General features: G+C 38.1%; 2 protein-coding genes across 2 annotated transcripts; both read right to left on the bottom strand.

The window, feature by feature from the left end:
• Positions 1-28,040: 28,040 nt before the first annotated feature.
• On the bottom strand, positions 28,041-30,283 carry LOC113294872. The gene is made up of 3 exons (XM_026543246.1): positions 29,102-30,283; positions 28,749-28,999; positions 28,041-28,644 (listed from the first exon to the last, which is right to left on the bottom strand). The coding sequence occupies exons 1-3, from the start codon at positions 30,281-30,283 to the stop codon at positions 28,041-28,043; spliced, it is 2,037 nt and encodes a 678-aa protein (XP_026399031.1).
• A 3,838-nt stretch (positions 30,284-34,121) lies between these two features.
• LOC113294871 (amino acid transporter AVT1A-like) lies at positions 34,122-43,556 on the bottom strand. The gene is made up of 15 exons (XM_026543245.1): positions 43,230-43,556; positions 43,051-43,143; positions 39,016-39,224; positions 38,105-38,379; positions 37,637-37,845; positions 36,848-36,853; positions 36,621-36,644; positions 36,316-36,496; positions 35,988-36,207; positions 35,767-35,902; positions 35,652-35,671; positions 35,395-35,540; positions 34,949-34,992; positions 34,759-34,821; positions 34,122-34,378 (listed from the first exon to the last, which is right to left on the bottom strand). Exons 1-15 carry the CDS (start codon positions 43,554-43,556, stop codon positions 34,286-34,288), a joined length of 2,046 nt encoding a protein of 681 aa, XP_026399030.1. The 3' UTR covers positions 34,122-34,285.
• Positions 43,557-72,089: the final 28,533 nt, after the last annotated feature.

Raw genomic sequence — 72,089 nt, 5'->3', positions numbered from 1 at the left:
ATTATCAAGTGAATATCAAGTTTCCGTATTGTCTCGACTTTGTCCATAGACGATCACACTTGGTATCGGACTTACAGGTTGAAATAGAAAGATTGTGGTGTATTTGGGTACCTTCGTATTTTCACAAGAAAAAGTTTCACACAAACCTTCTCGAGATATAGCTACTCGTGCTCCTCTCGATCTTATTCATATGGACCTTTTTGGTCCTATCGAACAAGCTATGTTGGTGTTAAGAAATATGCTTTAGTAATGGTAGATGACTACACTCGGTTTACTTGGGTTGCTTTTCTGAAACACAAAAATGACACTCTTGAAGCGTTTAAGATTATTGTGAATATGATTCAAAATGAACGGGGTCGCAAACTTAAGAAAGTAAGAAGCGACCGTGGTATATAATTCAAAGACACAAAAGTCTATGAATACTGCAATAAATTTGGAATATGTCATCAATTATATGCTCCTATTACACCTCCGGCAAATGGTGTTTCTGGAAGAAAGAATATGAATATTCAAGAAATGGCTAGAGTAGTGTTTCACAACAAAAATTTACCACTAACATTCTGGGGGGAAGCTGTCCTCACAACATATTATCTCATAAATAAAGTGTACTTATCCCATTAAGGACGGTCTAGTTCATATGTCAAGGGATGGTAAGGTTTTGCGAGTTGTATCAAATTAAACCACATGCTCCACCGCTTGTGCAGGCCCCCATCAATTCCTTTGATCGAAAACTCTCAATACCCTATATGAATTGTGGTATGGAAGAAAACCAAATCTAAACTATTTGAGGGTTTTCAGAAACAAATGTTATATACTTAAGGATAGAGAACTAGAGGAAAATTTGATTCCAAAAGTGATGAAGGAATTTTTCTTGGTTATGCGTCTGATAGTCGTGCTTTCAGAGCATATAATCTTCGAACCAAATTAATGATTGAATCGTTTAATGTGGTTATTGATGACATTAGTTATTTTCGTCAAGATAATCATATTGCAGCTGAACTACCTCCTTCATAAACTGTTAACAAAGAAAAGCTAAATGAGGAGGAACCTGCAATTATTCCTACTACTTGTGATATAAATGATAAAGATGCCACTGAGAGTGTTGTTGAGACACTTAACGGTGTTGAAAGTGAAACTCACAAACCTTCAAAATGGGTACATCTTAAATATTCAGCAGATGATATCATCGGAGATGCCAATGCCAGAGTTATGACTCGAAGGGAACTCTAGAATGTTTGTCATTATACATGCTTTCTTTCATCTATAAAGCCCAAAAATGTAGAAGAAGCTCTTAATAATCCAGCTTGGGTAAACTCAATGCATGAGGAACTCAATCTGTTTGAAAGGTAAGGTATTTGGGAACGTGTTCCGAAACCAAAACGCATCAAAATAGTCAGAACAAAATAGATCTTCAAGAACAAATCAGATGAATATGGAACTATTGTTCGAAACAAAGACAGACTCGTTGCTCAAGGATATTCGTAAATAAAAGGTATTGATTTTGATGAAACCTTTGCTCGTGTAGCTCGTTTAGAATCAATTGGACTTTTACTTGCTTCTGCTTGCAATCTTAAGATTAAACTTTTTCAAATGGATATTAAATCTGCGTTTCTTAATGGGGATTTGAAAGAAGAAGTCTTTATTGCTTAGCCTAAAGGATTAGAAGATCCCTCATTTCCTGACCATGTACTTGAACTCAAAAAGGCACTGTACGGTCTAAAACATGCTCCAAGAGCTTGATATGATAAATTAACATCCTTTTTAATTCAAAAAGGATTCTCTAGAGGTGGTGATGATAAGACACTTTTCACTAAATTGAATGAAAAGAATGTACTTGTTGCAAAAATTTATGCGGATGATATCATCTATGGATCCACCTCCAAAAAACGCACTGACGAATTCCTAAATCTTAAGAGTGATAAATTCAAGATGAGTAATGTGGGAGAGCTATCATATTTCTTGGGTTTACAAATTCAGCAACAAAGAGACAATATTTTTCTATCCCAAGAAAAATGTGCCAGAAACTTGATCGAAAAATTTGATCTAAAGGAAGCAACTCATATGGCAACTCCAATGCCAACCACTGGAAAACTTTAGTCTGATCCTAGTGAAAAGTCTGTTGATCAGAAGCTTTATCGATCTATGATAGGAAGTCTGTTGTATCTAACTGCGACAAGACCATATATTGCTTTCGTTGTAGGATGTTGTGCTAGATTCCAAGCAATTCCAAAAGAATCACATCTAAAAGATGTAAAAAGAATCCTCAGATATGTCAAGGGAACCATGGACTATGGCTTATCATATTCACTGGATACAAACAACAGTCTTATTGCCTACTCAGACGCTGATTGTGCAAGATGTGTGGAAGATCGAAAATGTACATCTGGTGGTTGCTCCTGTGTTGGTCAAAATCTTGTAGCTTGGAATAGTAAGAAACAGAACTCTCAGTCTCTCTCAACCTGTGAAGCAGAAAACATTGCTACTGGTACTTGCTGTATATAACTTCTATGGATGAAACAAATGCTCGTTGATTATGGCATAAGTATCCCAACTATGAGTATTCTTTGTGACAACTCAAGTGTCGTTCGTCTAACAGAAAATCCGGTTGAACATTCTCGTACTAAACATATTGATATTAGATATAATTTTATTCGAGAATTATATGAGAATGAGGTTATCAAACTAGAGTATGTTCCTTCTGAACGACAACTAGCTGATATTCTTACAAAACCACTAGACATAGCAACCTTCGAAAATACTAGAAAGTCTATTTGGTGTTATGAAGGTACATTAGTATGACCGGACAGGCAAGTCGGTCAGGCAAGTGGCGCACAATGATTGCGCGTCACAGTATTGTAGGACAAGTCTGTGTCCGATAATGATTGGGCGATACTGCATAAACTGTCAAATACTAAGAATGTCAAAACCCTGCAGGTCCAGTGAAGTGCAAAGGTGACGCTATAAAGTAAGGACGTTGGCCAAGTAATGAAGCTTATTGGCCGACAAAATGAAGCTTCATTGGGGGAAAGGCAAGGCAAGGATAAAGTGACAAGATGCAACATGCGATGTTGGCATTAAGGCATATCCATGGAATTGAGTTGGCCCAAACTCAAGGATGATGAAAGAAGGTAGAATAAGACAATAGTTGGTCTATGCATTAGTTCAAGGCAGGGCCAAATCTTGAGTAATGCAAACAAGCTAGTAATGCAAGACTGGCATTGCTATTGTCAAGCAAATTGGCTAAGTGAAGCATATGACGCATGAATAACTAGAGTGAGCTTAAGGAGTTGGCCTTGATGATTGAATTATAATGATTGACCATGCATTGTCTTAGAGCAAGAAGTCTATATGGCCAAGGTGGCTAAGCATTGGATCAAGGCCGAGTTCAGTAAAGCGCAACAGTTGTGCAATACGTCTCAAGTGACGGTTAGGAGTTGTCTACGAGTTTCACAAGCGTGACAAAGGTGTAAGACAAGAAAAAATATTATAAAGGAAGTTTATAAGCGTGTGAGAGTATTTGTAACTGCTGCCAAAGGTGCAAGACAAGAAAAAACAATTATAAAGGAAGTTTATAAGCGTGGGAGAGTATTTATAACTGCTTCGGAACATGTGTTGAGTATTGGCCCGAGTTTAGAGAGAAACTGACCAAGGTGACACTTTATAGGCGGTTATGGAACTGCTCCATGGGACAGATGGCTGTCCCCTGCGTGTGCAACAGATGTGCAAGGTTTTTGTCCTGTAAAGCTGTTGTATAAATAATCATGAGGAATGGAAAAATCAGCAGGCTTACTTAGGAGAGTGTGAGACTCAAATTGAGAGAGTTTTTGTAAGGTTAAGCTTGGTTCAAGAGGAACAAGTCTGTGTAAGTCCCTAAGTGGAAAGTTTTGTATATCTTCCCTTTGATGCAATAAAATGAGTTGATTGTGTCATGTCCTAAGTGTTCTTGGTTGGATGATTATTGTTAGTAATGTATGGAATTGTTTGAGTGCATTATGGGGTGCATTTGAGAAGTTAAGAGAAGTGAAAGAAGGCTAAAGACTTCCGCTGTAGAACTGAAGAGTTGGTTGTTTGCATTGGCGTAAAATTATAAGGCTGAAGTGCAGGTGGGTGAAGCTTGATTCACAGAACCACTGTGCTGCCGGGTTACACTTTCGCGGAAATTTATCTGGGGCATTCGAAGGTGTGACAGTTCGGGTATCATAGCTATGTTTGGTACACAGTTCAAGTGTATTTGTTGGATAATACACTGGTACTTCTTTCTCTCTTAAGTTATTTTCTTGTGAGCAAGTAGTTGGTGCATTCTATTCAGAAAGTTTGCATTAGAAATGATTTCTAATGGCACTATGATCGACGAGGAATTACCGGGTATGTTTGATCAACTAGAGGAGTATGGTGATCTTGGAAATATGACCAATGACATTGGTTGTGATGGCCTAGATATCCCTTTTGGTTCTGAAGATAATGGCAGGCTAGAATTACTTGAAGGAAGAACATCAGATTGGTTAAGAATTTGACGAAAGGGTAGGTGCAGTCGAGGACAAGGTGTTTGATGCAACCTTGTTGAATTGCGAAACCAATGCTTAAGTGACTGAACTGAAGGGGAAATTCAGTGACATGAAGACCATACTAAGTGGCCATGCGAAGCAAATGTCTGAGGAGATGGCAAGTCTTTGCAAGTTAATCAGTGTTGGCATGTTTGCAGGGGAAAACGTGAATGAAGAAAGCTCTAATCGAGTCTCTGAGCCAAGAATTTATGTTGGCTCCATAAATGCTAGAGAAATTGAGAATTTCTTGTATGATGTTGAGGCATACTTTGAGGCGAATGGAACTGGGGAAGGACAAAGGGAAACCCTCGCAGGCAATTACCTAAGTGATAATGCAAAGGTTTGGTGGAGAATTATGCTGCAAGAAGATGAATCTGCTGGTTATATCATTCCTATGTCTTGGAATGACATGAAAGAGGGACTGAGATGTCAGTTCTGGTCGAGCAACGATGCTTGGTACGCAAGAGAGAGTTTGCGTGGCTAAAAATGACGGGTACATCACATTCCTATGCTGAAAAATTCCTTGCATTGGTGCAAGAAGTGCGTGGCATGAGTGAAGAAGATCATATGTTCCAATTTATGATTAGCGCGAGTTCGTTAGTTGTTGCTGAACTCAAGAAGCGCAAAATTCAGAGTATCCAGATGGATATTCAAGCGGTAAGAGAGCTTACCAGATGGATAACAACTGAAGATGCGCAAAGCTATGAAGGAAAAGCCAAAGGAAAGGAAAAATCTATAGGCAGTAAGCGCAAGCATGAGCCAAAGGAAGATGAATTATTCCCTTCATCCCGAAAGTATACTGTAGCGCCCCCAAAGCTAGCAGCTGACTAATCCAAGATATTAACTAAAAACAGAGGCACTAAAAATCTAAATCATATACTTAAGCATTCAATTAAGAAATTTGCTCCAAAACTTAACCCAAAAACTAGCCCCGCTCTGAAATATATATATACAAAACCTTCTCTCAAGTGATACATATACAATAGTCATTTAGTTTACAAATAGAATATACAACATGATAAACATATCAAAAGTTAACCAACTAACGAACTCAACACCTTGAAGCTTCCGCTGCGCAACTCTGATCTGTCTCTACAACTGAAAGTGTGAATGCGTGAGCACATCATCCCTAAAAGGGGTGCCCAGTGGAAATAACAATTTAACTTTCAAGTAATCACTTGAATGATCTATAAAACAATACATGTTTTTCCTAAACATTAAAATACAACCAATTCACAGAAATAAACAATCATGTATATGGAACCAACTCCTTCGTCAACCAATGTATAATATTTTTGCTAACCACACTCAATAATAATATTGCGGTGTATCGCCCTAGCCATTGCATAAAAGCTGAAAGTAAGTAGGTATAAATGAAGGAGCAGTATCCTATATACCACAGATGGAAAATCTTATTTTCCAAGCATTCAAATGGAAATTCTTATTTCCCAAACAATTCATAGAGACAAACAAAGCATTACAACTCCTTTCCAAACCATGGAAAGATTAAAGGAATCAACAATACTTTCGGAATTTTAAATAAAACAATGCATGGAATACACAATCAGACAATGCATGAACTTGTTAAACATAAACTTTTGTAAAAGAAAACAACAATAATCACAAAAGAGTTAAATGTAAATTTCCACCTCTTTTGATGACAAGCCACGCTTACCCAGAGATTCACGATCCACTGGTTCATACTTTGAATCGATCGTTGTTAATAAAGACTAACTGTTAATCACACAAGAACTCTAAGAATCTAGCCAAAATGGCTCATACAAGAATCATACAAGTGTATCTAATGGTTCTAAGCCCATTTATGACTTCTACACCTTTTAATTATCTATCTTTAGCATAACTAAGAATTTACTAATCCAACTAGGTTGATTCTATGATCCATTAAATAAGTCTTATGGATATCTACAACTCTGTAGAAGAATCCAAAGGTCAATTCAGACCATAAGGGTCCAACCCAAATTCTATAGGAAAACTGACTCTAAACTCAAGTCCATTAAAAAAACTCATTAGTCCAAAGCCCGATCCTCCTGAGTCAAATAACAGTCACTAACGGTCAACGTCTGGTCAACGGAATCACCTAACGGGCAATGTAAGTCAGGTCAAAGTCAACGGTCTACTGGTCTGGTCACTGAGTCAACCCGATTCAACTCAGGTTAACAATGTCATCTCGACTCAGTCAGATTGACTGAATCAGATAAAAGGTTAAGCTAAACTGACTGGGATGACTAAAAGGTCTAAATCTATTGCAGCTTCACTTCAGCTAGAAAACTTACATTCTTAACTTCCATTTTAACATAACAACATCAATTCATTCATTCTTAAATAAACTTAAAAATCAACTTACAAATACAACAACAACCTACCTGCAATTGCAGTTCCAAGCTTTTACAGCAAACCCCAACTACGACTCCAACTCTAAGCAACATCAACAACAACATTCATCCACCTCTAATATTACAACATCCTACCCAATATTAACTTCACTAAATCAACATCTTCATCAACTCACTTTAAATACAAAATCAGTTTACCTGAAATTATAGCTCTAAGCAAGCCTCCACTGAAACCACCAAACTACAATCATCCAATCTACTACTGCCAGTATCCTTTCTATATGCTCAGATGCAACATAAAATATAAACCCATCTACCAACTCCATAAACTTCAGCTGTAACTTAACACAATCATTATCATTCCTTTATCCACATACCTTCATTTTACTAACCCACTCAACTAAATAACAATCTCACCATAATTACAGTTCAACCCTGCTCCCCGCAACTTCACCTGCATCTCCATCTCAGTACCAACAACAACTCTAACTTCACATCCTTCCAATTTCAGTTCGTCAGACTCAATCCAAGTTTCACTTACTCCAACAATGTTACTAGCTCAGTTCAACTTAAAACCATTCCACTTCATGGATGTAATACCAACTCAACATTCACCAATTCCTAATCCAAAACTACCTGAAGTTCAAAACCCACTTCCACCAAATCTTATTGTTTATGGGTAAAAACTGTTTCTGCTGGTTTTGGTAAATTTGGGTGTGTGGATGAGAAACAAATCTAAACCTCAAACAAATGTGCTGCACGGGAGTACTTTAGATTTGAGAGATCAACTTGTACAATCCTGGCCTAAACCAAGAAATGGTCGTTCCAGTCTTGCTTCGGTCACAAAGTGAAGGAGAAGGGTTGATCTTAGAGAGGGAAGCGAAGAAGGTGTTCAGACCAGAATGGTTAATTCTGAAAGTGTGGATAATTTATGAATTGTATCAGTATGTGGAACTGGCTTGCGGAATGTAAGCCATCAGTTCTTTGGTGTTTTCTGGATACTATGTTGTTGTTAATCGAAAACTTGTTGTCTGGTCGAAAATAGGTAAAACCTATTTATACAAGTCATATTGAACGCACCCTGATCTCGTAGAAAGTGGGAATGATCGAGTGATAGATAAGTGGGGTCATGTGTAAATGCCAGAAGCCACGTTCCCACTATGAAGGAAACTGGTTAGTTTACACCCACTACTTCTTGCCGCCACTAACTGCCCTGCTTTCTCACACTTTCTTATAATAGGCGTGTTGCACGACGCACGCTGTAAACCACCAGACCAATACCCTGATGAGCATCCCCCAGTTTGTGACATATTTGATGTCTCGAGTATTTTCGTGGAAAATGTGTAGCAGATTGCTGAACGAGTCTTGTATGTAAGACTTAGCTATTCTGATTAATTATATGCCAACTAAGTAGCAGATAGTCATGTGTGGCAAGTCAAAGTAAATAGACTTGCCTTAGGAAAATAGCATGTGATGCTATTAGGCTTTTCTTGGCTGGCCGCCTAAAACTTGCCACATGCCTGTCAATTATGTGGCGAATTTGGACGGCTCAGATTGTGTCCTGTGAGAAAGGGTGGCCGTTGATTATGGCCACATTCCATTTGGCATCTGATAATAGCAAAGTGGCGTTATTGGCATATGCCGATGGTATGATGACATGTTTAACGCATGCCAATGGCATAGCGGCATGCAGTGGCATAGTGGCGCCTGACAAAGCCGCGACAGCTATTTCGGCATATTGGTGTTAGACCCAAATATGGCTCCGGTAATATTGGACCTGTTACTATATCAAACTTAAGGCCTTAGGAGAATTACTTGACTTAGTTGGCGTGGAAACTTTAGCCAAATTAGGGTTCGGCATATCGAAACCCAAATTAGCGCGCGTGGCATGGCCGCGGCACGGTGGCGTCTTTATACACTCATTACCATGGCCACATTAAAGGAATTATGGCAGGCCAGAATATGGGAATAACCACAGGTGCAAGAATGGCCACGAGTGATTATATTATGGCGTTGTTTTTAGGGTTTGTTGGGCCACACATGGCTCGTGGTATGTTGTGGGGCCAAATTGGTGGAATTTGTGCCACAACTGGAAATTAGGGTTTCGACTATGCCACTAAAGCAAAGCCGTGTTTCTGATTAGGAAACCCCAATTGAAGTCTGTTATGGCGTCGACCACGAACAGAAGGTGGGTTAGCACGTAGGCGCGCTATTTATGGTACATTGACACGTTCGGCATGATGCTGCGACAAAGTGGCACGTTTGGTATGTTTGGCATGCCAATTAGCGTATTGGCGCGGCGTGGCATGTTTGGAATGCCATTAGCACTCTGGAGCGGAATGACACATTTGGCATGCCATTAGCATGTTGGCGCGGTTTTTGGAAAGCCAATTGTCTTTGTGACCATCTGGCGCCATTTTCCCTTTTTTTAAACACTGTGGTAGGTTAAGAGCGACCTGATTGGTCAATAGAAAGAGGGGTCGGCCAAGCATGGGCGTGGCCACACTTCCACCGTGCGTGGCGGATTTAAAGCGACCTGATTGGTCGATGGGAAATAGGGCCGGCAAGTATGGGCCCGGCCACAACTCATGTGCGTGTGGCGGGTTGCGACCTGATTGGTCGACAGGAAATAGGGGCCGGTCGGGCAACATGGGGGTGTGGCCACTTTCAAGCGGCGTCGGCTGGCCTATGGCATGGCTACACCTCCCTTTGTTTCTGCTCCTATTCCGAGGCTCCTTGTTTTCTGATTTTGGGCAGGATTTCACACCCACTAATCCATGGAGGATTAATTGCCTAGTTTACCTAAGTTTGGTTTCGACCAACGGGGTCTAATATGCTGCGCAGGGCGCAAAACCCTAATTTTTGCAAATCAGGTTAATATTTGAATCTTGTGAATTATCACAAAATTGATTGAATTCTGTGTGTTGACACATAGTTCTTTAAGTTTATTTCCAAAGAGCGGTATGCTTTCCGATTGAATACTTTTGTGCAGGGACCTTTAAACTTGATACTTGGAAATTTGTGCTACTCTGCTGCGAGTGAACACAAATTGTCATGCCACATCAATATTAAGGGTCCAGCCGGGGAACATAGCACAAAAAGCATTCAAATAAACTTATATTAACTGAATAATGCAGTCAAGGTGCCAAAATTTACAGAATATCTGAGATTGTTGCTACATGCACCATTCTGGATAAATTTCATGCGAATATATTGAGTTGCTCAATAATTGCGCCAGTGGAGAGGTTGAACACTCATCACTTTTACATGGCCATGTATCTTTGCAGAGTGACGGCCTATTAAATGTGAGGTTTTACAATTTTAACCCTGGACTAAAAACCACCATCAACACTTACTATGCACAAACCATCAGTTATCTTAACTTACTTGAAATTCAACATACTATAAACTTCTGCTTTATCATATATTCATCACATCCATAACTTATAAAATCATTAATTGAAATCAATAACTCAACTAACTTATTGTGAGAGCAATTACCTCAAGATAGTTCTATTACAACAATTGAATTACTTTCTTCTTTTCCTTGAGATGATTCAACACCTCATCTTCCACCAGCATCCATTAACTTCCCAATCACCTTTACTGTTTCTCAGAAACCCTAAAGTAATCCCCCAAATTCCCTTTTCCTGATTCGAGTTCTGAACATCGATTCAAATCTCCTGATCGAGCAAACCCATCTACTAATTCTTCCTTAACCAACATCCTCAAGAACAAAACCCTAATTCTAATTTAGGGAAGAACAGAACCCTAACTCTTTGATTCCTCGATTAATCTTATTCTCTGCAACCAATTCCTTCAATTATAATAATAATCTTCTTCTTCTAAACATCTACTTAAAACCTATCTCAATTGCTACCTCAAATCAAAGCTTCATCAAGTCACAGAAACCCTAGAATTTCTATTCGATCTTCATCACAACAACACCAACGTCTTCTTCACAATTCACAAAAACTACATCTCCTTGTTCATCTAAACAGCTTCACCAATTAATTCCCTCAAACAAAACTCAAGTTCATCTCTCGAAAATCAACAGAAGGAAAAACGGAGGGGAACCAAAGGAAGGAAGAAGAACGAGAAGAAAGAAAGAAAATGAAAGAAGAGAATGATCTTATATGCTTCAATCGTTTAGATAAGACCAAAGAAAAAATGATAAAGGAACTCACCCAAATGATATGGGCAGCCAGGTCTATCTAAATTATCAAAAGACTATTTTGACCTTCATACGTATTTGATGATTACTTCTTCGTCCAGTATCCGATTGACACGTTCGAGTATTCCATTCCATGTAAATTTTCGAGATATATCGAGCGGTACTAATTTCGTATCTAAATCGTTGTTAGATTAATTTCTATTAATTAAAGTTCGTGTTAAACTAATCCAGTTATTATCGGCTAAAACGTCTCTCAACTGGTCTAATAACGTTGACGAGCTTGAGGGTCTCTACAAAGGGGATGTTTCATTTGCAAAGGTTTGCATTTCTCTAGAAGATGTCCACTAAAGGCGCAACTTAATACATCAGTTGGGGAAGACTATGGGAGTCATTCTATCAAGACTCGTGAAAGCCGAAGTGAAGGTTCAAGGAAGAGACCACACAACGAAATTGTTGCTCACTTCGACAAAGGCAGAAACTAATCTAGAAAAAGAAGGAGTATTGTTTTCTCCATTGGTAACACTTAGTGCAGAAAACATGGTGTTTTTGATCTTGTTCTTATGTAGCTTTAGTTGTTGGTTATTGCAAACTCTGTGTGTTTGGTTGTACAAACTTTTATTTGAGTCTTCAAGTTTGTATATACTTTGCTTTGGTATAAGCAAGTTGCTTTGTTAATGAAGCTTTAGTTTTCCAAAATGATCGGTGGATCAATCATGTAATGGTACATGTTCTTGTTATGTAAGAGCACTAATGAATGGAGGTGTTTTCGTTTATAAAGTCTTGCCTCTTTATTTACGATGTAAAGCTAGTTCATGGGGAGATGATGCGGTAGCATACTTAGCCTAACGTATGCAATAGCGAGACAAGTTGAAAGATAATAAGGAAAGCATAGGACAAGGGTCCTAGTTGATGTGAAAATGATATTGTTGTTTGGGAATACAATATGGCACGACGGTGGACGGGCAGCGACAACGCAAGCAATACAACAAGATAAAAATCATTCCATCAGCGAGCATGAGTTGGGTAGAACTCATGGCCTAGATAAAGACACACACTTTCCAGGCAACAAGCAATGCAATTCAAAGGAATAGTTAGAGACATATTGGCTTTGAAAGCATGGCATATGGACAGCTAAGAGGTTAGTTATGTTATGTCCAAAAGATAGATATTCACAGTTGCGGAGATGGACTGTGCAACTCAATAGTTTTTCTTCAGCGAGTTAGGAAAATCAAACTCGTATGTTTCTGATTCGGGTATGCAAGATGACACATTAAGAACACAGAGTTTATACTTAACCACATTCAGAGAAATGAGTTCTTGAATGACTTGCATAATCAGAATTTGCGAGGCATGAAGTGTTAAGTTAGGGTGTCTTATGCAAAGAGAACCTCTATGCACTTTTTGACATGCTTAACAGAGGGCATGGAGGACAACAATCCAAGGCAGGTGCCAGCAAAATTGATTGAAAACGAAGGCCAGGTCGTTTATAAGTCCTTGTCATGTTGAGTTAGATGCAAAAGGAAAACACGGAAGGCGAAAGGCTATGGCAATGATCGTAGTGATTAATTTAAGAAGAATAATTCTGTACGTACACTTAGGCTTAAATGATTCAAGAAGGAATTCAGGCCTAATTTGGAGAAATTGTCTTAAGAGAATTTCAAGTTTGCATTTGAGTAGCAGTTGAAGCGTAGTGCACAACGCAAAGGCCTGGCTCAAGTAGATGAGATCAATAGCAAGTTAGTAAAGCTAAGTGGTGTTGATGCTAAAGCATGGAAGTTGGCTAAAGGTATTTTGCAATAGCCAACAATGATTGCTGAATTTCAGAAAAGGTTTTGAAAGTGCATGCGGCGAAGCTGAGAAAAGCATATTGTTTATTCTGGGTCACGTTAAATGAGGGAGTTGACAAATTAGGTAGGGAGGTCTATGAATGGTCAGTCAAGTGGCACACAATGATTGCGCATTACAGTATTGCAGGCCAAGTCTGAATCCGACAATGATTGCACGATACTGCATAGACTGTCAAGTGCTAAGAATAGAAAAACCCTGCAGGGCCAATGAAGTGCAAAGGTGGCGCTACACTGTAAGGACATTGGCCAAGTAATGAAGCTTATTGGCGGACACAATGAAGCTTCACTGAGCGAAAGGCAAGGCAAGGCCAAAGTGACAAGATGCAACATGCGATGTTGGCTTTAAGGCATATCCATGGAATTGAGTTAGCCCAAACTCAAGGATGATGCAATAAGGTAGAATAGGCCAAGAGTTTGTCTATGCATTAGTTCAAGGCAGGGCCAAAGCTTTAGTAATGCAAACAATCTAGTAATGCAAGAGTGGCATTGATATTGTCAAGCAAATTGGCTAAGTGAAACATATGACGCATGAATAACTAGAGAAAGCTTAAGGAGTTGGCCTTGATGATTGAAGCACAAGGATTGACCGTGCATTGGCTTAGAGGAAGAAGTCTACAGGGCCAAGGTGGTTAAGCATTGGATCAAGGCCGAGTTCAGTAAAGCGCAAAAGTTGTGCAATATGTCTCAAGTGACGGTTATGAGTTGGTTACGAGATTCACAAGCGTGCAAAAGGTGTAAGACAAGAAAGAACGGTTATAAAGGAAGTTTTTAAGCGTGGGAGAGTGTTTGTAACTGCTTTGGAACAGGTGTTGAGTGTTGTCCCGTTTTTAAAGAGAAACTAGCCAAGGTGGCACTTTATAGACGATTATGGAACTGCTCCATGAGACATATGGATGTCCCCTGCGTGTGCAACAGTTGTGCACGGTTTTTGGCCAGTAAATCTGTTGTATAAATATTCCTAAGGCATGAAAAAATCAGCAGGATTACATAGGAGATTGTGAGACTCAAATTGAGAGAGTTTTTGTAAGGTTAAGGCTTGGTTGAAGAGGAACAAGTATGTGTAAGTCCCTAAGTGGGCAAGTTTTGTATATCTTCCCTTTGATGCAATAAAATGAGTTGATTGTGTCATGGTCTAAGTGTTCTTGGTTGGCTGATTTTTGCTGGTAATGTATGGCATTGTTTGAGTGCATTATGGGGTGCATTTGAGAAGTTAAGAGAAGTGAAAGAAGGTTAAAGACTCCGCTGCAGAACCTTTATCTGGTAAAGGTTATTTTGTATTTGGTGTTCTTCTTTTGTTCTTTCGAGAGGATTACAACAAACAGGGGGGAGAGTTCTTATTGAACTGGTGCTTAAATGATATATCTTTCGAGGGAAAAGCGGATTGCGGAAACCAAGGTAACGATTTTTTTACTGTTAGTTAATCATTTTTCCTGTTTAATAAAAGCTTGATTTTATTGCAAATATTTTGCTTTTGCTTAACAAAATTTCGGTATAATTGATATTTTTCATGATGATGTATGGATTGATCATTGTGATTCAATTATTTCCGGTTAAGAAAAACTATGTCAATTATATTGACTTATTGATTTGGTATCTTCTTTATTGTTTGATATCAATTAATTTTACTTAACGAAATTCGGTGCAATTGTTGTATTTCCATTGGATTATCTTTGTTTCAATTGATTCCGGTTAATAAAAACTATGACAATTCAATGATTTGATTTGTGTCTACTATTTTTGCTTAACGAAATACATGGTCATTTGTTTAGTCCATTTGATTTCGGATAAGAAAAACTAAGTTAATTCCGATCTTAGTTTAGGCTTATCAAATACATGATTCGGTTATTCAAGTCTAATCGAAGTCCTTGACAAGAAAAACAAGTTAATTAACCTAGTCTTTGTCTTATCTAAAGGAAGGTCTAAGTTATGTTATGAATAATTAGAACCTGATAAGAAAAATTGAGTTAATTATGATCTCTATTTGTGTCTTATCGAAATAAGCGACTGTACATAAACAATCGGTTTGGTTAAATAACTAAGTTATCTTAGTTGATTTATCAGACTAAGGGAAAATTGCTTCGGGCAATTATTTCCTTGATAACATACTAAAAATAAGGTTATTTTTGTAGTTACGGTTTTAGTATTGGTTATCTAAAATGGTATGTGAAAATTTCGTGCTTAACTCTCATAGGTTATACAAGTCTTATGGATTTGTAAGATCCTTTCGGTTTGCTCTTTTATTTATTCGTTTCTTTGTGATTTTTGTGACAAAACAAGGGAGAAATATATGGAGTAAACAACTGATTTATGATCGCTAGGAAAGGATATATGTGTTTAAACGTTATATCTAACGAAAGAGTAAAGCATAGACTAAGAGGGAGAAACATATCATCTTGTTGTGTAACATTTCATACTACAAAAGGGGAATAACAAAGATGTTCAGATTGAATATTTACCTAGCTTTCCTTTAGGGGGTGTAAAGCTTTTGTTATTCAAATGTCAACAACGACATTTATCTTTTTAAATATGTGCAGGATATTGTGTGGTTGAAACTTGGAATCAAGCATATGAAGAATGAGTTATTTTGTAATTCGTTTATCTCCATATGTAATAGAGTTTTGTCACTAAAATTGACAAATGGGGAGATTATTAGATCATAGATCGGTTGAACCCACCAAGCGTTGGTATGTCAAGTTTGGTTGTCATATTTTAGTATCAAAACTCATATAGAGTCGCTTGATTAATTACTAGAGTCAACTTCGTTTAGGTTAGACTAGAAAGTCTAGGAAAGTTGAGACTTACAAGTATTACTCTGAAGACCTGAAGAATGTGAAGAAGTAACGACTACAACGAAGACTCACCCTTCCACTTGAGGTTAGTAATATTGTCTTAACTTGTTTTCATTCCTGACTTGTTTTCAAGTCACTTTATATTGAAAACATAATATGCGAAGATATATTTATAACACTCTAGTGACTAGACTTGGTCACAACATTATGATCAAAGTATCAAGGAATTATATTGAATTACGAAGTATAACACTTATATTTTGAAGTTCTTAAATACGACACCAACCTAATCTATGTATATATTTATTTGATTATGTGTGCATATATGTCTGATTTCATCCTAGGAAACCATGTATTATTACATTGGTTTAAGGAAGTATATGTATAAACTTATTTCATAATCGAAAGGGAAATCGTAAATGTGTTGGTCCGGTTTTCATTGAAGATTATTTGGATGACCAATACAAGATTACTAGGTAGAACCATTCTTAACTTATGTTGAGAAACAATGTAGAACTGGTCATAGCCTATACTGTGTGACAAGGTATAACCGATCCTAAATATTATTGAAAGATAAGGTATAACCGATCACAAACTATATTGAGTGACATGGTATAACCGATCCTAACTAGTTTTGGGAAGCATGGTATAACCGGTCATAACCTATATTGGGATTCATGGTATAACCGATCCTAACTTAGTTTGGGAGTCATGGTAGAACCGGTCCCAAGAGAAAACCGAGTTTCCAATATTCACATATTTCTTTATGTTGTGTGTGAACTTGGAATTGGGGTTTGCTAAGATAGGCAACTTCTAGATGTCGACATTATTTGAACATGTGCATAACTCTTATCATTAATTGTTCAAAGATATTACTTGATGCTCAAGGTGATCCAAAACCGAAATATTGAAAAACATTTAATTATGATTTTTGATTTTATATGTTTGACATTTATTGGAAGTAGGAAAACTGAAATTAGGTACTTTATTGCATATCTTGATAATATTTTCAGTTTTGGAATTTCCTTGTTGTCCAAACAACTCTGGTCTATAAATACTTGAGTTTGCATTTCTTGAAAACTATACGAAGAGCCAGGAAAACTCCATTCGTGTTGTTTCTGGTGGAGCCGTTTATCGGAGAGGAAAGTACCCTAATTAGGCGAAATCTCTTACGACCGCTCGTTTAAAGACTTCTGTGGGATCAAGAAGCTCTACGAGTACCGTTGGTGGGAAATTATATAATTGCATTGTTATTTTAATTTTCGATTATTGATTTGATTGACTAACAGTTGTTGAAACTTTGATTGGACCTAGTTTTCTTTATTCTTGAGAGCCTTCTCTTCTGACATAAGGATCACTCAAACTAGATCACAGTATCGACGGGATCTTTAGAACTGTTGTTAGATCTAAAGACATCTTGTGATAATCCATTGTAAATAGACTCTGTTCTGTGCGCGATTGATCACAAGAGGACTCAAGTTTGTGTTGTGCAGGTTTTAAGAAGGCAGAAGATCTGAAGACTTAAAGAAGATTTTATCTAATTAGTTTTCGTATCTTGTGAATTTGTTCACAAATCTTGATCGGATGTGATCCAACTAGATTTTGTTTATCTTTGATAGACTTGTGATTATATAGTTGATAAAATCGGTATCACTTTATAGTTTCTCTTTGAGTTCTATATTGTTTGATTGCAAATCCGGAAATTGATTATTTTAGTAATTAAGATTTAGATTGATCTAACCAGACAATGAGTTTATTAGATTAAACATAAGAGCCTTTGTCGACGACTCAACATATCTTTCCTTAAAGATTAAATAGAGTGGTTACCAAGCAGATTTGTTACTTTACCGTTTGGATACGATCAAAAAGAGTTGATTACATAAAGACTTTACTTGGTAAAGGAATTTAAGATAGTGATTTCTGTCTTTTGATTCACGTGCATGACCAAAAGGTCGAAGACACAGGGATACTGAGGAAACTAAGTAATTAGGGGTAGTTTACTTGATCTCAACTATACGAAGTTGGCTTATGTTCTTTTTATAGCGGCTTAATTCTGAGAGTATTCAAAACTGGACTAGGTCCCATGGTTTTCTGCATTTGCGGTTTCCTCGTTAATAAAATATTGTGTGTGTCATTTACTTTTACATTTCGCAATTATAATTGTTTGTATTATAATTAAAAGTAAATACACTTGTGCGTAAATCCTAATCACTTGATATTGATCCTATAGTAAATCGGCTTCGTTTCGTAACTATTATCAAGTGAATATCTTTAAATTGTATTGTCTCGACTTTGTCCATAGATGATCACTTAAGATATCAGACTTATAGGTTGAAATAAAAAGATTTTGGTGTATTTGGGTACCCTCTTCTTTTCAGTATTTTATTGGTTCATCAACCAATACTCAATTGGTCCATGGACCAACATTTGGTTCGTCAGTCAACCATTTTATTATAATCTCTCCTTATCATTCGACTAACTCATGACACATGGATCGAGATGAGATTTCTATGATCATTCAACAATGATTATTTTTACAACTTCCTATCAAGTGCTCAATGCACCAATATAATGGTTTATGATCGATCTAGAATTCTCATTAATTTATGCTCATCAACTATCATTACTGCTTCAACTAGCATAATGATATGTCAAAATCATCAATGACCTAATTCAACATCTATGGTCCACAAAGCATGTTGATTTTCCAGCAAGCACTTCATGCTTCATCCATCAGAACTTCGTTCAATTCATCAGTTAAGACTCATAGTCTAACTAGGTCAAAGACTGACCATATAAAATACGTCTATGAAGCATAATTTTACATGAGACATCAATTCATGTCACATGGGGTGGATAATATTATGATTTTGGTCTGGTGGCCCACATCACATGCGATATGAAATATATCCACAATGAGAAATGTGAATAAATCGTGTTGACAATTGATGAGTAAATAGAATCGTGGATGGTCAATCAACCAAATCTTCCACGGAAAGTAGTGGTTTTTACACGTTCTATCATTTCCCCATTCTTCCACGTCCATCAACTGTCACCACTTATAGGATAATGATGTGTTGCAGTAAATAGGTTCCTCAACCTATGGTTTGATAAGACAACAAAACAACAGAGACAATTGAATCGAGTAAGACTCATCATTGTCAATCATCAAAAACTTACAGAGAATTTTCTCGTCTACACAGAGGATTCATCTTCAAAGCAGTTCAACACATCATATTATCAATTGATCAATATCCACTAATCTCCAAACATTCTCAGCTTCCCTCCCTATAAACCGACCCTTCTCATTCCTTGTGGCCGAATTAAACCCGGAACGACCATTGTCTTGGTTTAAGCCAGGGTCCTACATATTAGTCTCTTGAACTCAAATTACTCTCATATAATATATTTGTTTAAAGGTTCAGACGATTTGTTTCATCAAGCACTTGCCTCTTCCACCACTTTTTACCAGAAAACCAGGGAATCATTTTTGCCCGCAAACAAATTAGCGACCGCAGATATTGATATATCGGTCGCAGGCTGACTCCTTCAAATATGGCCGGTCTTAGGTCAGATTCAAACAATTCCTAATTCTAATTGCAGTCTTTGAAACGACAATATCCCTCATGCTTATTTCATTAACCCTCCTCTTTCCAATGACAAAATCAATGACGAGATTCCAACCTTGATCGAGTTACCACGAAGACAAGAAGCCCAGGAATGAAATATAGCACGGTTTGAAGAGGCAATAAATAATATATTTAACTTCTTTCTGAAGTTAACGATGGAGCTAAGTAGCATAAAACATCCAGCACTTAAGACCGATTCCTTGACTGGCGTTCCTTCTCAGATCGACAGCTTCACTGCTTGTAAAAAATCGGTGGGCCAAGAGGCCACGTGTCTGGTCAAAAACTTATATAAAGTCTTGCGCTTATTCAAGGGACAGAGTGCGGACATGTTTTCTTCACTAAGTCAAATGTCATATAATTTGATCTCATCATCTCCGAAGGTCACCGAAGTATCCATGGCGGCTGATCCTTCAATAAACAACATCACCTTCACTGAAAAAGACATGATGACAGAAGAGGGACATAACCACGCTTTATACGTGACTACACATATCAAGGATTCAGAATTCAAGAGGGATCTCATCGACACAGGTGCTACAACCAACATCATCTCTTTCAGAACTCTGTCAGAGCTTCATGAAGCAAAGTTGTCCATTATCCTGGTACGATGAAGTATTTTGAAGAGAACCTGGCCAACACATATGGGTATGTCTACCTAGATCTGAAAGGCGACTATAGCTTCACGACAACAAGGTTGCTGCTTCCACCTATCATTAATGTATTAAGACCATGTCCAATAACAAGATCATCTGTATCATCTTCGTCTACTTATGCTTTGGTTTATAATGCCGAGTTCTGAACCATGAGAAGGCATCCCTGATAGCATAATTTACAGCACACCACTTCCTCGTCGTCAATCGAGAAATATGATAATATGTAATCCTCAACACTTGTAGTGGAGACCAAAGCGCCTAAGCCACTTCTACCTGCCAAGCCGCTCAAGCATCATTCTGCTGAAATTCCAACTCGTTCTCACATCGAGAGAGGGACTAATTTTGGACCAGCTATGACACAGAAGGTAAATTCATATACCTTCGACAATGAGATTAGCAATTGGCATAGGAGACTGGTGGAAGATCTCCCTGCCCAGAAGAGTGTTGCCAAAATAGTGAGTCATGTGAAGACGAAGTCCAGGATGTTCCAAGAAAACTATAAGATGACACTGATTCCACAGCCGATGCACTCGAGACTAGCAACATCGGAGCAGAAGAAAATATAAAACATGTTTGATAAACACGTAAGTGTGACGCATATACATCCATAACTACATTAGCTAGGACTCGTTATTAGACCAATAATATTATTTTAGTGCTTTTATAGAAAGTAATCAACCCGAAAAATTAATGGCTAATAAAGTAGAGATTAAATAGCCCATGCGGATAAAATTACCACTAAACGCACTCACGACAGAAGATGAAACAGTGAACTAAATAGCGAGACTAAATAGCCCCTGCGGCTAAAATTACCACTAAACGCACTCACGACAGAAGATGAAACGGTGAAGTTCACTAGTGACTAAAGGATATAGTACAAATAATTAGCCAGCTAGAGAAGCGAAAGTCAAACACCTAGTCAAAATTAGTCAACCCAAATCCGTTCTCATTTATTTTGATCTGATCTGTTTTTAATATGCTCATTCATTAGCTTTTAAATGTTGTCTGAATCTTTCTGTATGATAACTCGTTTTGGTTTTTGAATTTATTGTAAAATTCTCACTGTTTTTGATGCCCTAGTTTTTATTTTTCTTTTTCTCCCTTTCTTCGTGTCGATATCTGGTTCTAATTGATCTGTTTTCCCCTTTAATGGCAGATTAATCTTCTCCTTTATCTGTTGCCACGCACGGTGTTGCAGTATTGTCCCATCAATTATCTGGGTTTCTTCATGGTTGGCAGTATCAAAGTTGGCATCTTCAAAAGTTGGCCTTATATAACAGTGGTGTGTATCTTATTCATCTTTATCTTGTCGGCCATCGTTATCTGATTGGGAATCATTGTTTTGGCTTTAACAAGCTGCTGCCTTTATCGATCTCCGCTTCTGATGTTATCTATATTTTTTTAGAAGCTTTGATTCCTACAACTTTTTATCTGTTCTTCCAATTTCTTAAACCTATAACCCATACTTATCCCTTTTACCTCTTGCCACCTCCTTCATGTTTTGTTTATAAAACCCACCTCATAACCTTCTTCTTTCTTCATACCCTCTTCTGTTTTGTTATCATCTTCTTTCTCTTTATTTTCATGGCTCGTCCTATTTTGAATAATATTGCTCACCAAATGGAAAGTGTTTCTATCAGTGAGGAGCCTATTAGGAGAAGAGTGATTATGCATTCTAACACTGCTATCTTAGCTGGAATTAGGGATTGGCAGTTTAGTCTTGCTGGTAAGCTTTATGCTCCGGGGGTTATGTCTTGGCAGGATGTTGAACGTGCAACTAAATTTATATGGCCTCATCTTCGAAGAAACAATCAATGGTTTGTCCAGGTGCGTGGTTTAGAACCAAATATTTTTGTTATCAAGTTTAGAATTTCAGAAGATAAAGATGCAATTTTATTTGGTGGAGCTTGGAACCTTGATGGTCATTTGATTGTTTTAAAGGATTGGAATCCCACTATGGATTATCATCTACTGGATTTTACGGTTTCTCCTTTTTGGTTAGAGTATAAATATCTTTTACCTGAGTTCACCTATGCTGATATTCTTCGAATGTTTGGTAATATTGTTGGGGAAGTTAGAGTTATAGAACCAGATGGTGTGAATCCTCCTACATATTCTAAGTATAGAGCTCTTGTTCTCATTAATGTTAACACTCCCCTTATTACTGGTATAACTACTGCTAATGCTGCTGGTGTAACTAGGTGGATTGGTTTTTTTTTATGAGAAACATCCATATCGTCTTTGTCCTGAATGTAAAGTTCCTAATCATGAAGAGATCGACTGTTCTAATATGACTCATACCCGTCATGAGATGGAAGATATTGTTCGTGGTTTTGGTTTTGTAGAGCCCATTTTGCCTCCTCAAAGGAATCCTGAGAAAGAAGCACAACTCTTTCTACAACATGGATCTCAGAGGCGTGATAGACTACCACAACCTATTGAACAACAGCCTAGACCCTTTGATGGTATGCGCCTTTCAATCTTCTCGGCCACTGATTCAGGTTCTGGTGCTTCCTCTTCATATCACAATCAAGTTCAGCCCTCTTCTTCTTTGAGACCATCTTCTACTATGAATAGTGACGGTGCTAGTACTAGTGGTGTTAAGAAGAGATATCGTCGTACACCTATTTTGGTTATAACTTTTGAGCCGCATATTCCTGATGCTGATTTGGATGACAATGTTGTTACTTCTCAAGTGGATGATACTGTCTCTGTTGAAGATGATACCACTGCTTCAGCCATGGATAATGTTTGGGACATTGCTGCAGCCTGTGCTTATAATGCACAGAATCATACTGATGCATGGCAACAAATGATTGTCAAAACTTATCCTTTTTTATTCATTTTTGCTTTGTTTTCTCTTTTGTTGTTTTCTTGCAGTCTTTTTTTGAATTTCTCTGTTATTACCGTCATGAAAATTCTTTCTTGGAACTATCAAGGTATAGGTAACCCCGTGATTATCTTCATTTCTGTTTGACCAACAATGACCCAGATATTTTTTTCCTGTGTGAAACCAAAGCTCAGTCTAATAATATGAGATTTTATCTTTGTCAAACTAAATATCCTCATTACTGGTTTCATCCCTCTTTGGGTCTCTCTGGAGGTATCTCTCTTGTCTGGAAAAATGGAATTGATATTGATATCATGCATACAACCTGTAAAACTATCCATGCTATTGTCCATACTCATGATAATAATATGGATTTCTTGATAACCTTCATGTATGGTGCTCATGATGCTACAGAAAATGCTAACAAGTGGCAATATCTTATTAATATGCATTTGTTTGTTGATCTTCCTTGGGTTCTTCTGGGTGATTTAAACTTCACCATGCATGACTCTGAAACGCATAGCTCTAGTGTCACTCATCCTCATCATGCTAGACATGTTAGAAATTTTGTTCAACAACTAGGTCTCATTGACTTAGGTTACTCAGGAGCTGACACAACTTGGTCAAATCATCGTAGTGGAGATGATCATGTCTCTGCTCGTCTAGATAGAGCTTTAGTGAATAATCATTGGATCAACCACTACACAAATGCCCATCTTCAACATTTAGTACCTGTTGCTTCGGATCACAGCCCCATTTTGCTACATACAGTTCCTTATGCCACAAAGCATTCTCCTTTTAAACTCTACAAGTGTTGGTTTAAAATGGATTCTTGTACTGATACTATTCCACGCAGCTGGCAACAACAATTTTCGGGGTCTCCTTCGTTTCAGTTTTCTAGTAAATTAAAACTAACCAGAACTCAGCTGCAGATGTGGAAACGAATTTCTTTTGGCAACATCGAAAATAACCTTCAAAATATTCAGAATCAGCTACAATTTTGTTATGACCGCAATTTGCCTTCTTCTCATCCTCAGGTTAAGCATCTAAGCTCTTCCTTGCAGCAATGGCTTTTGATTCAAAAAGAGTTCTTCATGCATAAAGCAGGTGATAAATTTCTTGAAGCGGATAGAAACACTTATTATTTTCACTCGATAGTCAATTACAATAAGAGAAGGTCAACTATCAATTCTATCCAGGGTCCCTTGGGCATTTGGTTTGATAGCAGAAGTGATATTGAAGCTATCTTTACTAACCATTTTAAGAATATTTCTACTTCTTCTAAGCCTCAGATTAATAACGAGATTCTGCAGCTTTTTCAACCTTGTGTTTCAGAAATACAAAACAATTGCCTTATCCAGGTGCCTCATGCTCAAGAAATAAAGGATGTGGTATTTCAAATCAAGCCTTGGGCTTCTCCGGGTAATGATGGGTTCCAAGATGGATTTTATCAACATTGTTGGGATGTTGTTGGCACTGAGGTAATCTCCATGGTTCAATACTTTTTCACTCATAAACATATGCTCAAAGCCATCAATCATACCTATCAGGTTTTAATCCCTAAAATTTCAAACCCAAAAACACCTGCTGATTACAGACCCATAAGTCTGTGCAGTGTTAGCTATAAAATTATTTCTAAAATTTTAGCTAACCGTCTTAAACCCCTTCTTCCTGATATTATCTCCCCTACTCAAACTTCCTTTGTTGCAGGAAGACATATCCATGACAATATCATTATTGCTCATGAGATTTTGTTTAGTATGAATGTAAAAATATTAAGAAGGCTTTGGTTGGTTTGAAATTAGACATGTCGAAAGCTTTCGACAGGGTTGAATGGTCATTTTTTTCTTTTCATCTTTCGGCAATTGGGTTTTCATAATGATTGGATTAGTTTAATAGAGCAGTGTATATCTACTTCAAATATTTCCATTCTTATCAATGGCAGTCCTTCTTCAACTTTTTCTCCGACTCGGGGTATTCGTCAAGGAGACCCGTTGTCTCCTTTTTTATTTCCTTTTGTCAAGGAAGCTTTTTCTAGACTCTTGCAGCTTAATGTGGACTCTGGTTGCCTTTCAGGGATTATAATTAATCATCACTGCCCTTCAATTAATCATCTGTTCTTCGCAGATGATTGTTTGTTATTTTTTGAAGCTGATTCTACTCAAATGCAGCAGCTTCAACACTTGCTTCATATATTTGGACAAGCTTCAGGTCAGGTGATAAATATGCATAAATCAACCTTATTTTCTGGCAAGCACACTTCTAATGCTCATAAGTCTAATATCACTGGTATTCTTGGTATGAAAGTTATGGGACTTGGCGAAAAATGCTTGGGTATACCTCTTATGCTGCATAGATCTAGACATAAGAACTGTCAGGGTGTTATTGATAACATGAATAATAGATTGCAGGGTTGGCAGCGCAAAATTGTGAATCAAGCAGGAACAACTACTCAGGTTAATTCTGTTCTAAGCTCTATGGGTATGTATGATATGCAAGTTTTCAAACTACCTGAAGCAACTCTTCAACAAATGGAAAGAATTCAGAGAAGCTATTGGTGGAACAGTTACATCAAGCCACGTTCTCAAAAGTACATTTCTTGGAGAAAGGTATGTTTACCTAAAATGCTAGGTGGATTAGGACTTAAAAATTTATGCAACTATAACTTAGCTTTTCTTGCGAAACTAACTTGGCAATTGTTACATAACCAAGATGCTTTATGGGCGAAGTTGTTGAAAGGTAAACATTTTCCTCATCATGACCTGCGTTTCTTCCCTCCACCGGTTAACTTAAATTCAAGTTGGATTTGGCAAAGTATCTCTATTGGGCTCGAGATTGTGTTGAAAAATGCTAAATGGCAAGTTGGTAATGGAGCTCATATCAACATCTGGACATCTAACTGGGGCCAATATGGTTTTCATCATTCATTTGAAGTCTCTAAAGGACAATCGAGGTGTCAGAATTGATAAAGAGAAATGTGAGGCCAAAGACAGTAAGCATACCAGGATTGTCTGCTACAAATCGAATGGCAGCCCAACCACCAACAGGAACTCCAATGGTCTCCACCAACATTACATCACCACCACCCTAGTTAACTTCACTAAACCAACATTCTTGTCCACTCTATACACTGTAACCACTTACACAAATTAGCCACATTCACAACAAAACCACTACATACTCTCTTTTATTTCACTTACCAGCACATTCCTTCTCTGAATTATGCTTTACAGGACTGGGGTGATTTGAATACTTCTAACTATCAGTTGGTTTCTGATCTTATAGATACTGATACTGAACATTGGAATGTGTCGCTTCTTCGCCTTCTCTTTACATCTGATCAGGTGAACTCCATTTTAACCATTCCCATTCAGTTAGATCAAGAGGATAAATTAATCTAGCCCTTTACAACCACTGGTATTTTTACTACTGCCTCAACTTATAAGATGTTGTGTGATAAAGATATCCTAACAGATAACTCCATGGGTTTATCTCAACATTTTTGGTTATCTTTTTGGAAGTTGAAAGTACCTTACAAGTTTCAGATTTTCCTGTGGAGAGCTATTCACAATGTTGTTCCAGTCAAAGCAAGAATTTTCACCCATATGCATAATGTTGATTTACACTGTGTACTTTGCAACCACAATCAAATGGAAGATCTGGACCATCTATTACTTCATTGCCCTCTCTCCAGGGCAATATGGCAATATTTTTTACCTCACCAGTTTCACTTTATTTTGCAGCACTCTTCTCTCTTATCTTGGATTCAGACTTGGCAACTCAAAGACTCTATCATCAACATCCAGAAGTCCCCTGAGATTGTTCACTTAGCTATGTGCATCATGCATTTCATATGGAAGCTTCGATGTAGTGTTGTTTTTAACAATACCACTCCCAACCATAACTCTGTTGTCCATCAGGTCACTTCATACATTCTCCAGCATCATCTAGGAAGCACTCCTGCTAACTACAATCATCCTAATGTTCATAATAAGTTTTTACATCATAAATGGGAACCTCCTCCTTTGCAGTACCTAAAAATTAATATCGATGCTTCTTATAATTCTAGTTCTTTGTTAGCTGGTATTGGAATTATAATTCGGAACTCTACAGGGGCATATTTCATGGGAAGGGGAGCCTTGAGAAGAGATAGTAATGCTCAACAAGTCGAAGCATGGGCAATGTTGGAGGCTATACAACTGGCAGATTCAAATGGTTGGTCTCATGTGATTTTTGAATCTGATAATCTGGGAATTTGTTCTTTTCTTCAATAACAATCTTCTCTTTGTCACTGGCAGAGTATGCCTCTTCTGCGAAAATGTGTAAACATATGTAATATTAATCCTGTTTGGTCTTGTAGTTTTGTGTATAGGTTTGGTAATAAAGCCGCAGATGCAATAGCGAAGGCAGCTTGTAAACATAATCTATGTGGGGATTGGTGGTTTCATCCACCTCCTTTGTTAATTCCCTACATAAATTGTGATGTATCAATTACTTATGTTTAATATAAGTTCTTTCCTTGATTAAAAAAAAAAAGGATATAGTGCCTAGCTGGGAAGCACCGACACACGACACGGACACGACACGACACGGACACGAGGACCGGCAATTTCTCAAAATACTAGGACACGGACACGTATATATATAAATATTTCCATTAAATTATATATGTTTGTCCCCATTCCTAACATAAAAGATTAAGCATTTACCTGTCTAAATGTTCCAGCCTTCCAGGAGAACACAGATATCCATTATCAACAAAAGGTTATGTAGACATTTACTAGTCTATATATATACATATCAACAAAAAATTAGAAGGCTTCGCAAAAGGGAGTAAAGTCCTTTCCGCGACATTTACTAGTCTATATATATATACATATCAACAAAAAATTAGAAGGCTTCGCAAAGGGGAGTAAAGTCCTTCCCGCAACAGCGCAACTTCATGAACCAAATACTAGCCCAAAAAACAAGGATCCTCCAAGTATGATGTGAATGCCGCTACATCCAGCTGTAGAAATTTAAAACAAAGAATTGACATAAATGAAACTTGCCAGAGTTTATAAGAGTGCATGGCTACTTGTAGAAGGTCAGTTTAAACACAAATTTTAGGGGAATTCACATCATAAAACAAAGAATTGGCATGATGGTAACTAAAATTTTAGAATAAAACATATCAAGGAGATGGACAGTTACCTGGTCACCAAAAAATAACGTCAACAGTCAAACCAGGGGGTATAGCTCCTCCACATTAGATTCATTATCATCCAATATCATGCGTTCCATCTCTGGCTCATTAAGAGAAAGATCAGCAACTTCAAGTACACCAACAATACCCTCCATAGTATCAAAAGAATCACCTCCAATGTCCCACATTCTTGTATTCCCTAGTAAGTATTCTGGGCTTCGTCTTGATAAGAGACGAAGATTAGTATGAACAAATACCAAATCTTCACCTCTTTGTGGAGTAATTTTATTTCTCTTCACAGAATTTATGAAACTATACGTACTCCAGTTTCTCTCACTACAAGAAGATGAACAAGGTTGGCCAAGCAACATGAGTGCTTTTTGCTGAAGTAAAGGAGCATACACCCCATAAGTAACCCACCACACATAAGGATTCATACTCCATCTATCATTTATGGTATTTGCATTTGCAAATTCTTCACGGCAAGATAAAAACTTAGCATACTCAATGTTAACTTCTCTTAACTCATCCGCATCATAATACCTCTCGAAACACTTCAATCTTTGACCTGCAATCAAAAGATATCTATGTGGTGGAACACACCCTGGACGTTCATCAAGCCACTGACGACTATAATACCTATGTTGTTTCAATTATGATTTTAGTATAATTTTTTTAACACTTAACTCAACTGACCAGAAAATATAAATAAGCGATTGCATATTCTATACTGTCATACATACCTTGGGTTCAATGAATGTGCCAAAGAGTGAAGTGGTGTGCTACTTTTACTCCAACGATCTGTTAAAATCCCGTCCACCACCATATGAAATGGTGAAATATCATATTCTTGTAAGCCCTCGTGGGGATGTATAATGCTCTTTACCTCATCTATCATTCGATCCCACCTTTCATAAACCAAGTGAAGACAAGGCTCGTCTGTGTCGCATAATCTAAGCATTTCTATGATAGGTTTTGTAAAATCAATAACATACTGCAAAGTGTTTCACCAATCATCATCCAACAACTTCTCTTTTATAAACAATGCTTGATTAGGATCATCATCTTTATATGATGACCATTGATTGCAAATTACCAAGTTACGGAGTCCTTGCTTCACATCTTTAAATCTTTGAAGCATTATAATACTAGAGGCAAAACCTGTCTCTGCAAGTGTGAATAATTTTAACTCCACATGTTCATTAAACATGGCTAATCTCATGAAATGTTTAGTGATGAAGTTTCTGATCAGTACCACCTCAGCAATAATTTCACTAATCCAAGCACACCCTTCATATACTAAAACATTAGTTCGAATATCTCTCGGATGACATATATTCTTTATAGCAAGGTTTAGTGTGTGGACTACACATGGAGTCCAAAAAATGTGTTTAAACTGACCTTCTACAAGTAGCCCTGCACTCTTACAAACTGGTGCATTGTCCGTGATTACTTGCACGATATTCTGATGCCCAACTTCCGTAATTGTCTCAATGATCAACTTAGAAATGTACTCTTTGTCCTTCACTGACCCTTGAGTGTTGACTGCTTTAATAAACATTGCACCAGCCTCTGAAACAGCCATAAAGTTCATGAGGGGTCTTCGTTGTTCGTCGGTCCATCCATCGGTCACAATACTCACACCTTTTTCTTTCCAAGTGCTCTTAATTGGTTCTACCTCTTTCTCAACATGTTCTCTTTCCTTCCGTAAAAGAGTTGTTCTTAGTTTATTATAACCCGGCGGAATATAACCTTGAATGCTTTTACTATCTGATGTAGCCAAATTAAATGCAACTTTATAATATGGACACCTAGCAAGATGGAATGGCAAGCCAGCTGCATAAAACAACCGTGCAATTATGTTATCCATTTCTTCACGTCTGGCAGCATTATACAATTTCTCTATTGGGCTCTCAACCCCTATTTTCTTCTTCCTAGGATCTTCAACAAGTGATGAAGAATTTGACGCAAAAGAAGAACCACTACCTGATCCACATGTTGGCAGAGGCACACTTTTAAACTTAGATGCTTTTGCTCTGGCCTCAGCTTCATCACTCAATTGTTTCATTTCCTGAAGTTTATGTTCTCTGACCTTTGGACATATTCTAATTCCAGAGCCTGAAATCTTTAACAAATGTGCTTTCACTCTTGAATATGAACCCGAATATGGAACTTGACAGTGGTTACATACAAAATTCCAATTACCACCACCTTTAACTTTATCCTTCTTAGTCACATATCTCCATAGCGGAGTAGTGCTTAAAACCTCTTCGCTCATATCTGGCTATCTGCATCAAAATTAAAGAGATGATAGCCATCAAAATACAAGCATAAAATCATTACAAGCAGAAAATTAAAAGATAAATTATAAGTATTATATATAAAGCTCAAATTCAATGAACAACCAAAAATACCCCCAAAGGCCCCAAAAAAACCCCTAAAACCTACACAGTAGACAATACACATGATCCCCACCACTAAAATCAAAACAAAACCCAAATTCACCAAATACAGCAACAACCCAAGTTCACAATAGATTGAAAATAGAACAAAAAATCAATAACTCAACAAAATCATGCAAATCAGAAGGAAGAAGGGAGAGTAAAAGAAAGAGAACATACCTTCAAATTCAATGTAAACAACTAAGAGATAAAGCCAGAACAACTAGCAAATGATTGTAAAAAACTAAATAAGTTGATTTTCGGATGATCAACTTAGATCTGAGAAGAGAAGAGTAAAGGTGAGGGAGACTCTTCCCACGGGTATTCACAGAAGAGTAGAAGATAGACGAGAGAGAGAGACGAGTTTTGATAAAATATTTTTTTTTTTGGAATTTAAGAAATAGTGTAACATATGCGTCCGACGTGCGTCCGAATGTGTCCGATGTGTGTCCAATGTACGTCAAGTGAGGACACGGATTTTGATGCGTCCGACATGCATTGTGTGGGCGTCGTGGCCGCGTCATGTGTCCATAATGCGTCCGACACGGACACGGAAACGAATCTGATGTGTCCGTGCTTCCCAGGTGCCTAGTTACGTCCAGAAGTCAACATAACACAGAGAATTCTCTTTGTTTAGTCAAGCACCTGAAGAGTTAAACAAATAGTGGACACGTGCTTATGTTTTCACCACCACATTTTCAGGTGGAATGTCTAAGCATCAGCATATTCCATTTCTTTAAGAAAATCTCAATTCCATTTCCTATCTAAAAAGCCGGTGGCTATTTTGTTGAGCACTCACAGAGATATGTTGATGATGAACCGAGATGGAGAGAGTGAAGTCGTTCTTAACTATAACAATTCCTTATCTATCTGCCGATAGAGCTCGAGCTCTCACAACAACACCAATGGATTTTTAGGGGTTTTTTTGCATGGGCTGAAATTGATTGATTTTACAATTACAACAACACCAATGGATTTTTAAGGGTTTATTTGCATGGATTGATTGATTGATTTTACAATTACAACAACAGATGGAATCAGGTTGTTTGTGCTACGAGTTTGCAGGCTACGAAGAAGTCGAGATGGATGATTGGTTGAGCGGATTATACTGGTGGCTATGATGGGTTTATACCCAGTTTCGGCGTCTATTAATGGTGTCAATTACTGATATTTGAGGTGATCTGAAATTGGGGCTCTTGACTAAGAAACACACAGCAACATGGAGAATAAAGTTGGTCCGAGTCTCTAATGATTTTGGGGTTTGGTTGTGGTCAAGCTGTCTCGGCTTGTTGGTTGCATGGGATTAAGTTTGATTGGTAGCTTTCATGATCATCTTTGGCCGAGATGGTTGCATTCGCAACAGTTTGGTGCTTTGGCTGGATGTACAGAGTGACAACATTTAGTTGTTGTCGATGGTGAACAGTTGCAGGCAGCAGTGATGATTTCGACTGCATATTTCAAATGAAGTTATGATACTGATTGTGCATGGATGATTCAGTCAACTCAGGTTTGTGATGGTTTTGGCTGGTAACTGGTGATGCAGATGGAAGTTCTCAATTAAGAAATAAATACAGCAAAGAGGCGTCTCTGGATGTGAATCGAAATTGGATTTCATCGACGTTGTTGAGATGGTTAGGATTGACATGCGGGTCTGCAACTGAGTAAGTGGCGAAGCTGTACGTGAAACTCTTGGTACTTTATTTCAGAAATAAGCGGCAGCGGCAAAGCTAGTTGCAGTCGGAAGAGAATGGTGTTAGAAAGCCAGAAAATACGAACGGTTGGCTGGAAATTTGCAGATGTTAACAGAGACAAGTCTGGTGGTCATTAATTCAAATTTTTGGGGTCGTTTGAGATGGATGGCCGGAAGAACATGCGTCGGGTCTGAATTGAAATTAGAACGGTGAGAAAAGGGAGCAGGAAGTGGTGTTGTGGCCAAGTTTGGATATCAGTAGTGACTGGATTGTGCCTTTTGGTTAGCACAGTCCAGTTAGAAGACTTGGTAGCGAAACACCTCACAATAATCTTAATCGTATGGTAGCGAAACAAGATATTGTGGAATCATAAACGATGAGACGAAGATGTTTGTGACTGCTTTTTATCTTGCCTATCGGATATTAAATCTCTAGCAAATCTTAAATAAGATAGTACTCAATACGATAGAAAACAACAAGATCAGAACACACAACTACAGAGAAAATAGTTGGGTCTGGCTTCACAATCCCAATGAAGTCTTTAAGTCGTTAACCTACGGGGTTTTGGAAAAAACCTAAGGTTAAAGGAGAATCGACTCTAGTCGCAACTAGTATCACACCGGAGGTGTGGGGATTAAGTTTCCCAATTGCTAGAGTTCTCCCTTATATAGTCTTCAAATCAGGATTTGCAATCACCGTTAGATGAAAACCTGATTAGACTCAAGCTAATATCTTTCAACCGTTAGATCGAACTTAGTTTGTTACACACAAATGAAAAGTGACTTCATTTAGATATGAGTAACCGTACCTAAACGTGTACACCTTGTTTTCTCAACAATAGTTAACCGAAGTTATCCATATGAACACTTTCATATCAACCTTGTTCATCTTAACCATAACTTGTTCAAATGACTCAAATGAAACTAATTCTAGAGTGATCTGAAAGATATGGCCTCTACAATCAAGTCTATGGAATCTGGAAAGTTTGTACGGAATTAAAAGTTTCAAATGTGCACGCTTCGCTGACTGACTTGGACAACTCCAAAGGAAGTGATTCTTTTTTCATATGATGACTCAGTCTCTTCTCTTCAAAAAGTTAGGGTCAAGCATCGAATTTCGACATTATATGAAGTTTCTACGGCTTCCAGAGTAGACAATTGTTTAGTATTTAGTATTTTATTTGATCTTATTCCCAATTGTTCATGGATCAAGAAGTATATGCTCTGAGTAGCAATATTTGCTTTGACTATTAATACCCTAATTGCTTCAACTAGCAATGTGTTGTCTCGACCAACAAGGTTCGGAACCGTCCCTGCCACTTATGGCTATATTGATTCAACTATCAGTATTTTATTGGTTCATCGACCAACATTTGGTTCGTCAGTCAACCATTGTATCGTAATCTCTCATTGTCATTCGACTGACTCATGGATCGAGATGAACCTCCTATGATCATTCAACAATGATTATTTTTACGACTTCGTATCAAGTGCTCAACGCACCAACATAATGATTTATGATCGATCTAGCAATCTCATTAACTTATGCTCATCAATCCAAGTCATTAAATTATCATTATTGCTTCAGCTAGCATAACGATATGTCACAGTCATCAATGGCCTAATTCAACATTTATGATCCACAAAGCATGTTGTTGTTCCAGCAAGCACTTCATGCTTCATCCATCAAAACTTCGTTCAGTTCATCAGTTACTGACCATATAAAATATGTATGCCGGTCTAAACTACACCGTTCAACCACTTGGTAGAAACTAGACCTGGCCTAGCCAAGTGGCAAATTTGCCACTTTACCATGCCAATGATGTGTGCACAAGTGGCAAACATGGGGCTTTTCCATCCCCATAGGAACCAGCCTAAAAGTTCTCTTTTGGTCTTTTTTTTTTTTCTTTTCAATTAAGTCCCCACTAAATTGATGGAATTTTAATCTTGATTAAGTGGAACTGACAACAACCAAGGCAAGTACAAAAAACGAATACAAATATTACTACATCATTAGTGATGGAAGATAAAAAAGGTAAAAATACGCTTCCCCAGCCATATTGAAGCCATATTACCCCTACCGAAGAATAAGATCAAAGAGAATATAATGTATCGTGGCAATGACAACAATTAAGCGACTGCCGTGAAGTCAGTATTGGTTCACAATCTTTGCCAATGAGGTGTATGTCCCCAGTGCTGCACTGAAGATGCCCAACACGAGAACAAGCACGCTTAAAATTATCTGCATATATATGTATGAAAGAGTTATCAGAATGGCTGGAGCAAAAATAACTAATTAAGTGACTTGTATAAATGTCCGCGTTTACCCTGGATGAAAGTTTGTGGTATTCATGAATTGATCGAGTGAATTGTAGGATCCATGAGAAGTGAAAACACAAAATTGGGTGCCACAACAAATAAGTTCAAATCTGGCCAGTCAGACTAAGGCTTTGACCCATTTTAGGGGTAGGTGAAGCTGGCGTAGCTAATCTGAATGAGTTTTGAAATGGTTTTCGTACTAGCCATTGCTCATCCAAAATGAATATAATTTTTAACATTTAATTTGATATATCCAAAGCATTTTGCAAGAAAACGAAGGGAAACTTTCTGAAATTAATTTACCTGGCTCTGGGTAGCTTCCTTCCTCATCAATTTTAAGAAGCATAGAGCTGGCATCACAATAGCCTACACAAACATCATACTCGTCAAACATCAGACAAAAAGTGAGGAACAACTAAAAACCTCTAGAACGGAAGAGAAAAGTAAGGAAGTACTTATTGGTTGTTCAAAACAAAGTAAAGTTTGTGCCTACCACAAGTATACTGAGGAGAGAACCGATTAAAGCCATCACAAGACCTGGAAATTGGAATAAGCAGTTCGTTTACTACTATGACAACAATGAAGCGATATGCCAAAAACATAGGCATTAATGCATTTTTACATTTCTGTAAAAATGTTAACTTTTTAAACTAAATCATTAAGAAGACCCATTGGAAGAGGACTTCTATATCTTCGAACCCTAATTTGGAGCAGGAGGCATTCAACATAGAGGGCTAACTGGCTAACCTAATCTTAGCTAGCTCGACACAGACAAACCGTGGTGATCGAGTTAGGCATTCAACATAGAGAGGCTAACTGGCTAACCTAATCTTAGCTAGCTCGACACAAACCGTGGTGATCGAGTTACCTTAACATAACTAGTAACCCAATTTTTGAAACTCGAAATATTAATAATCTTTTGATATCTGATATACGTACCGAAAAATGGTAGAAGAAATGCAACACATACGGTTGAAGTGACAAGAATTACTCTTAGCAAAATAAAGCACCAGAAAGTATTAGTCACTCTCGGAGGCAGTAATTCTTCCAAACTTCTGGCTAATGGATTCATTAACAAGGCATATGTGCTTGAAGTTAAGGATGAAAACTAGAATTGAAATGATGAGAACTAAAGCGAAATAAAATAACACTTTACAGTTTAAATAGAATTTTGGTTCTTATGAACAGAAGGATATTTGGTAAAAGGATTGACCACCTGCAAGCAATAGCAAAATACAAGTAATGAATTATATGCACAAGTAAAGCAATAGGAGGAATCATTAACCAGTGAAATTAAAATTTGAAACTCACTGTTGTCCATATTGCAACCTTTGATGCAATAGCATGCTTCCGCATATTAAGAGTAATTTGAGACTGAGTACTCTGACCAAACATGAGAAATCCCATTACTGCAACACCCCCATATAATACAACACACAAAACAAAGCTGCATGCAAGGAGCACAGAAAGTGTGTGAGAGAGACAAAGAGGGCACAAGTAAAGCATGTGATTGAATGGTATAAGTGTCATACCATACTACCAGTGCCTTGTTAAATTGTTTCTTATTAGACATCGAATGGTAAATATTTGGAAACACCGAATGCCCGGAATAGCAAAATCCATAAACACCAATTGCAAATGGTAAACCACTCCAGTTCACCACTGGACTAGTCTGATGGAAACCAATTCCATCCTCCATACCAACAACAAATACCGAAAGGAATATGAGAACTGTTGCAAGAACAGCCCCAGCTGACAAGTAATAAGATAAGTTGATTAAAATATAATTTAAAATTTTCAAGACCAAATAGAGTAATTTAGAGATAACGGTTTCGAGATACTAAAGAAAAGTTGCCACACCTGATAGGTAAGAAATCACACGAAGATCCCTCAACAGAACAGTTGGTAGAACAACTAGAGCAGTCAAAATGCCGAATATATGCACAGAATCAACATGAACCCCCGTCCATTCCAAAGACACTCCAGGAAACAACCTTGTGAGATTATCCCCTTCCAAAATAATAAATTCCACGCAATATGACTGCATGTTTTGTACAACACATAGATTGGAATATTTACCCGTAAGTACTACTAACAGCTTAACTGAAAGACTGATAACCAAGACAATCAAGGTGGTCGTAAATTAGAAAATGTATCGCACTTACATATAGCTCTGTGTATAGAACAATCTGCAAAAAGTTAAAACAATGCAGCTACATTAGAATTCTGTACGGAAAACAAGTGGCAGAGAAAAATCTGAGACAGAAATCACGCAGAGTATAATCTCACTCAATCATTGTATTCTTTGCAGTTTTTGTGAAATCTGCATAAACCCACCATATGAAATGTAAAGGTATTACATGGGCTAGTCCTTTTTCTGATATTTTTTTACGGATAACTGAGCAAAAAAGAAACAGGAGCTACAAAAAAAAAAGTGTAGGACTCCAGAAAAAATTAAGAAAACCTACTGGCACTAAATGAGAAATGAAAATTGTTAAAGATAAGAGATATCTACAATTTCCTGTGGAAAGAAACCACCAACCAGCTGGGAAAACATCCTTGTACCCTAAACTTTTTGTATAACTCAAAACGGTATGCATCCAAGTCATACTATGTCCATAATTCTTAATGTTTGAAAACATCTGAGTCATTAGAAACAGGGCACCAACTCATAACTAATCATAAGTACGTGTTTAATCAAGTTCTCATGGTTACACTAATGAACTTCAGGATGTTGCAGAATTAAACTTATTTGTATCCCAAGTGACCTTTTTCCATGAAAACAGACTCAACTGGATACTTAATTAGCCTACTGTTTTTTTGATGTGGCTATGTTAGTTGCATCTTTTGAAACAGAAACCAATGCTTAGTTTTCTATTGTTCATATGTTCTCATAACTTGTAAAATGTTTCCTACTCTGCCCTGATAATTTTCCTAGCTTTAAGGAAGTGAAATGTTTATCTAATTGAAAATTCTGACCCTTTACATACAAATCTTCAAAACCATGGAGAATGTGTAAATTTCTTTCATGGATTCAAGTTATTACCAACTCATAGTAATTACCAGTTAATCAGTGAATCAACTAACATGTGATTCTAAGCCAAAATATATATATATATATATATATATATATATATATACACAGCTAGTAGAATGTTTCACAGTACTGACTCATGGATACGAAAAGACGTCCAAATTTCCCAAAAGCAGCTTCTCCAATATCAGGGTAACTCATGATGCCTTCTTTGCTCTCAAAACAATGTTTCATGAGAACACCCGTATAACAACAAACAACTGCAAAAAGAACCAATACTGCCAAACTTGCCCAACCACCTTCTTTGATTGTAAACGGTGTTGATAGAAGTCGGACACCAGCCAATACATTTACCCCTAAATCAAATAATGTCAGGATTAGAAGAATTGTGTTAGTTGTCATGTTCAACCCACATTCTCACCGTAGTTATAATATATTATATCTTCTAGAAACTTAACTCACGGGTATAAGAAACCCGAAAACAACATCATCCCTACAGTAAGAGGGTTGACGGACTCATTATATAGAGAACGAAAGTTGTGTACATTTGCTAAGTGTTTCGAAGAAAGGAGAAAAAAAATTCAGACAGAAGTTAGTGGAAAATATGCAGCCTACCATTAAATATGGTCTGAGTAAAGTTGCACCCTTGACCAATATGTCCTTCTCCAATAAATTGCTCATCTATAATACCTAAACCCGAGGAATCTTGTTTTGGGAATATGGTTCCGTAGTCAGACAACAGCGGAGCTTTTCCGTCGAAATCAACATCACTTCTAGAAGTCCTAGCGGAGATGTCAACACCAGAATATCTATAACTAGGCACACGATGACTGATTCCAAAGCTCCCAATGCTAGGCGATGGGTTAATGATGAAAGAATCTGTCGTTTCCCTGCCAGACAAGAACGTATGAACGCATAACAAACTTAAAAATCAGTAGTTACACCAAGAGAAACCCATGCTGATTTACTGGAAGAAGAAAAATAATCAAAACACATTCTGCAAAAAAGTAATTCTGCATTGCTTTCAGATGAAGCTCTTTTGTCTACAGTATCAAATTCAGGAAACACTGCAACACCATCCTATTCAAAGGCTACATATTCATAAGAAGAATTCACCATGATGGTAAGTTGGCAGCTGTACATTCTACCAAAAACACATCAAAGCAATGTGCACAAATACTAAAACATACCTTGGTGGTGCTGTCTAGCAGAATAAACTACCAAATGACTCATGACTCATTTCTCTGACCTCCTCCTTTGCATAACCCATCCTTTTAAAGGAAAACACACATAAAGAGATAATAAGCTGAACCGGAAATAAAAATCCTTCCCAAATGTTCAGACTCGAACTTCTGACCTCAGCACCAGAGCTAATCCTAGTCGCACCTGGCCAACTGGTTGATTACTCTCAAACTTATGTTGCCGTAAAAATTAAATTACAAATTTGATGAGATTAATCAAACTTTATCCTCATAATTAAAGAATTTACGAAGATATAAACACAAGATCAAGTAAGACAAGCTTACTTATAACTCCTAGGCCATTGTTGAGAACTAAATGTTGACCCGATTCCACCACCTCCTTCACCTTCATTATTGTCCGCTTCACCATCATCATCATCATCATCATTGTTGTAACTCCTACTACTACTGCTACAACTATTTACTTTGTTTTCTTCAATATCTTCTTCTTCTTCTTCCAGGAAAAACTCCTCTGTGTTCTTATTACTTCCCATCTAAATCCACAAATTAAAACACAAACAAACCCTAGAAAAACAGAAATGAATTCCTAACATATATATATATATATATATGTATAATTTTGTGAATGTGATTATGCCGGAGATGGCTCAATAAGAAGGTAATAAATTATATATGGAAAAAATAAAAGTAAAATAACAAAGCTGTTGATTATCAGATTTGTTAACGTGGCGGTGAATCACATGGGAAATTCTAGGGTATTCTGATTATTATTTACATCTATACATACTATCTCTGTCAAGGTGTGATTGAGTCCCTTGAAACTTGAAAGAATTCAGAACATGTAAATTTGGTCTCTGGAAATTTGCAGATTTTTCTTTTCCATGCAAACACATTAGTCTGTCGTATTCTTAATTACTAAATTTGTATCCTAGTATGTTTCTTCTTTATGTTTCTGAGATGTGGAAAGTAGTTTAATCATTCAATTTTTCACGTTAACTCCATGAGTCAAGATAACCCTATATTATTGTATTTTACTTATCTTAATACGTGCTCATGAGTCATGACACGGTAGTAGTTTGTTCTTAACCTTGATCTCATGGGTTGGTATAGTGACCCCTAACTAGTACAGCATTACAACATATCAAAGACCACCACGTGTGATGTTCATCTTTTGGTTACGCAGCGCAGCATGAGGGTATAACAACCCATAAATGATTAACCGAGTGACCGATTTGAAGTTTGAGTCGATGTGGGCATGGAAATATTTATTTATCTTTCTCTTCGGAAAGAAAACTGCGATGTCTGGTAATTTCATTAATTTTGATTACATCATGATCAACTATATCGGAAAACATAAAATAATAATAAGTGCTAAGTTTACAAATTTAAAGAAAGGAAAAACGAAAATTGCACTAAAATTTTACATTCTATTGAAAAAATTGACATCATGATAATGGTTTCAAACCATTTTGTTTCTTGATCTTTTGAATCTTGATCATTTACATCATATATGTATATATATGCCCAAATTGATATCAAAGTAATCATATATGTATATATATACCCTGGCATTTTTAGGGGCGACCCCAAAAGAATTAGGGGCGATATAAAAAGACAAAAAAGGTCACCCAAGCGTAAATCTAAGCTACCCCTTATCTTCGATTTTTCGAAATGACCGATATGTCCTTATATAATCGGTAGCAAAACGCAACAATCGGTAGTTAACCAATAATCGGTAGTAAATATATACTAATTAGTCTCTGATTATTGTATGCATATTTCGACTAACATGTCATTCTATAATCGGTAGCTAAAGTAACTTATAAACTTACCGATTATAAGTAACCCCAGATTCAAACTTGGCCAAATTCCATAGGTTTGGAGGGTACATAGCCCTACCATAACTATGTGGTTTGTGTTTTGGATGTAGCCATAATCGAAGGTCCAATTGGTTACATAACCTCTCGATTATGGGTTGCCCCAAAATGAGATTTTGCTTAAATCCTTTATTTAATAAACTTTGAAATCTGCCATAATCGGTAGCTAATTAATCTAACTTGTAAATACCGATTATAAGTGACCTCAGATTCAACCTTTGCCAAATTGCATAGGTTATGAGGGTACAAAGGCAACCATAACCATATGCTTAATGTTTTGGATGTAGCCATAATCGGAGGTCAAATAGGTTACAAAACCTCTCGATTATAGGTTGCCCCAAAATGAGTTTTTGCTTAAATCCTTTTTTTTCAAAATTTTGAAATCTGCCATAATCGGTAGATTATCAAACTTATAACCCTACCGATCATAAGTGGCCCCAGATTCACCTTGACAACCATAACCATTTGGTTTGTGTTTTGGATGTAACCATAATCGGAAGTCCAATAGGTTACAAAACCTCCGATTATAGGTTGCCCCAGATTCAAATTTTGAAAGCTACCATAATCGGTAGATATTCTAACTTAAATACCTACCGATTATTGGTTTCCTCAAATTCAACCTTCGTCAAATTAGTCGTTGCAGTTTAAACCAAATTTATGAAATAGCCGTTGGAGTTTTTGTGAAAAAGAAAAAGAGGCGTTGGACCCTAAAGGCCTAAACCTATATAAAGAAACTCATATCTATCAACCCAATTGCACCAAACTCTTTCCTCTCTTCAGTTCTAATTTTGAAAACAAAAACATGGATATTGCTTTTGCCGAAGAAGAAGATTGTGCTATTTATAGAGCGTACGTTGTGGTAACTGCTCATGATCGTGTTCACAAGCTCCACAAATCGGAATCCCAAGAGCAGCTATGAAACCGTATTTTAATGGTATTTGAGGCGTTAGATGGTAATCGAATACGAAGATCATCCAATGACATTAAGATGAGGTTAAAGGCGCTCGATAAGGAGATTGACAAACTTGAAGATGAGGAACGATTTGTTAGGGACGCTTTTCCTTGGTGGACGTATGAAAAATGAGTAAGTATCTCTGTAACTCCGACTCACATTAACATAAGTTAGTACTAACTTTGTTACTCATTCGTAATTTCAGAGAAATCTTGCGGATCGCCGGTATGTGGACCTCTACAGGAAACAATTTGAACATGAAGGATGCTACAAAATTAAGAGGGACAATTTTTATGGTCACTGGAAGTTATGATCTTTTTTAATACTTTTAAGTGATTGTAAGAGTATTTAGGTGGTTTTAAAGTGATTGTAACGTTAAGGTCTTTATGTAATGGCTGCAATCGGAAGATTATTAATATAAAAGCCTACCGATTAACTAAAAGCGGTAGTTTATTTGGTTAAATAACCAACCGATTACCATAATCGGAAACTTTATGAGTTAATTTAATTTCTGAATATTATGTTGTTTGGATACAGAAAACAAAAGGACTTTCGATTGTTATAATCGAAAGCCAACGAGTGATATATGTTCCCGATTATGGTGTTGTTTGGATACAGAAAACAAAGTTTTCTTCACATAGAATAATCGAAGGAAACATATAAAATAACCTACCGAATAATATAATCGGAAGTTTAAGAAGTTTACTTCGTTACCGAATATGGTGTTGTTTGGTTACAGATCTCAAAGGACTTTAGAGTGTAACAATCGGAGGCTAAGGAATGATGTTAGTTCCCGATTATGGTGTTGTTTGGATACAGAAAACAAAGTTTTCTTCACATAGAATAATCGTAGGAATAATATAAAATCACCCTACCGATGACAATAATCGACAGTTTAATAAGTTAACTTAGTTCCCGAATATGGTGTGGTTTGGATACAGAACAAAAATTATTTGTTCACAAAGCATAATCGGTAGGCAACGAAATTAACAATCTTCCGAATCTGATGTTTTTTTGCAAAATCCCCAGATTCGGTAGGTACATAATATAAATACCTCCCGATTCTGACAATAAAATTGCAATATCCCCATAATCGGGAGCTATGTATATAAACTAATCTTCCGATTGTTTGTATAAAATTCAACATTTTCATATCTCTGCATGTGATTCGCTTGCGAGTCATCGTTAAATGCATAAAGATAGCAATAAAACCATTCATAAAACGAACCATTTACAAACCATAAACATAACGTACCAACTTATAATCCGACACAAACTTTGAAAACGACATAATCCGACATAAACAAAATTATCCATAAAGTTAACAAAACACCGAGAGTTTAGTTGTTCTTATTTTCCTTGACTTTGCGACCTTTACTACCTCTACGACTTGGACCAACATCATCATTGGTTTCATCAACTTGAGTGCTCGATGACGCCCGAGTTCTTTTGGTCACCTTCTTTGTAGGTTGCTTGCTTTTTCCCCCAAACTGAGATGCATAATCTTCATTGTCAACGTTATCAATCAACCCTTGGTGCTTTTTTTATCTTCTCAAGTGGCACAGGATTTCCGGCCTTTATGCAATTAGTGTCATATTTGGACAAACTCTTGAACCTGCTCACCTGTTTTAAAACATAGCATACCATCAAACGGTTATTACTATATTTTGACCCATAATATTAAACTAAATTAACAAAACAATACGTACCAATCTATCAAAACCCGCAGGTTTCTCTTTGAGGATACTCTTATACGATGGTGCGGGATTTGCTTTAAGATTACGGATTACACGAAGATGAGAAACATTCCGGTACCAATCCATATAGTTGGGAGCAGTTTCAAAACCTTGGTTGACTGGCCTTCCACCGTCGATCAAGTAAATCGTCCTTCTATCCCAATGAAATTTACAGGATGGTGTACCCTTGTAAAACAGCGTGATAGAATCTTTATCAGACTTGCATTGTTCCAGTTCCAAAGAGAAATTTCCATGGATTACCTCCTTTGGTATACCTTGTACATAGTTGTGTTGTCGCATCACCCTTGAGGCATTGTACATCACATATCCTGTGGGGTGCCACAACGGTCCAAAATAAAGGGCCAAATTTGACCGACCCGCGATATGTCCATTAGATCGGTCTTCCTTGTATGGATCAAAGCATACGTCTTGGGATTTCAGTTCATCCAAAACCTCCCTCAAATGAATCAGCTGCTGCTCCTTTGTCCTAGAATGGTTGTCATCGAAGACGTACTTTGTTTCTCTAGGGTCACCTTTCGCCCGCGCCGGGTTTTCAATGGCCAATCCCAAGATAGGGAAGTGGTCGTAGATCCATGTCTATATTGTCATTTTTGCAAGTATTAGGAAATTGATTCTTCAATGGTAGAAAAATTAAAAAATAACCAAGTATGTAGAGTTAATAAACAATTCCTGTAGTAGACTCACGTTCACGGCCACTTGGATAATTTCAAGCCTCGACACCTTTCTCAACTCTTCCATCAACCACGCATGGCATGTCGTGCCCCAAGAGTACTCATGCACTTTATTGAGAGGATCCAAAAGTTGTAAAAGGATGGCGTCGACCCGATTGCCACTGGTATTGGGGAAAATGACACATCCCAATACACATAGGAGATAGATATGCGGTGGCCGCGTGGTTGACTTGCTCATCGGTTAAAGTTCCTTTCTCTTCTTTTTCCTTGGTTCCCTTGAACATATCCATCAGAGTACCCATGTTGAACTGTCTAGTTCTATACTTCATGCATCTTTTGAACTCAGTTGTTGATGTTTCTTCATCCCAACCCAAACACTTCTTAGTTAGAGAATAAAGTTTGGACCATTCCAACTGCTTTGTGAACTCAGCACTAACACCTTTGCCATGGACAAGGAGTCCAACAATCTGCACAACATCATCTGGGGTAATCGGCATCTCCCCAAACGGCATATGGAAGGTGTCGATCTCAGGATAAAGTCTCTCCACAAACGCCGATATAGCCACCCGGTCATGTTCCAACATAGAGTTCTCGGCAGCATCAGCCAACCCCGAATTTGCAATAATTGTCTTGAACCTTTCACATTCATCCTTCAAAGGCCAATCCAGCATTTTAGTTGGTGCGGCGGTCGGTTTGAGTATACGAACCGCGTCGGAATGATACTATTAAACACAAGACAAGGCTAAAAAAATTAGAATAACCTAAAACTATAACCCTTAAAACTATTACGAAGAAAAAGATAATAGGTAAATAAAATGGATACGATTATTACCTCGGTTTCATATATTTCTTTGGCCCAGGAGTCTTTGTATCCAAATAACAATTGTCCTCCATCCTCCGGCAGCCCAAGGATTACACCTTCTGGAATATCCTGCACCTTCAGTCTTTGTGGGACAAGGTGTTGCGCTTTCTTTCGAGGAGGATTTTTCTTTTCGGCTTCTCCTTCTTCTTGCGCACCATTAGGTTGTCCTACTTCTGTTACTCTATCTTCGGGTGTTTCTAGTTGAATTTCTTCTTGTGATTGTGGAGCACTTGGTTGAACACCTTCTTGAACTGGTTGTGATTGAGAGGCACTTGATTGAACACCTTCTTGAACCGGTTATGATTGAGGGGCACTTGGTTTAACACCTTCTTGACTTGATTTTTGAGTTCCATCTTGAGCACTTGAAGCGGCTTTAGCAGTCCTAGCTCTCCTTGCACTAGCTGTCAGGTTCTGACGCCTTTCCTTACTTTCACTAGCTGAGACAATTGCATCTTCGACTTTTTTATCTCGCTTATCCCTAAACAACAAAAGAAAGTACAACAGGTTAGTAAACTATATAATCGGAAGTTAATCTAAAACCAACGTTCCCGAATATACATATTTGGTTGGTTGAGTTAACCATTAGCCTCCGGTTATGCACAATCGAAAGTTTCAGTTCACCAAAATCTACCGAATACGGATGATCGAAAACAAAAATAAATAAATTTGGTGTTCGAATATGTTTATCTACACACAATAATCAGATGCTAAATTTCAACATAATCTTCCGAATACGAATAATCGAAAGTTACAAAAAGTATACCCTTTCGAATGCATCACAATCGAAAGCCTCACAAAAATAATTTCTACCGAATATGCATCACTTTGTGTCCAGAAATTACTAAAGTGGTTGAGCCTAAACAATTAGAATCAAATTACAAAACATATCACTCGATTATTGCGTCTCTCATACTTGTTCTTCCCTAGTATATTCATAACGCAAAAACACAATTAACTTCCGATTATGATCGATTTAGGCCTCAGTAATGAAAAACGTTCTACAATCGGTAGGCAAGCTAAATATTTACCACCCGAATATGACAAATGTTCTTGTGAAATGAAGAATTCGACCACAATCGGAAGTTTGAAACAATAACTAACCTACCGAAGCTGGGTAATAACCGAAAACCCTAAAAAAAAATCATCGATTCGTCGAATTGAAGCAATATAAGCCAAATTAATGGTAGAATCTTACCTAATCGGCACCATTTCAAGTTTCCTGAGAGTTTGGCTATCAGTATCACCTACATCAGGGACATCATCATCTTCATTTTCTTCGTGTTCTTCGCGTTCTTCAGTTACAATCTCTTTATTACGGGCATGCAGTCCAGTTTTTGGATCCACACCGCGCACTACGTTTTTGGTTCGAGCTTTCTTACGTTCCTTATCTTTCATCTTCATAGAGAATAATCGACGACGATTCGATTCGACGATTAATGATAACGATGTATTGAAGCGGAATTCAACGAGAGGGAAGTTTTCCTCTCTGCAATCGGATGGGAAGAGGAGAAGAGGAATTGAAGTTGAAAATAAATGAAATGAATTTAGGTTGACATTGGTTTTGTAGGTCAAACAGTTATTAATTGGTAGCTAATAACATCTCATTAGCTACCGATTATAAGTAACCCCAAATTATAGTTATTCAAAATTCTAAAAAAACTGAATTTCTCGAAAATAATAATCGTGAGTTTAGACATTTTTTTAACGTCCGATTACATGGCAAAATTCTAAAGATTTCTTATTTCTATACTTAAAAAATCGGTAGGTAAGTAAGTTAATATGACGTCCGATTATAAAGTTTCCCAAAATTTCTTCTACGCCGAAATCACCGATTTTTGGAATTTAGAAACTACTATAATCGGATGTTAAATAACCTCTGATTATTCAGATGCCACAAATTTTGTTTTCGTCGAAATTTCAATTTTTTCGAATTTGGGAACTAGAATAATCCGTAGGTTATGAAGTTATTTATGACCTTCACCTATCTACCGATTGCTAGCGACAACATCATTGAGAATACTAATAATCGGTAGGTTATACTACTACCGTAGCTACCGTTTTTATGAGGATACGATGGTAATCTCCGCAAATTTGGACATCCCATAATGTTATCTATGGGTTGGGAATAAAAAAAGTCGTCCCTAATTCTTTTGCAGTCCCCGTAAAAATGCCAGGATATATACCCTGGGTCTTGTAATTGCTAGTAGTATGTAGGGACCATAACTAACCTCTGTGCCAACCCATCAAAAAAATATACATATCAAATCAATCAATATCGGTTTTATTTTCCGAATTTGATCATCTTCTTTTAAAATGTACTTGATAGCACCACCACCAGAGGATGTCATTAAGGCTATTATATAACATGTCTTGATAGCATAGCTAATTAATCCATCAGGCCGATCAGAAAGATTAAAACCTAAAACCTAGAATCACAATAATTGTGATTTTTTTATTGAAAGCATTAAATACCAATTACACAAACCTAAATCTATTCAGAAAATCTGATATCTCAGATTAAATCCGAGCAAATCTAGATTGGAGATGAAGAAAAAAAACTAAAAAAGAAGAAGTTTTGGATAATTATTTGTAAAAACGGTTATGCAGAGAGAAAATAGTAAAAACACCAGGATTGGAAATATTTGACGGGCATAACTTTCTATTTGACACACTGAACACACATATCTGACTGGATTTTAAAAAAAAAATAACATAATTTGTAATTTTGAGTCTGATGTAATAAGTCATACTTAAACGAGTTGGTTGGGTTAGAAAACGATACCTCATAAATTTAAGGAGAAATTATGCTAAGACTCAACTTTTTTTCTTATTTTTTTATTGTCAGGTCTAAAATATCTTTTAAAATAATAAAACTATTGAAATACCAAATTAGCTCGCAGTTATTTTGGCAGTTTCATTAACTCCCAAACGGTCACAACATTTACTTATTCATATCTCGTTCTTTTCCATATTGCTTTAGTAACTGAGATTGCAGAAATTCCTTAAAACCCTTGATCTATTTTCTTTGAAATCGACCATTCAAGTTGATTAAATCTCTTCAAAATCAAAGGTCCAAGTAGTTACAAAATCCTAGAAACTAATTATAGTCCTTCATTGTTTCAATTAGTTTCAACAATTGAGGAAACGACAATAACATCACGGAATCATAAGACTAGAGTTACTAAAGCAAGACAATCAGGTAAGAAAACCTAGTCCAATTGCTTTTATTCTTTCATGCAGACATTTTTTCTAGTAGATTTGATATTGGTTTTTTTGATTTAAATTTTTTTGTACTGCTGATGACGACCTAGAAGACGAAGATGGGAAATTCGAAGCAAAAAGCAACACTAAGAAACATAAACTTTCTGGTAAGATTTTTCTCAAATGCACCTGTTTTTTATTTTGTTTTTCCAATTATTTTTTTTCGATTTTAGCTTTTGTTGTACCTGCAGATAATGACCTAGAAGACGATGATCGGAAATCGGCAGTCAAGAGCAAGTCTAAGAAACATAAAGCATCTAGTGAGATTTCTTCATAGATGCATCTGTTTTTTTTTTTTTTTCGATTTTAAGTTTGTAGTACCTACTAATGGACCTAGAAGACGAAGATGGTAAATCGGCATAGATGAGCAAATCTAAGAAACATAAAAAAAAATTGGTGAGATTTCTTCCTAGATGTATCTATTTTGATTTGTTTTTCAATCCCTTTTTAATTTTAACATTATTTGTACCTGCTAAGGATCACTTAGAAAAAGAAAAAGAAGAAAATGATGGTGACCAACAACTAACGAGGATGGGAATCATGATAATGAACGACGTTGCGAAGAAGAGAACGAAAGACTCCGTTATGCTAAAATGTTACAAATAAAAGGTTCTGCAGAAAAACTAACTGAATAACTTGTTATGCAACCAAAATGAAAGGGCGCATAACAAGTTATGCAATCATATTTAAGGGTGCCTACCATGTTATGCAGATTATAGTAAGAATATCATCTAAACTGAGAAAGTGTTTGCTTGAATTCAGAGCTATCTAGAGCCTTGAAAATCTATAAATAGAGAGACTCGTGCAACATGATTTTTCAATCCCTTACACTCTTGCGTCCTAGTTGCTTGCTAGAGTCATCCTATATAACCTAGATTTCCTCTGTGAAACACAATTATGTTACGACTTTGAAGACTTCACTTAGGGATTTGTGAAGCCCGGTCAGACTATCTTTTACCTAATAGTTCATATATTCGGATCTTGTTCTTGATCTTTGAGGTTTTAGTAATCTCAAATCAAGAACAAGATAGATAGAAATCACAAAAGTTATATTCGTCATGGACTTTTTGATTCCTTAAGATAGATATCTAAACTCTTCTTTAATTTGTTTGGATTGTTCTTGATATGTGGTTAGTAGTCCAGGCTTCTTAGCTAACTGAGTGTAAGCTTTCCGGATTCGTGAGGTTTGATGGACTTTGCCTATCTATAATACAAAACAGAAGGGGTTTTGGAGCTTGGACGGTCGGATAACATTTTGAGAGACAAACGTTGCATCCGACCATCTCAGTCTCATCCCAGCCAAAGACATCCGCCGGATGTAAGATTTGTAACCTCTTTCAATTATAAATATACATTGATTAGATTTCTTCATCATTATGATCATAAAAAAACATTAAATGTGACAAAAAAAACCGTCATTTATATCTCTTGGAGTTAAAAGCATGTATAGTTAATGTTACTGTCAGTAATAAATTAGTTATCCTTCATCAAACTATAAAGAAAGAACAACATTATAATCTTTATCAACATAAGAATAAAGAAATTATTTTTCATTTGGGAACAAACTAGTTAAATATGATAAGGTACCATCAAGAGAAAATTCGAACAATAATGTGTATGCATGTTAATTCTAATAGAGTTTAATGTTGACCAAGTGTGTAAACTAACCGTACTTCTAAAATAAAGGTGCACAAAGATTGCAGTTGAGTACCTTTTTCTGTTCCAGTGTCGATTTTTATTTGACAAACACATGTATTAAATGTTTAGTGGAAAATTTTGAGGAAGTTTTGGATGTCATAATTACCGTGCAAGCATTCTATAGTAAATGGGTTCACATTAAACCCAAAGGGTTTTGTCAGTACTAAAATTTTAAACCTTGCCAAGTTCCAGATTTTTATCTATTTTATAAAATCACAATCAATGAGAGTAAAAATTTATTTAAATTATATGTAGTAAATAAAACACAAATTATGTACTTATCAAAGCTACAATTAGGGTCTTTAAACCGAGGAGGATACATATGGTAGTTTTTTTCCTGAAAGTGCACCACCAATAATTTAGGAGACTTGGGTAATGTAACTGAAAAGACGAGGGTACCCAAATACACCACAATATTTTAATTTCAACCTATAAGTCCTCTTACCGAGTGTGATCATCTATGGACAAAGTCGAGACAATACAACAACTTCGGTATTCGCACTTTGTGTGATTGTCTATGGATACGAGATCGAGACAATATGACTACCAAAGTGCGATACTTGATAATAGGTTCGACCTTAACCAAACTCTATAGGATCACTATCAAGTATATCAGAATTAACGTAAAATGAAATTTACTTTAAATTATATAAACAAATATATTTGCGGAAACAAAAGTGAATCACACATCAATATTTTGTTAACGAGAAAAACTGCAAGTGCAGAAAACCCCCGGGACCTAGTCCAGAATTGAATACTCTCAGAATTAAGCCGCTATACAAAATCTACACCAACTTCGTATAGTTGAGACCAAGCAACTACCCCTAGTTCACTTAGTTTCCTCAGTATCCGTGCGCTTCCGACTTCGAAGGTCATGCACTGGTACAATTCCTTTGGATCGTATTCCAAACAGTAAAGGAACAACAAATATGTTTGGTAACAACTCTATTGATTCTTTCAAGATAAAGATATCTCAAGTCATACGCAAAGGCTTTTCCTTTTTAATCTAATAAACTCCTTTTCCCGTTTAGATCAATTTATACAATAACTACCAAAGCAGTTATGTTTAGATTCGCAATCAATCAGTATAGATGTCAACGAGAAACTATAAAGTGATGTCAATCTCACACAACTAATCAATCGAATAAATCCAATTCTAGTTGGATCCCAGCCGATCAAGGTTTGTGCACATACAAAGATATGAGAACTAATAAGAAATCTTCTTCGTCCTCAAATCTTCTTTAATCTTCAATAATAACCTGCAGAACACCACTTGAATCTCTTGTGATCAATCACGCACAAAATGGAGTCTGTTAACAATGGATTATCACAAGATGTTTTTAGATCTAACAACAGTTCTAAAGAACCCGTCGACAGTTCGATCTAAAGTAAAACTTTTTTAATATAATACTCGATAATATAATATCCTCACTAAAATAATAAAAAAATTCGGCTCCGATCCAGGCCCTTTGTACTAAAATAATAAATTCGATAATATTATAATATAATACATTGCAAAAAAAATCCTTAAACATTAATAGGTCCCAAATATTATTTAAAATAATAATTTCGTTAGGAAAATAAAAAAACAGTTCTATTACATATCAAATTTCTCAAAATATTATTGAATAATGAATTGTTTTTCTTTAAAGTTCAAATCATGTTGTATTTCTTTCTTGTATATGTAATATAATATTAATGTTTCTACAATATCCAATAGTTCATTATCTATATCAAAGTAGTCAATGATTGCACTTCCTAGGTACTTTATGTCAATAAAATAAGAATTATTCTTTAAATTAATATATTATTAATATATCTTTAAAATAATAAATTATTAAATTATCGATTATATAATATCTCTTTAAAATAATAAGATTAGAGTTGTCCCAAGCTTTACTATGGTTTGAGTGAATCTTATATCAGAAGAGAAGATTCTCAAGAATAAACAAACCATGTGCAATCGAAGTTTCAACAACCGTTAGTCAATCAAATCAATCGAAAACTAATAACACTGCAATTATTGAACACCACATTGTATTAAGCCGTTACAGACTCTAACCTACTACAAGTTAACTTCAGATTGGAATGTAGTTGAGCCCTAACCAATCTCACGCTGATTAAGGTACAGTCGTGTTCCTTACGCCTCTGAATCCCAGCAGGACTCTACGCACTTGATTCCCTTAGATGATCTCACCCACAACTAAGAGTTGTTACGAACCAAAGTCGAAGACTTGATAAATAAATATGTCTCACACTGAAAAGTCTATTGAATAGATAATTCTATCTCCCACATAAGTACCTACGAAATTTTTGTTCCGTCTTTTGATAAATCAAGGTGAACAGGAACCAATTGATACACCGGTCTTATATTCCCGAAGAACAGCCTAGTAATATCAATCACCTCACAATAACTTAACTATATAGCAGTAGAACAAGTTATTGTGGAATCACAAAGAATGAGACGAAGAGCTCTATGATTGCTTTTTATATCTTACCTATCAGAGATAAATCTCGAGCAAATCTTAGAGAAGATAATACTCAATACAATATAACAAAGTAAGATCAGAACACACAACTACAAAGAAAATAGTTGGGTTTGGCTTCAGAATCCCAATGAATCCTTTAAGTGGTTAACCTATAATGGTTTTAGGAAAAACCTAGGTTAAAGGAGAATCGAATCTAGTCGCAACTAGTATCACACAGGAGGTGTGGGGATTAGGTTTCCCAGTTGTTAGAGTTCTCCCTTATATAGTCTTCAAATCAGGGTTTTCAATCAATGTTACCTTGGTAACAAAGCATTCAATATTCACCATTAGATGAAACCTGATTTAAGATTCAAGCTAATATCTTTCCACCGTTAGATGTTCTTTAGCTTGTTACACACAGATGAAATATACCTTCATTTAGATATGGGTAACCGTACCTAAACGTGTATATTTAGTTGGCTCAATAAGAGTTAACCGAAGTTAGCCATATGAACACTTTTCTCTTAACCTTGCTCATCTTAACACTTCTAGATCAATTTATAATCAAATGAATCTAATTGTGTTACTCATAGAGTTATTCAATTGTTTATATTCTCATAGAAGTATACAAGACACAATTGAATCAAAATTGGATTGATTCAAAGAATCAGTTCAAGAACATTTTAACCACGGTTTGGAAAGATTGCATTCCTTAACTGATTTAAGAACTTGAACCACTTAAGTTTGCAAACGGGTACGCGAACTTAAGTTCCGGACATTGTTCACAAGCCGACAGTTTGCAAACGGGTACGCAAAGTTTAGCTCCGGACTAAATTCAGTTGAAACCGTTTGTGAACGGGTATGCGAACTTGGTTCCCGGACTTTAACAATTAAATCAGTTTGTGAACGGGTATGCAAACTTCCGGTCCTAAATTCCGTCAAACAGTTCGTACACAAAGTACACAAACTGTAATGTATCCAGACTCTTAACTTACATTTCAATCATTGAAACATTCTTAGAAGATGACAATATCTGTCTCACACAAACTATTAGCTTATAAGCAATTTTCAAGTGATCGAATGATCAATACGAAATATTCCGAGCCTACATCAAATGACTGTCTCACACAAATCATGTAAGATGTTACCAGGTGATTTTCACATGATCATCTTTTGACTTTCGTCAAGAATAATGATGAACGTGGTTAAAGCAAAAATCTTTTCAACACATATTTCGAGAATGATATAAGCGAGTTAAACTCATCTCAAAATATCAAATGTGTATAATGTAAAGTCTTTGTCTCAATAGGAGATAGAATAGAATATACTTCTGAGTGATAGATGAGTTCAAGTCTCCACATACCTTTTGTTGATTAAGTTCCACAAGCTCCCCTTAGTAGTTCTTCGTCTTCAATTGATAAACGCCGTGAAGTCTAAAGCTCAACTACACATTCTATCATAATCCGAGACATAGCTATAAGTAGAATAGAAATCAAGACTTATAGTTTTGACAACTAAACTTGACAAACAAGCTTGAGATAGCAATACTTGCGAGTTCGACCGAGCAGTGCTCTAACAATCTCCCCCTTTATCAATTTTAGTGACAAAACTATCAATACATATGGATTACCAAATAAATAAACTTTGTAGATTCGCTTCCAAATGATTGATTTCCTTGGTTCTTCAACATTCCTTGAATTCTTCGTCACTCGAAGTACTCCAGTGATTCTGAACGTGTTCAACTCAGCATCATAGTTGTTGAAGATCCGTAGCCATAACAATAAGAAAACAATTGTTCTCAATTATTGTTATACAATGTCATAGTGAAAATGCGACGGTCTAACAACCTCACCCAATATTTTGATTAGCAATCTGTATGGACTAACTCTAATATACTTTTAAGAGAATCAACTAGACAGCCAGACTCAATCTTAATAAAAAGTATATCAAGGACTTAATATCTCTATCTCTTGAATTAAATCTTACTCAAGCAATCTGCGAGTCTCGATTAAATACAAGAGAGATAAACTTGGATAGTACCAAAGACCAATATCCAAGGATCAATCAATATCCAATCAACAACCAAAGGTTGGGTTTCACTATTGATCGATACAACGCACAACCTATGATATTTCAATTATATAACAAAATATAATGCGGAATAGAAATAACACAGACACCAGAATTTTTGTTAACGAGGAAACCACAAATGCAGAAAAACCCCGGGACCTAGTCCAGATTGAACACCACACTGTATTAAGCCACTACAGACACTAGCCTGCTACAAACTAACTTCGGCTGGACTGTAGTTGAACCCTAATCAATCTCACACTGATTCAAGGTACAGTTGCTCTCCTTACGTCTCTGATCTCAGTAGGATACTACGCACTTGATTCCCTTAGTTGATCTCACCCACAACCAAGAGTTGCTACGACCGAAAGTCGAAGACTTTAATAAACATATTTGTATCACACAGAAAAGTCTACAAGGATAGATAAATCTGTCTCCCATAAATAAATCTAAAAGTTTTGTTCTGTCTTTTGATAAAAATCAAGGTGAACAAGAACCAAATGATAAACCGGACTTATATTCTTGAAGAACAGACTAGTATTATCAATCACCTCACAATAATCTAAATCGTATGGTAGCGAAACTAGATATTGTGGAATCACAAACGATGAGACGAAGATGTTTGTGATTGCTTTTTATCTTGCCCTATCAGAGTTATAATCTCAAGTCAATTATTCAATTGAACTCGTACGATAGAAAATGGCAAGATCAGATCGCTCAACTACAAGAAAAGTAGTTTCGTCTGGCTTCACAATCCCAATGAAGTCTTTCAATCGTTAATCGGGGTCTCGAGAAGAAACCTACGATTAAAGGAGAATCGACTCTAGCAAACCAACTAGTATCACACAGGTGGTGTGGGGATTAGTTTTGCACAGTGATAGACGTCTCCTTATATAGTTTTCAAATCAGGGTAAGTTACCTTGGTAATAAAGCATTCAATAATCACTGTTAGATGAAAAACATGATTTATCCAAGCTAATATCTTTCAACCATTAGATCGAACTTAGCTTGTCACACACAAATGAAATGTATTCATTTAGGTTTGAGTAACCGTACCTAAACGTGTACATTGGTTGGTTCACAAATGGTTGACCAATGGTTAGCCATATGAGTGCTTTCATATTAACCAATGGTTAGCCACAAATGTATTCATGAACAATATACCCACGGTTTGCAAAGATTGCATTCCTTATAATTTATTGTTTTAAGTCCATGAACTACCGATTTGAGAAATAACTAGCTTGGGTACGCGTACGGGTATGCGTACCTTAGCTACCGGATTTTGAGTTTGTTTTAATTTCCAAACTCAACAGACTTTTTCGGGTGAAAAATTTCCGCCAGTACGCGTACCTAAGGTGACTGGCTTTTGAGTTCGTAAACTTCAAACTCAGCAGAATTTCACGGACGTGAATTTCCGCCAGTACGGGTACGCGTACCCAACCTGTCTCGTTCACCAATACCGCATGCACACATATGCACGCACTTGGTTTTCCGGCACATGGATTTATACACTAATGTGCGAACACACTATATGCTTACATCCATAGGTGGTTACATATTCTCAACTCCACATTTCAATCGTTGAAACATTCTTCTATAATGTTATAACAGTCGTTATACATACAGAATCGACTATCGTCATCAAATCTATTTTCAATATTGAAACGTCATCATGACTTTCGTCGCGGGTAAAGATGAAGATGGCTAAAGAAAAATCTTACCAACACGTATTTCGAGAAAAAGACGGGCGAGTAAACTCGGCTCGAAATAGCAAATGTGTATGTATGAAAACTGTCATACTTATACGAATTTTGTCTCAAGAGTAGGAGATAGAGTAGATATACTTTTGAGTGACAAGATGAGTTCAAGTCTCCACATACCTTTTGGTCGGATGAAGTTCCACTGGTTCCTTGAGTAGTTCTTCGTCTTTGCAAGATAATCGCCATGGAGTCTGGAGCTCAACTATTCCTAACTATCCTAGATCGAGACTTAGTCATAAGTATACTACAAATCAAGACATATAGTTTTGATCACTAATATTGATAAACATGCTTGAGATAGCAACGCATGCGAGTTCGACCGAGCAATGCTTTAACAATCTCCCTCTTTGTCCATTTTAGTGACAAAACTATCAATACATAAGGATTACAAAATAAATAAAACTTTGTAGCTTCTCGTCCACATGCTTGATCTCCTTGGTGCTTCAACGCTACTTGAAAACTTCGTCTTTTCCAAGTACTCCCATGATTCCATAGATGTTCAATTCAGCATCGTAGTTGTTGAAGTTCCGTAGCCATAACAATGAGAAAACAAAAGCTCTCGATCATTGTTATAAAGTGCCATAGTATTATTACACAACATCAAAGTTCTCATATCACAACTTCGACAACAATACTATGGTGATATGTATCACTCCCCCTTAGTCAATACTTTCGTCTCAACATGAAAAACACTCCCCCTTACATAATGACCCGTAAAGCACGTAAATCATATGTATTTGTAGTGTGAACTACACATTAATTCTCCCCCTTTTTGTCAATAAAATTGGCAAAGGTACGAAAACGGGATCCGAATGAAATTTCCACGAAGACGCTTCAAGACCAAAGAAAAGTACATATCAACTTGTTTAGATGCAATCATAAAGCCGAGGCTAAATGCATTCATCAAGGAGTTTATAAAGATACAAGATAACCCCTAAATAATTCCACAGCCACACTCCCCACAAAGATATGGAAATTAAGCGCAAGTTCAAAAGAACTCTTCCCCATTTGATGTCATTCCCAAGAGAACAACAAGAGCGACCTTACTTTTACAAGAAAAGAAGGATTTTATTGGACACCAAAAACAATAAAGAAATGATTTTCTATATCCAAAATTCTCAATTAAACTAACAACAAGAGAACCTATGATAAATTTAATCGGAATACACAACCAAAATAACCACAAACGAATCTATGATTAATTTAGTTGGAAATGCTCGACATAAGAGAGCTTACGGAGCTATGACTAAGCTCACCATAAAAGAATGATTAACTCAATCGTCTTATGCTCAACACAAGAAAAACTTATGGAGCATTGCAATATACACATAAAATATGGATCAGGGAATGATCAATACTGCGGTATATACAAGGATTCATTCTATTTTCCATCACTATTTGCACAATGACATAAAATAGACATAATCCTTGTAAACAAAAGATTTTAACCTATCTTCCATCAATAATTGACATAATAGGCTTAAATTTTGTTTGTCAAAAGTTCATCGATCTTGTATCAATACTCGCATATCGACATATAAAAGAGATAACTTTTGACATCATATGGGACAATAATAGTTCACGGACGCAAACACACATATCCCATAACATATTGCAATATATAAAACCATAAAGATTAATACTGCAAAAATCATCTTCCAAACAATTTTTAGAATTTAAATAAATAAACCTAAAAAATAAAGATGAAAAAACGATGGACATAGCTATGTGTACTCACAATAATGGCTATTCCAAACTCTAGTTATTCTTCCTAAAATATAAGAAATAAATTCTCATAAGAAGACTTTCTAGACATTATAGAGAGATTTATTCAAGACTAGCTATCATATTTCGAACACTTGTTAGTTCTTCCTTAGCTTCCTTCAGCTTGATCCTCACGAACTTAAGATTCTTTTTAGCGATCACGACTTGTTTACGTAGAACTTCAAAATATTGAAGAATATTTCCAACCAGTTGTTGTGATAATTGAACTGGTTTCTTGTCTACATGATCAATTGCATGATAGCAGTTTATAAGAACAGGGTTCTCAAAAAACTCAGCAATGTTGTTTCTTTCGATCTCATCATCCTCTTTGCACCCTTTCTTAGTTTGCATCATTATCTCTTGAGAGACTATTCCGTTCCCTATCTTATATGTACCAAGAAAATCTTCATGATATATATATATATATGTATGTATGTATATGTACCAGATACATATAGGAAAACCCTAAGGTTACCCTCTTAGAAGTCGGTAATGGTCCAGGTACGCAAATGCTCACAGTTATGAACTAAGTTCTAAACCGTCACAGTGGAGGAGCCTTATGGAGGCTTTGTCAAGGTGCAACAAGAGAGAGAGCACTGAAAGGTTCAGTGTTTCAACAAAGCATTATTTTCTCAAGAGCTTTTATGGATCAACTATGCTTCAATATGAAATGAAAGCTAGAGTAGGATTCTACTTAGAAGGCATTAATTTAAAGAACCAAACGAATAATTACAACAACCATTTTTGTCAAGACGAGTGCATCTTGAACTTTATGTGCATCCTCATGAGGATGAAGCGAGGATGCACAGAAAGACTGGTCAAGTTGTAGATGGAGCACGTAGCTCATCATCGTTTTCCTTCTCTGAGTCAACAAGAGGATTAATTTCAAGAGAATTATTACAAGGAGAATAACACATACCTGAAGATGCTTTCTTCCTTAATTTTTTGATTTTCCGCTTGAGATTATTTATACTGGTTCTTAAATCGGAATCATGATTGTTGATGTGAATGTGATCGAAACCCGATATTTTTGATTCAGTGTGATCCTTGCCACCAGATGACATTCTTTTCTTCCTTTGACGTCTTTTTCTATTTACTGGGACATCAAACTTCTTATATTTCCATATGACATTCTTTCCTCTATGAATGTCAAAAGAGTCAGTGTCATACATATAACTAAGAGAGGAATTATCATAGTACTCTTCTGGATTCGAGACTATGATGTTTTCAGCACGGAGAGAGACCGGCTTGATTACTTCCTTGGACATCCATATAAGAATGTTATGAAGTTTTTTACTCCTTATCCTAAAACGACATTTACGTTCAACGTGACCCTTGTGTTGATGGTGGATTTTCATTTAAGGCTAAAATTGTAAAAAGCCAAAAAATTATGCGCTGACATCCTGCAAAGGACATAGCCACTGATAAATGATGAATACTTCTCCACTTTACTAATTCATCCAGGTTGGAGCATGTAGCAACAATCTCTTATACCCTGTGAATTTATAGTGTTATCAATTAATACATGACTAGCCTTGTATTTCCTGTTCCGCTGAACTCTCATTATTAGTGCGGCATGACGACTGAGTGTTGATCTCAGCAGAGTAACATGAATCTCCAAACGTTGATAATGCGGTATGCACGAAATACTCGTACAGGCTACATCTCTCGGTGTGTTATACTAGCCCGATTAAACATATTTGAATCTGGACTGTCCATATCAGTCTCAGAAACAATCACGGCCACACAAGTCGGCCGCACGATTTAACCAACCTAGACGATCCTCAGCAGGAGCAGGCTACTACATTAATGACCACCAGCAGGCCCACTTATGCCCTGGTCGGTTGAATACCTACCATGCCTCCCAAACTACCACCGAACACCAGCCTGAAGTTGGATGTTCAGACTGGTATGGAGCAGCTTGGAGGAATCGTACAAACAAAGGCCGCCTATGGCAGTATCAAGTTCATCACGTCCTTCAAACTTCACCGGCGTGGTTGGACGGCGTGGATCATCCCAAAGCCGGTCGAACAAGCGCCGTGGTGTACACCGGCGGACCTTCTTCCTACCTTCATGACCGACTCTTCCTTAACATGACCAGATTGCAATATACGTTTGTCCGAAGTTGTGTCAACGTGAAGAATTTAGGGTCGCAGAAAATTCCACTAAAGGTCCCAAATTGATCACGACCATCGAATTTCACCGGCATGATTGGATAGCTTAGATCGGATCCATAGCCACCAGGCAGGTATTGGCGCGTTCACCACCGGCCCAACGTGGGCCCCACATGGTCGGCCTCCCCAAAAGAGAAGCTTGGCTTTCCAATTCGTCCAGCCAAAGCAGCGTGGACGTGAAACCCTAATTAGGGTTTGCGGCACATCACATGTGTCGCAAATCAGTCTCAACCATCCATCTTCGCAGGCATAGATGGAGGGTGTAGATGTAGATTCAAAGGGCCCAGAGCATGTCAACACAATCACCATGGGCCCGCCTACATACATGACTAATCGGTCAAGACCAACTATGGTTAGTCGTCTCGATTCGTGCGCCCAAACTAGGAATGGACACGCGTTTTCAACTGCAAATCGATCTCGATCACTCAACTTTACCGGACAAATTGAGTGGCTTAGATCACATCTTCACGGTACAGTAAGGTACGGATGTGTACTCTGGCCTGCCGACTGCACGCCTGATTGATCGGCCAAGACCGACCGTGGGTTGTCGTCTCGAAACGCGCGACCGAAGTAGGCACGACGTGCGGTCTTCAATTCCTTTGCGGCATGGGATTTCTGTCGCAAATCAATCTCAGCCGCTCCTCTTTGCCAGAAAAATTGAGTGGCTTAGATCGCATCTTCATGGGACAGTGAGGTACAGACACCTACACTGGTATGCCTTCTACACGCATGCCCAATCGGCCCTGCCAAAAACGTGTCCCATGCTTAGATTCGACCAAGCTAAAGGTTGGTGTTCGAGCACCTCCTAAACCCTAATCCGACGGTCGCAGATGTGGTTCGCAAGCCATCTCGTCCGTCCAACTTCACCAGCTTGGACGGACAGCCTAAGACAAGAGTTAGGCGACCAGTGAGGCATCACCACGATCACCGTCCACCACTCTTCCACACAAAGTGATCGGCCAAGTCAGGACTTACCTGTACAACCTACAAACGATCACTCGAATATGGCTGGATGTGATGTTATTTTAAGATGCTTAATCCGCGACTTACTCCGTTAAGCCTTAAAACAGCGATGCTTCACATATGCTGAATATATTCGATGCATTACCTGCATAAAATACACACGATACTTCACAAGTATCGACTTCCTAAATAACTTAGTTATTTAATCTAGCATCACATGATACTTTTTGTGGGTCCCACGATCCACACATTCGAGACATCAAACATGTCACAAACTGGGGGGTTACTTACTGGGGTATTGGTCTGGCGATTTACAGCGTGCAGCGCACAACGCGCCATCACAAGAACGTGTCAGGTTGACATGGACGGTTAGTGATGATGGGAGAAGTGGGCAAGATTGATCGTGTGACACTAACACACGCAACTCCATTACTCCAGCAGTCCACTTTCTCCACTTCCCATGAGAGACGTGGGTTAGGCTCAATGACTTGTATAAATAGGTTCTCCTCCCTATTTCCAAGACAGAACAAGACAACAGAAACCAAGTGTTGATACAATCGTATTCAAAAACCAGAACTGATAGCTTACATTCTGCAGGCCAGTTCAGCTTTCTGATACAAGTCATACACAACCAACACCTCCCCAATCTCAACACCTTCTTCGCTTCCCTCCCTAAGATCAACCCCATCTCCTTCACTTTGTGACCGAAGCAAGTCTGGAACGACCATTTCTTGGTTTAGGCCGTAGTTGTACATATTTATTTCTCGAATCACAAGCACTCCCGTGCAGTGCATTTGTTTAGGGTTTAGATTCATTTCTCATCCACACACCCCAAATTACCAACACCAGCAGAAATAGTTTTCACCCATAAACAATTGGAAACCACATTGGGAGGTTAATCTCTCGGTTGTAAAGTCAATTTCTTCAATACCATTCGATCGGTTTCAAGATGGTTGATCTTAGGACCGCCTCAACGGCCTCAAATTCTGGTGATTCCTCCAACGGAGATACCCCTCCTCCCAACGGCGTACCTGATGGTATAATCAGGAGACTTCTAACATTGAGTAAACTAGCGCGGGTACAAGAGATTCATACGAAGAACATGGAGCTAATCAAGAAAGCGATAAATGACATACTTGATCTCCTCGTCAATATCACATCAGAGATGAGCGTTCCAGAGACTTCTACACCGGGTACTGGTCCCTCTCAAATCAACATCTTTACTACGAACCGGAGACCAGTGGATCAGGAAGCGGTATCTCTAGTGTAAAGTTTGTGTGAACTTTTACACCTCTCGAAGAATTAGCAGACGGAGACGTTTGCTGCAATTAACCAGATAGCCCTGAACGCACACTTGGCTCCTTCACGTCCAGAAGTCCTAAACGCATCGGAAACATCTGTAAATAATGTCACATTTATAGAGGATAACATGATGGCGGAGGAAGGTCACAACCGGGCCCTGCATGTTACCGCACGCATCAAGGGTTCAGAGTTCAGGAGGGCCCTCATCGACACAGGAGCATCTTCAAATGTGATTACTCTCAAGACTCTCAGGGCAGACAAGGTTCGCCCATGCAAGATCGTACGACATCCTACCACAATGACAGTCTTTGAAGGAAACCAGACCAGCACATACGGGTATGTCAATCTGAATTTATCAGTAAGGCCCGTTCAGTCAAAAGTGAAATTTGAAGTCATAGAGAAGGAGCCGGACTATGATATGATACTAGGGAGACCGTGGCTTCATGACAATAGGGTCGTCCCTTCAACGTATCACCAGTGCCTGAAGACCATGCTGAATAAGGAAGTTATCCATATTCCTGCATCACTATCTCCTTATGCACCAATATACGGAGTGAAACTATTCGAGCCAAGGTAAACTCCGTGGGAAGGATCAGCCAAAGTCCTGTGCACCCCACTCCCCACATGGGTGTCAATCCAGGAGGAGGACCGACTTGCATCATTCAGGGCTATCCACCACGAAGCACCTTTGCTGACCAAACACTCTTCTTTATCCGGGAAACCGCAACCCACGTCCACACCAAGAGGGAACGATCTTTCGAGGCAACCCGTGATCAGAAGGGGAAAACAATATACCGACGTCGCTGTTAGCAATTAGCATGGGAGACTGGTACCCAGTCTCTCCGCCCAGATGAATGCTTCAAGAACGACGGGCCACAAGAGGAGGTGTCGAGAATACAAATTGAAGATCAACCCTTTGAAATGCGCTTTCGGTGTCTCTTCAGGAAAATTTCTGGGATTCCAAGTAACTGCAGAAGGGATCAAGGTGGACCCGTACAAGACTCAAGCCATCCTCACGATGCCTCCACCACCAACTGTGAAGGAACTCCAAAGCTTCATGGGCAAGGTGAACTACATTCGACGTTTTATACCTGGCATGGCCCAGCTTGTTGCCTCATTCACCCCCTTGCTGAAGAAGGGAGCAAGCTTCGTTTGGACCGCAACTCAACATGAAGCTTTCCGAAAGATTCAACGAATACTGTTATCTCCAGCCATCATGAAGTCTCCCGTCCAAGGGAAGCCGCTTTGTCTCTACACCGCCTTCAGTGACACCGCCATCGGGGCCTTGCTCGCTCAAGAAGACGATGAGGGAATCGAACGTCCCATATACCACTTCAGTCGATTTTAAGAGATGCTGAACTCAGATATCCCAAGGAGGAGAAAGAATGTTTAGCTCTAATCCATTCCATTCAGAAGTTCAGATATTACATGTTGTCCAACAAGGTGGTACTCATATCTAAATATGACCCTGCGAAGTTCTTACTTTCAAAACCAGTCCTGATGGGAAGGAAGGCCAAGTAGCTTATCCAAATGTCAGAGTTAGACATAACGTGTATATCACCGAGATCTATCAAGGGGCAAGCGGTCGCAGACTTACTAGTAGCATTCCCTGGGGAAGGCACTACGGGACTACACGAGGATCTTCCTGGAGAATTTCCAGACATCTCCGTTGTCGAGGAAGAAGCGTGGCTATTGTATTTTGACGTCTCCGCCACTCCTAACAATAACACCGGAGGAGCGGGCGTGGTCTTAGTATCCCCAACTTGGGAAGTATTCTCACACTCCTTCAAGCTGGACTTCCAATGCACCAACAACTCAGCGGAGTATGAAGCCTTCCTCATAGCGTTGTCAATAGCCAAGCAAGCAGGAGTCACACGTCTGGAGATAAGAGGTGACTCCAAGTTACTGGTGAACCATATGAATGGAGTATACGCATTGAAGGAAGTAACGCTAGCTCCATACCGTTCAGAAGCACAAAGGTTACTAAACTACTTTGTCGATGCAACCATAATCCATGTTGGTCGCAGCAACAACAAGCACGTCGATTGTCTAGCCACGCTGGCGTCCAAATTGAAGTTCGAAGGTTTGGAAGAAACCCTGACAGTAAAGAGGAGAACCATAGAATCAACATGGCTGTCACAATACAAAGACACCAAGATTTGCGATTGGCGAACTCCAATCATTCAGGAGCTCAGCAGCTCACTTTCCCAAGGAAAGGTCAATCTCAAAACCCTGCAGAACTTCTTCATGCTTCATGGTATGTTATATCATCGAAACCCGGATGGTTCCCTATCGAGATGTCTTGGGGATGATGAAGCACAACTACAGCTTAACCGTGTTCATAATGAAATTTGTGGACAATCACTGGTGATAACGCTTTACCGACGACTTCAACGACTGGGCTATTACTGGCCAAAGATGGAGGCTCAATCCCGACTGCTTCAGAAGTCCTGGTCAAATTGTCAAGCACCGCCACACCAATTGGAGGTTTTTAGTGTGGACCACACTGGGGACTGGAGAGAGCCGTACATTAGCTATCTCCACGACGGGGAAACTCCTGCTAGTCAAAAGGATGCTGTCAAGATAAAGCAAAAGGCCAAGCGGTTCATATTTCAAGAAGGGATCTTATACCGCAAGAGCTTCGGAGGTGATCTATTGAGGTGCCTGTCTGGGACAGAAATCCCGGTTATGCTGAAGGAAACACACGAAGGGGAACATCAAGGGAAAAGGAAATTGTTTCTCCAGATACACGAGAAATACTATTGGCCGACCATGGAGGACGATGCAGCTGCTTTTGTTCAAAGCTGCCACAAATGTCAAATTCATGGGAACCTTGTTCACGCGCCTTCCACCCTTTACACTCTATAAGCAGTCCATGGCCGTTTTACAGTTTGGGACTGGACGTTATCGGAAAAATCAATCCGCCATCATCGAAACAACACGAATATATCATAACCGCAACAGAATACTTCACTAAATGTGTGGAGGCCATTCCTCTGCGAGGAACTACAGGAGCGACAATTGCGGCTTTCATTAAAGAGTATATCATTTGTCGTTTTGGTGTACGTAAGCATATTATCACTGATAATGGCACTCCCTTCGTCAACAAACAGATACGAGAGTTACTTGAAGAATATGGAATTAAGCAGGTATTTTCCACTGTCTACTACCCTCAAGGAAACAGACAAGCTGAGAGTACCAACAAGACGTTGATCCGGATTATCAGTCGAACAGTACATGAAAATCCTAGAGAATGGCACAACCAGTTACCAATGGCGTTATGGGCATACCAGACGTCACCCAGAAGCTCCATTGGAGTTTCTCCATACTCACTTGTTTACGGTGCGGACGCAATTCTCCCAGCAGAGATCAAAATCCCATCAGCCAGGATTGCAGCAGCAACCGGGGTCCACTGGAACGAGGCTGAAGCATCTAACTCCAGAGTAGCTGAGTTAGACACTTTGGATTTCAGAAGAAGCAAAGCAGAGGTACGCATTCAAGTGTACGGGAATAGAATTTCCAGGGCGTGTAACAAAACTGTGAAACCACGTGTTTTCAAAGTGGGTGATTTGGTCTTGAAGACGGCCAAGCACATCCAGCAAGACATGTCTGCACCAAAATTCTCACCGAAATGGGAAGGTCCTTATACAATCAGTAAGGCTTACAGTACCGGCTACTACAAGATCATCAAGGTGGACGGGGGCAAGTTAGAAGCAGTCATCAACAGAAAATGGCTCAAGGCATATCATGCTTGATTATTGTCCGCTTCTGTCTCATGACACAACAATACAGGCATTTATTTTCATTACACGTTCGAATTATCAATTTTGCATTAATGAAAAAACCCATTTTCACCAATCAAAAACCAATGCAATTTTTATTCCACAAAGATGTTCAGAAATCTTCTTGACATGAACATCATTAACAATAAGAGAATACAGCTGAATGCGTCTTAGAAGAGGTCATCCAGCAGGTTATAGTTCCTTGAGAGCATCATCTTCAACCTAGCTTGATATCTCTCTGTCCTATTCTTCAATTTCTGTACTGCCTGCTCCACCTTCTCCGATTCAGCGGCCCAAGCCTTTTCTTCTTCCAAGATAGCCTTCGCAGCAGGAACTACGTTTGCAAGGATGCCGGCTCGATCAACCTTGATGATGTCAAGACGTTGTCGTAGCCAACCCACATTGAATCCCATCGATTCACAGGTACACACCATGTTCTCCCACTCTTCAAATTTGATTCGGCAACGTTACGGATGGAGATACCTTCCATCTCGGCAATCAGGGGAAGAAGGCAGTTCACCGTAGTAACCAAAGTATATGCACAGTGTTGAACTACATTCCTGGTTGCTATATGGCCATACCTCTTCCATACTTTTGTGTATAAAGGCACAAACTCCTTCCGCACCAAGAATCCGTTGATGGTTCGATAGTTGGAAGACAGACATTTCATGTGAATATCGAATGGAAGACATGCGTTGAGATATTCGTAAGACGAGATACCTAAATCTGCATCATCGAGGTCAGTAGGTGTGGTTGTGTTTGAATTTGAAGGAAGAGGATTGGTCAAACCATCATCATCGACCACTGTCACACATGGGCGTCTTTGCAAAAAGGGGGGAAAACGAACTGGTACGGCCTTACGGCGAGCACGAACAGGAGAGTCATCGCAAAAATGTTCATCTTGAACCTCAGATGGGCGTGCGCATTTAACAGAAGATCCAGGGTGATACGAAGAAAATGATCTGTTGTTGTTCGACATGTTGAAGAGATAGAGTTTCTGCAAGAAAAGCCTATCAATGAATGGTGGTTTTAAACCCCGCGCACATATTGAAGAAAACCCTAAGAAAGACCTAATCAGCTACAACAGAGCTTATCTTGAGGTCTCAACGCCGACCAAGTCGTGCTTTTCTCCCAAACCCTAGTTTGACCAGCTCCACCTGGCGATGTTTATGCGGTAAATATGTATTTACTCTAGCTTGGTCATTTTAGTATACAAATTTGTCACCATCTCGTGCCTACCCCATAATAGTGTAACCATTATGTGCTAGGCAGGGGACTTGATGTTGATGGTGGATTTTCATTTAAGGCTAAAATTATAAAAAGCAAAAAAATTATGCGCTGACATCCTGCAAAGGATAGAGCCACTGATAAGTGATGAATACTTCTCCACTTTACTAATTCATCCAGGTTGGAGCATGTAGCAACAATCTCTTATACCCTATGAATTTATATCGTTATCAATTAATACATGACTAGCCTTGTATTTCCTGTTTCGCCGAACTCTCATTATTAGTGCGTCATGACGACTAAGTGTTGCCCTCAGCAGAGTAACATGAAACTCCCAACGTTGATAATGAGCTATGCACGAAATACTCGTACAGGCTACATCTCTCGATGTGTTATACTAGCTCGATTAAACATATTTGAATCTGGACTGTCCATATCAGTCTCAGAAACAATCACGGCCACACAAGTCGGCCGCACGATTTAACCATCCTAGACGATCCTCAGTAGGAGCAGGCTACTACATTAATGACCACCATCAGGCTCACTTATGCCCTGGTCGGTCGAATACCTACCATGCCTCCCAAACTACCACCGAACACCAGCCTGAAGTTGGATGTCCAGACTGGTATGGAGCAGCTTGGAGGAATCATACAAACAAAGGCCATCTATGGCAGTCTCAAGTTCATCACGTCCTTCCAACTTCACCGGCGTGGTTGGATGGCGTGGATCAGCCCAAAGCCGGTCGAACAAGTGTCGTGGTGTACACCGGCGGACCTTCTTCCTACCTGCATGACCGACTCTTCCTTAACCTGACAAGATTGCGATATACGTTTGTCCTAAGTTTTGTCAGCGTGCAGAATTGAGGGTCGCAGGAAATTCCACTAAAGGTCCCAAATTGATCACGACCATCCAATTTCACCGGCATGATTGGATGGCTTAGATCGGACCCATAGTCACCAGGCAGGTATTGACGCGTTCACCACCGGCCTAACGTGGGCCTCACATGGTCGGCCTCCCCAAAAGAGAAGCTTGGCTTGCCAATTCATCCATCCAAAGCAGCATGGACGTGAAACCCTAATTAGGGTTTGCGGCACATCACATGTGTCGCAAATCAGTCTCAACCATCCATCTTCGCAGGCATAGATGGAGGGTGTAGATGTAGATTCAAAGGGCCCAGAGCATGTCAACACAATCACCATGGGCCCGCCTACATACATGACTAATCGGTCAAGACCAACTATGGTTAGTCGTCTCGATTCGTACGCCCAAACTAGGAATGGACACGCGTTTTCAACTGCAAATCGATCTCGATCACTCAACTTTACCAGACAAATTGAGTGGCTTAGATCACATCTTCACGGTACAGTAAGGTACGGATGTGTACTCTGGCCTGCCGACTGCACGCCTGACTGATCGGCCAAGACCGACCGTGGGTTGTCGTCTCGAAACGCGCGACCGAAGTAGGCACGACGTGCGGTCTTCAATTCCTTTGCGGCATGGGATTTCTGTCGCAAATCAATCTCAGCCGCTCCTCTTTGCCAGAAAAATTGAGTGGCTTAGATCGCATCTTCATGGGACAGTGAAGTACAGACACCTACACTGGTATGCCTTCTACACGCATGCCCAATCGGCCCTGCCAAAAACGTGTCCCATGCTTAGATTCGACCAAGCTAAAGGTTGGTGTTCGAGCACCTCCTAAACCCTAATCCGACGGTCGCAGATGTGGTTCGCAAGCCATCTCGTCCGTCCAACTTCACCAGCTTGGACGGACAGTCTAAGACAGGAGTTAGGAGACCAGTGAGGCATCACCACGATCACCGTCCACCACTCTTCCACACAAAGTGATCGGCCAAGTCAGGACTTACCTGTACAACCTCCAAACGATCACTCGAAGATGGATGGACGTGATGCTATTTTAAGATGCTTAATCCGCGACTCACTCCGTTAAGCCTTAAAACAGCGGTGCTTCACACATGCTGAATATATTTGATGCATTACCTGCATAAAATACACACGATACTTCACAAGTATCGACTTCCTAAATAACTTAGTTATTTAATCTAGCATCACATGCTACTTTTTGTGGGTCCCACGATCCACACATTCGAGACATCAAACATGTCACAAACTGGGGGATACTTACTGGAGTATTGGTCTGGCGGTTTACAGCGTACAACGTACAACGGCCATCACAAAAACGTGTCAGGAAGACATGGACGGTTAGTGATGATGGGAGAAGTGGGCAAGATTGATCGTGTGACACTAACACACGCAACTCCATTACTCCATCACTCGACTTTCTCCACTTCCCATGAGAGACGTGGGTTAGGCTCAATGACTTGTATAAATAGGTTCTCCTCCATATTTCCAAGACAGAACAAGACAACAAAAACCAAGTGTTGATACAATCGTATTCAAACACCAGAACTGATAGCTTACATTTTGCAGGCCAGTTCAGCTTTCTGATACAAGTCATACACAGCCAACACCTCCACAATCTCAACACCTTCTTCGCTTCCCTCCCTAAGATCAACCCCATCTCCTTCACTTTGTGAACGAATCAAGTCTAGAACGACCATTTCTTGGTTTAGGCCGGAGTTGTACATATTGATTTCTCGAATCACAAGCACTCCCGTGCAGTGCATTTTTTTAGGGTTTAGATTCATTTCTCATCCACACACCCCAAATTACCAAAACCAGCAGAAATAGTTTTCAACCATAAACACCTTGTTTCCATAATAGTAACAGTTGAAAGAAATGTTTTTAACGACTCTCCTACGCCTTGTCTTTAAAGAATGACAATCTTTGTTTACATGGAATGTTGTTATTGGCAACAACATTCCATGTAATAGGTGAATTTTCACATGGAATGTTGTTATTGGCACAAACAAAATTGATCTTCCCAGTGTTAGGAGTGTATATTCTTTTATAGCCCAGACCACGTGTATCACGATGCTCTTTACATGCTCCTATCATGGAAGATAATTTTGTAGAGCTAGTGTTGAATCTTCGCAGATTCTCTTCTAGTGATTTTTCCTTGTTAACAGCTGTAGAGAGATCATTCTTCGGTTGTTTTTCCTTGGAAAGAAAAATGCATTCTATGTCGTTATAATATTTCTATTGAGAGTCATACTTTGCCTCAGATTCAGCAAGTCTTTCTTTCAACACACACAAACTCTTCTGAAGGTTTTCACATTCAGTAATCTTTGAATGGACTTCTTCATCACGATCTTTCAGGATGGATTGTAGAAGTTTATAACCACTGTCATATCCTTTAAAGAGTTTTTTGAGTTTCCTATTTTCACGATAGAGAGGAAACAGATATTCTGCCAGATAGCAGTAGATCCCTTTTTTTCTATGATATCGTTAAAGAGTATGATATGCTGTGAGACTTCTTCATCAATACTCGGTCCCTCGTCTGAGTCACTTTCATCAAAAAGTTCATCCAATTGATCATCTAGGCGGTTTTCCCAATTTACATGGGTTTCTGACAGAGGGAGAGATATGAAAGAATTCTTAGAAGTCTCAGAACTCTGGACAGTATCGAGAGGATTCTGATATGGTTTTGTGCAGTCACAGATATCACTATTTTCCATAGAGTCAGATCGCTACAAACACATAATTTTGAGGTCTTAAAGGTGTTTGCCTGCTCTGATACCAATTGAAAATGCGGGGGTCTAACAACCTCACCCAGTATTTCGATTAGCAATCTGTATGGACTAACTCTAATATACTTTTAAGAGAATCAACTAGACAGACAGACTCAATCTTAATAAAAAGTATATCAAGGAGTTAATATCTCTATCTTTTGATTTAAATCTTACTCACGCAATCTGCGAGTCACGATTAAATACAAGAGAGATAAACTTGGATGGTACCAAAGACCAATATCCAAGGATCAATCAATATCCAATCAACAACCAAAGGTTGGATTTCACTATTGATCGATACAACGCACAACCTCTGATATTTCAATTATATAACAAAATATAATGCGGAATAGAAGTAACACAGACACCAGAAATTTTGTTAACGAGGAAACCGCAAATGCAGAAAAACCCCGAGACCTAGTCCAGATTGAACACCACACTGTATTAAGCCGCTACAGACACTAGCCTACTACAAACTAACTTCGGTCTGGACTATAGTTGAACCCTAATCAATCTCACACTGATTCAAGGTACAATTGCGCTCCTTACATCTCTGATCCCAGCAGGATACTACGCACTTGATTCCCTTAGCTGATCTCACGCACAACCAAGAGTTGCTATGACCCATAGTCGAAGACTTTAATAAACAAATCTGTATCACACAAAAAAAGTCTACAAGGATAGATAAATCTGTCTCCCACAGATAAACCTAAAAGTTTTGTTCTGTCTTTTGATAAAAATCAAGGTGAACAAGAACTAATTGATAAACCGGACTTATATTCCCGAAGAACAACCTAGTATTATCAATCACCTTACAATAATCTAAATCGTATGGTAGAGAAACTAGATATTGTGGAATCACAAACGATGAGACGAAGATGTTTGTGATTTCTTTTTGTCTTGCCCTATCGGAGATATAATCTCAAGTCAATTATTCAATTGAAATCGTACGATAGAAAATGGAAAGATCAGATCGCTCAACTACAAGAGAAGTAGTTTCGTCTGGCTTCACAATCCCAATGAAGTCTTCCAGTCGTTAATCGACAGGGTCTCGAGAAGAAACCTACGATTAAAGGAGAATCGACTCTAGCAAACCAACTAGTATCACACAGGAGGTGTGGGGATTAGTTTTGCACAGTTGCTAGACGTCTCCTTATATA

The sequence above is a fragment of the Papaver somniferum genome, chromosome 7 (assembly GCF_003573695.1).
Source record: "Papaver somniferum cultivar HN1 chromosome 7, ASM357369v1, whole genome shotgun sequence".
In the NCBI taxonomy this organism is placed as follows: domain Eukaryota; kingdom Viridiplantae; phylum Streptophyta; class Magnoliopsida; order Ranunculales; family Papaveraceae; genus Papaver; species Papaver somniferum.
The sequence above is the reverse complement of the archived record's forward strand: the minus strand, read 5'-3'. Positions and strand labels throughout refer to the sequence as shown.

Bases quoted from the DNA above. Each gene is read 5' to 3' on its own strand.
- LOC113294872 (XM_026543246.1), bottom strand. From the start codon at position 30,283: ATGAGCGAAGAGGTTTTAAGCACTACTCCGCTATGGAGATATGTGACT. The intron at 29,000-29,101 runs GTAATTTGCAAT...AACACTTTGCAG, and splicing joins AGCAAGGACTCCGTAACTTG to TATGTTATTGATTTTACAAA. The intron at 28,645-28,748 runs GTATGTATGACA...GAAACAACATAG, and splicing joins GCACATTCATTGAACCCAAG to GTATTATAGTCGTCAGTGGC.
- LOC113294871 (XM_026543245.1), bottom strand. From the start codon at position 43,556: ATGCGACAACACAACTATGTACAAGGTATACCAAAGGAGGTAATCCAT. The intron at 39,225-43,050 runs GTTGATTGATAA...TTGTGGATTTAG, and splicing joins AGATAAAAAAAGCACCAAGG to ATGGGAAGTAATAAGAACAC. The intron at 34,822-34,948 runs GTAGGCACAAAC...ATGTTTGTGTAG, and splicing joins CTCTCCTCAGTATACTTGTG to GCTATTGTGATGCCAGCTCT.